Genomic DNA, 72089 nt, shown 5'->3' with positions numbered 1-72089 from the left:
TTGAATTGATTAGAGAGCTAAAGGAGAACAATCCCGATGACTTAGTGTCACTGGTTCCCAAAAAAGTGTCAGTGTCCGATTTGTCTGCCACAATATCGTAGTTCAAGCCCTGGATAAAGATGGCTGTATTAAGGCCGTAATCTGTGCAAGGATGGCAAATAGGCCAAAAAACTGGAAATTTCCTATCAAACACGGCAGCATACGTATGGCTTAACCCCACCTTCACTCCTCCCCTATGGAACACCACTCCCATAAATCTTTGCTTTGAGCCAGAGGCCATGTTCTGTAACTAGCCTACTCACTACTCTGGGAGGAAACTCTGCAATGGAGTCCCATCAGGAAAGGAAAATTACGGTATTTGATAGAATTTCCGTTTTCCTGACAGACTCCATGGCAGCATAAGTATGGGAAATAACTAGCCATGCACACCCGGGTGGGCAACTGCAGGACAAAACAAAAGGGTTTATTTGACATCGTCAGCCGACAGGATTTGTAAACCAAAATTAACACAGAAGATAAAGAGGCCGACTCTACACAACAATGAGCCATAGATATATTGATCGGGGACCAAAAGGCTGCCCTACTAATTACATTGGGAACCACATGCTGCAAACCCGCCCAGGACGTAGACACACTCCTGGTCGAGCGAGTGGTCACCATCCCCAAAGGAGCCAAGCCCTCCGCTCTGAGCCGGTGTTCCGTGAAAAAACCATACCCGTGAGAAAACCATACCCTCGTCACTTCCGGAGGGTATGGATTTCTCACGGCAGTGTGTTTAACGTTATACTTGCCGCCGTTACATTAAAACAGCTCCTCTGCACTATGAGTGATCTCCGCTCCTCTCCCTGTCACTTCCCTGATCTGGGGTAATAAATATAAAAGCGGATCACGGAGCCGACATTTACATCTCATACACCCGCCGCCGCTTTCATGTTTATTAGCCCACATCAGGAAAGTTACAAGGATAGGAGCGGAGGTGTCTCATAGTGCAGCCGCGCTGTTTTATGTAACCGACGCAAGTTTAACATTACATTCACTACCGTAATTATTTCATACCTTCTGAGCATGCGCACTTGCCATCTTCTCTGCCCTTCCATGATGTTTCCGGCTCTCTGAGCATGCGCACTCCTTTGCTGCTCAGCTGTTTCTCACAGGAAGTGACGAGGGTATGGTTTCTCCACGGGGTATGGTTTTCTAACGTTACACCGGTCTGATGGCCCAGACAATCTATGCCACAATCGTCCTAGATGAGGCATGTTTCCCTTTGTCCTTTCTGGGAGAAAGAATGAACAGGCGTTCTGAAGCCTAAAGGAAGCTGTAGCTTGTAGATATAAATTCATAATATCTGAGAGATTCCTAGAACCAAAGGAAGGCACTGCTGAGAGTCAAACTCAAGATTCACGGTTTACTAGACATGCGCTTTAACAAACTAAGCCACAGCACGACCTCTCCCCCGTCTAAAGGTCGCAAGTTAGTACTCCAAAGGTTGGCAGAACAATTTCTTGGTTCCCATGAAAGACTGATATACCCTTGGAATTTGAGTCAAGCATAGGTAAAAGCACCACTCGAACTGGAAGAACATTAAGAAAAGTTCTCCATGACCAGTTATTCAATCTCTGAGGCTTTTTATGACAACGTGATAGCCAGGAGAAAGGTAAACATGACATTGGCTTTAACGAAGACAGCCCTAGAACACTCCAGTCTATTTCCCCAGAGGGAGTTGAGAACAAGAGGGAGACTCGATTTGGAAAACCTCTGCTTACTCCGAGGTCTGAGCCCAATTGCTCCATTGAAGAATCGTTGGACAGGAAAAGATGCCTAGACCTGGAAACACCTGTTAAGGCCGATAAAGCGGAGACTTGTACTCTGAGGGAGCTGACTGATAGAGCCAGATCTAAATCCGACTGGAGAAAGCCCAGAATATTTAGAACTTATAGATTTCTACATGATCCGTCAGCAGCAGACATGTATTGCCCAGATTTTGACTAGATTCTCCTGTAAACTTTGTGTTCACTCTCCTAGCATTCAAAAGAGAGGAGATGACTCTGGAGGAGCAGCAGAGGACCTCCAATCTCAAGAATCAGACGGTCAGACGTAACCGTGCTGGCCATGGATGTAGAAATGCACCCTGTGACAGGTCTGGCCTGATGAGAAGGGGTACTAGGTTCCGGGAGCTGAACAGTGCTAACAAGGGAAACCATGTTAGCCACCTAATTGGCCAATAAGGCATCACTGCCACTACCTCCACAACTTCTGTTCAGGGTTTTCGTAGAAACCAGAGGATGACCAGGACTTGAAGAAACACACAGGACCCGCTGCATTTCCAATGATACCTTAGGGCATCTGCGACTGAAAAACTTCCACATGTAGCGACCATTCGTTGTTGTCCAACTGGACTCCGGAAAGAAAGTCTGTCAGAATATTGTGGACACCGGGGACATAAGCCTCTAACATGTAGGCTCGATTCTTCTGAGCCCAAGACATAATTGGCTCCGCTTCCTGTAATAGAGAACAGGCTGTGAGTGCCCCCTTGTCTTAATGTAGGAGACTACCTTAGTTGTTGACTAGCCTAAGAGCACTATAGGAGAGGAGTGGAGGCAGGGTTAACCCATACGTGTGCTGCCATGAAGCCCGTTTGTTGCTCTCCAGAAATAGAGCTAGAATTGTATGCTGGGACTGAAGTTAAAACTGGGTCCTGCTCTGCTGCAAGGGATGAATGATCACTCTATGGGTGCCTTCGAGAGAGTGAGTGTTTGTCTGCTGCTTTAAATTGACTACCTTTTGCCTGGTCTCTGCCATAGCCACAAGTGGGATATTTTCCTTGTGGGGTACACACAAAGTACTCAATAACCAAGGTGTAAACTATCCTGCAATGAATCCTAGTGGGAAAAGGGCAGGAGGAAGCACCTGAGTACTTTATAGGGCCTCTAGGCAGAATCGGCATTAAAAGTGTACAACCAGTGGTGTTATGTAACACCTGGTAATCAACTTGAAACTGAGCTGAGTGATTGAATTTTAGCACCAAGTTTCAAAGGTTTGTATTGTGAAGGGAATACATTTTCCAACACATCCCTGTTTTACACAGTAATGGTCAAACATACGAATAATCCTACATTACTGGTGCACAACGCTGGACTGTATACAAATCCAGGCTTCACCCATCATGGAGGGCATACTCCCAAAGGGATCATCAGGGACTGGGTAACATAACAATTGACTACAGCTCTAGACCTGTATAGCACCCTGCACGTAACTGAAGGCATTGCAACAAGTGCCAAGGTGAGAACCCCCCCCCCCCCCAAAAGCAACATCATAGCAAAAAAATGAGGACTCATGGCATAGGATAGGTTTATAGGGGACTATAAATTCTGGATAGACCCTCTGCACACTGCTATACACCCTTACCAGCAAACTGCAATGAAAAACTGGGATTTTTAGTACACACACATATTGCAATACATGCTTAAGCTGGCCAATTGCCTTAAAACAATTCCTCTCATGGCCATTCTTACTCTGATTTGCCACTGCACCTTACAACCTGGGGCATAAAGACATAAGGTGGGGAAAGCGACTAGGTTCAGGTCTGGTCACTTACCTACATGTACAAGCTACTGAAATTTGAGCACAGGTAAATCTTTTCTCTTGTATATAGGAGAGGCACAGCATGGGGCATGTCCTCAAAAAACTTGCTAGTGTCTAGTCAGCTGAAGGCATGGGCCAATAACCCATGATATATGAACAAGTTGCTTGCATCCTGTACAATTAGGATATTTTTGTATGTCAACTGTGCTGAGTCATGTGTGGCTACATGGACAAGTGGGTAAAATACTTTTTTTTTGGGCTGGAAATTGAGATTTACATAAGTACAAGTTCCATTTTCCAGCACCTTGCCAGCCCCTAAACTAGGATTACTTATATGCAGATCTTAATCTTCTTCAAGAAAAAAAAATATAATATCTCCTTACCTCACAATGCGAGTTTAAGGTCTATTGATTTTTACCACCTTAATTCAATGTTCTACCTTCTATGTCCCTAAGCTGAGTAGCATTGCCTTCCTTATTCTCTGATAGCTGTCAAGAGCAGTGAAATTCAGATAAAGGCATGAATCTAAAATCGACATCCCTAAAATGCCAGGATTTGCAAACAATATCAAACAATTGGTAAAAAGGTTATGCCCTGCATGGTGCAGTGCAGCCTTGCTTTCAAGCACAGGAACCCACAGCAGACCAACCAAGAGGTATAGGATCCTACAACAATGACAATGTAACATGGGTAAGGAGGGGGGGAAGAAAAAAAAATTAAGAATGCGCTAGCCATTCTCAAAGCTTGCAGCAGCTAGGACTCTCTGAATATTGGGAGAAATGTAAATAGAATGAAAAAAAAATATAAGTGTGTTATCTAAAACAAATTAAAATCAAAAACCACAACCACAATTGATTTGATAGTGAAGGTTCACAATAAAAAGTGTAGGACAAATTGGTGATATTAACCACTTAAACTCCGGAAGACTTTGCCCCTTTAATGACTAGGCCATTTTTTGCGATTCGGCACTCCGTTACTTTAACCACTGGCCGACCACCGCACGACTATTTACTGCGGCAGTCAGCCCCTCACAGGCAAAGCGATGTAGTACTACGTCGCTAGCCTGTGAGGCTTCTAGGGAGGGAGCGCTCAAGATAGAGGGGCGGGTACTGCGTCTGTCAATGAGCTTAAGAGAAAAGGATTTTACGGTAAGATCTTACAAAAATCCATTTTTCTCTGTCGCTCATTGACAGACGCAGTCCTCTTGATTAATATCAAATTGGGACATCCCAAAGCAGTGCCACAAATGAGGGGTGGGATAACAGAAATCAAAATTCAAATCCAGAAGGCCCAACCGGTGCCAACTAGAAGTCTTAAAGGCTCATCAGACAAAAGGATGAGACTCATCTCTTATTCACTAAATCACACTCAAGAGGGAGATCTGTGAAAACATGTTATAGGATAGAGAGGGAACCCAGGTCAAGAGGGTCCGACCATCCACAGAGGGGCCCGTATCCATTCCCAAAACCCGACAAGGGAGAGGGGGAACATACTACTCACCATACCGCAACAGACGGGCACCCACTCCTAACAGAACCCCTCTCCACCGTGGGGGGGGGCTGTCGACCAATACGGACGCAGCGGCTCAGTTTCCGACTGGTCATAGGCGTCCCAGCGAGACGTTTAACTTGCGGGGTCAGTCCCCGTCCAGTGGGACTATGTCGCGGCCGACCCAGCGCGGAGCTAGGGCCTGCACGCGCTCGTAGGCTGGCTGGGGTGACCACTGGATTTCACATCCAGCCCGTCGCCCAGCTCCAGCGAAATTGTTTAAATGTGTCGCGGCCGATCCAGCGCGGAGCTGGAATCTGCACGCGCTTGTAGGCCGGCTGGGGTGACCACTGGACCTCAAAATCCAGCCCGTCACCCAGATCCGGCATAATTGCTTGAAGATCTCACAGGAACAACTGGAGAAAAAAGCTGCCTAAAATAAAAAATTTTTTCTAAAAAATCTTGCCAGGACCAAAGATCCCAGCAAGGAACTTAGGTCCTTACTCCTGACTAGACAGAAAAAAACTGACATCCTGTAGCAGAGAGAGAGAGGATATACCCTCTGGGACTGCCCCTAAGGTGTGGCCAGAACGTTTTCTTCTGCCTAGTGTCCTACTCCTGTAGAGGGCAGTATAACCCAATTTGATATTAATCAAGAGGACTGCGTCTGTCAATGAGCGACAGAGAAAAAAGGACGTAAATTTTGTTAAGGTACAGCGTCGCACGACCGCGCAATTGTCCGTTAAAATCACGCAGTGCCGAATCGCTAAATAGGCCCTGGTCAGGAAGAGGGTAAAATCTTCCGGGGCTTAAGTGGTTAATGGAAAATTGCACGATCGTGCAACGCTGTACCCAAATACAATCAATGTCCTTTTTTCCCCACAAATAGAGCTTTCTTTTGGTGGTATTTGATCACCTCAGCAGTTTAGATCGTGAGCTACAAATTAAAAAAAAAAAAAAAAAGAGAAAAATAGTGTTTTTTTTCAAAATTTTCTGTTATAAAACATTCCCAATAAAAAAATAAAAGAAAAATCTATTTTTTTTATCAGTTTAGACCAATTTGTATTCTGCTATATATTATTTGGTCTGACAGGCAAAGAGAGATCAGTGTTTCAGCATAGCTGAGACATGATCTCTCTATGTCTGTGTGACAGAAGAGCCACCTGCTTTGTTTACATAGGCAGGTGGTTCTTCTGTCTGTGTCTCCGAAGATTGCGGGAGGCCGGCGGTGATCGAGCCTGCTCCTCCCATGGGGTCTAAACACAGCGGGAGCGCAGCTCCGGCGGCACGCCTTGTGCACATAACCACATATCTGTACGTAATTATGCGCAGCTATGCGGTCCTGCCGCATTATATCTGCGTGGGGTGGTTGGCAAGTGGTTAAATGCAAACATACATAGCCAATCCCTTGATGCTTCTGCAAATATTGCACTAAAATGCACAAAATAATCATGACATGTGTGATGTGTAAATACCATACAAAGATCAAACAATGAAACAATATATTGTGAAAAAAATTCAAATTTCCATCGCTGAAAAAGTCCCATATAAACCCTGTGACTACTTAAAATTCAATCCCAAATATATGTGGAAAGAAAAATGGAAAGGTGCCGTACATGAACTCCAAGTGCTGCATGCACCACCAGTGTGCTCAATAGTGGGTTAAAAGACCACTTACCAGACACCAGCGGTCAGAAGGCATATAGGAATACTCCAATCCCAGTTGATGCCTTCTGAGGGGAACACGTCTGGCAGAGCCAGCCCTGCCATCGCGCACAAACCATACTGCAGGCAGCAGTGCTTTCATTTGTTTGATGCCCATTATGCAATATTTTTAAAAAATAAATGCAGTTTCTTGGATTGGTGACCCCGTCTGATGCCCTCCGCACTCCGGTATGCCGGCCATGTGACAGATGCCGGTAGGAGTGTGGGTCTATCTGGGGATCTACCGTCCTGAGACATACTTTGATGCATTGTATATTATCATTTCTCACATACGGCTATGTTTATATGATTTACACCTCATGTTACGCTGTTCTCTTGTTACTCGGCTGTATTTCAATTCACTGCCTTTGTTGACTTGTATGCCTTTATCTCCTCAATAAACATTGAATTTGAAAAAAAAATAAATAAATAAATGCAATAAAAGGTAATGCACTATCAGTCCTCTTCTCTTCATCCACGGGCCAAGAGTGCCTGTCGCACAGGGAAGGTGACAGATCCCAGTCCTCTCAGTGGAGCACTTCTGGCCGATGGAATCCAGTAAGCAGCCTTTTAACCCACTATTGAGCACACTGATGATGCATGCAAGCACTTGGAGGAGTTCCAGTTTTTTTCCACATATTTGGGACTGAATTTTATTTAGTCACAGCGTTTATTTGGGACTTTCAGCGATGGAAATTTGACTGTCCTTTTTTTCCACAATATATTGTTTGATCTTTCTATGGTATTCAGACATCACATCACGTTTATTTTGTGCATTTTAAGTGGGGATATCTGAATGATGCCTGCAACTGCAGGCATCATTCAGATATCTTTTTTCCACCGACGATTCCCTGCACCATCAGATTAGTAATAGCAGCTGTTAAGCCACTTGATCGTTCTTACACGCGACGGGAGGGGACGTCACGCCTGGCAGCTGTCAATACTGCCATGATCTTGTACCATAAGTTGGTTAGCCGAGATCTTTTTTATTTCAGGCTTTCTAGCCTGTAGGAGGGATCTGAGGGTCTTATTGACCCGAGATCTCCCCATAAAGACGACCTGTCTGTTAACTTCATGTGCAAGGGAATGTATTATCGCGAGAGTCGACGTGAGCGGAAGAAAAGACTGTTTTTCGGGTGGTTGGTTTTGGGCGGGATTTTGTGAGGGAGTGGAGGAAATAAAAATAAGCGAGTGCAGAACCACGTCGTGTCTGTGGATATTTTCATGGTAGCAGAGGATGGTTTCCAACTATAGAGTACCGCCTAAGCTTGACGAAACCAGACCATACGAGTGCTGGAAAAATGAAATTAGTATTTGGAAACTTGTTACGGATTTGGACAAGAAGAAGCAGGCACTCGCGGTGGTGTTGGGACTCGAGGGGCGAGCCAAAGAGACCGCTTTGGAAATACCCACAAGCGATCTGAACGAAGACAACGGTATGGAAACCTTGCTAGCTAAGCTGGACTCTGTATTCTTGAGAGAAGAAAAAGACCGCACTTATGAAGCGTACTCTCATTTCGACTCGATTTCCAAAGACAGCGCGGTGTCCATGGCAGACTACATCATAGACTTTGAGCAGAGATACAACCGCATGAAGAAGTACAACATGACCCTGCCTGACGCTGTGTTAGCGTTTAAATTACTGGACACGGCTTGTCTTGAAGAGAAGAGTAGGCAGCTAGCACTTACAGCGTGCACGGATTTAACATTCGCATCCATGAAGTCAGCGTTAAAACGGATTTTCGGAGGAAAAACCATTGGAGCAAGCGGAGGCAGCGAGACTCAAGATGCGGCGTTTTTCACGGAGCAGAGGCCACCGGGTAAATTCAGACGGAACAACAGCCAGTCACAGAGCAGACAGTGGCAGCCACAGCAAGGTACAAACCCACTCGACAAATATGGTAAGCGAACAAAATGCGTAATTTGTCAGAGCACGTACCATTGGGCCAAAGACTGTCCTCATCGGAGAAATGAAGTAAAGCTAGCAGAAGATGAAAATGTTGAAGAGTGTAACATTACACTGTTTACAAAAGTTATGACGGACTCTGAGATCTTCCTAACTGAATCACTGGGATCAGCTATCATTGACACAGCATGCACACGTACTGTTTGTGGTGAAAAGTGGCTGGATAGGTACATGAAAGACCTGAGCCAAAGCCAAATAAACAAACTGATGCAAACAGAATCTTCAAGCTGCAGACCTTTCAGATTTGGTGATGGTCAGGTGGTACACTCCAACAGAAAGGTAAAGCTTCCCGCTAAGATCGGACCAACAAAATGTCACATTGAAACGGAAGTTGTTCCTGTTGATATTCCTTTACTGCTGAGCAAAATGGCTCTAAAGAGAGCAGGAACTGTTTTAGACATGGTGAATGACAAAGTTGTCATGTTCAAGCAACCAGTGCCTCTTGAGCTCACTAGTTCGGGACACTACTGTGTCGACATTAGAGATGGTAATACTGAAGTGGACACCAATGAAAGTGAAGTCCTTGTCATCACAGCAGAGATGTCTACAAAAGAGAAGCATAAAGTTCTCCTGAAGCTTCACAAACAGTTTGGCCATGCCTCTGCAGAGGCTTATCCTCAGCTCTGGAAATACTGACAAAGACTGTCCAGTTATTCTGCAAGAGATCATCCGTGACTGTGAGGTATGTCAAAGATATAGCAGGACCAAGCCCAGGCCTGCTGTTGGTTTGCCTTTAGCCTCAGAGTACAATGAGACGGTGGCAATGGATTTACATGAGCTGGAACCTGGCATATGGTACCTCCACATCATCGACCATTTCACACGCTTCAGCGCTGGAAACATTGTGAGAACAAAGAAAGCCTCTGAGATTGTCAACTCTTTTATTCACTCGTGGATAAGTGTTCATGGTGCCCCAAAACGGATATACACTGACAACGGTGGCGAGTTCAACAATGAGGAGATAAGAGAGATGGCAGAAAAATTCAACATTGAGATGAAGACTACAGCGGCATACAGATCCTCCTGAAGGTAAAAAGGGAAAACGGGTGTGGCTGGCAGATTGCTCTAGACTGGGCTCTAATGGCCAAAAACAGTATGATCAATGTGCATGGTTATAGTTCACACCAGCTGGTGTTTGGTCACAGTCCTAATCTTCCCTCCGTTTTGGTTAATAAACTGCCTGCTCTAGAAGGCACTTCTATGAGTACTAGAGTAGGACAGCATCTAGCAGCATTGCATGCTTCCAGAAGAGCATTCACAGAGGTGGAATGCTCAGAAAGAATAAAAAGAGCTTTACGAAAGCAGCTCAGGCCTACAGATGAAAAGTATGAGACAGAGTGTACTACAAACGAGCAGACAGTACAGAGTGGAAAGGTCCTGCTGTAGTTATCGGTCAAGATAGCTCTGTAGTGTTTGTCAGACATGGTGGTATCCTTGTCAGAGTACACCAGTCCAGGCTGAATAAAGTTAATGCACAGGATGAGGATACACCTGTACTACCTGATATCCCTGAAAATAGTAAAGAAAAAGAAAATGTAATACACACTGATGTGTCAGAGAATTCAGATGATGAAATGAGTGTTAATAGAGAAGTGCAAATCCCTGAAAACATAGAAACAGATGATAGAGAAGATGTGAGACAAACGAGACAGAGAGGGATGCTACTAATACAGTGGGTTCCACTGGTGTCAAACTGAGAACAGGTCAGACAGTGACATTTACAAACAGAGATGATGATACTAAACACACTGCCAGAGTTTTAGGCAGAGCAGGGAAAGCAAAAGGGCAATATAGCAACTGGTACAATGTGCAGTATCTTGAACCAAATGGCAGCGAGGGTCAAAAGGAAGCCTTAGACATGTCACAAGTTGATGATCTTCTCACTGAGTGTGAGAACACCGATGGTGATGTACTTATTACCAAAGACATCTCTTTTGATGCTGCTAAACAGCAAGAGATTGAAAACTGGCAAAATAATAATGTTTACGAAGAAGTCACAGACAAAGCTCAGAAATGTATCTCTACTAGATGGGTCTGTACGTTAAAGGAAACTTCTAGTGGTGTTGTTCCCAAAGCCCGCCTTGTGGCGAGAGGTTTTGAAGAAGTCAATATGCATGAATTACAAAAAGATTCTCCCACATGTGCATCAGAGTCACTCAGGCTGCTGTTAGCTGTTATTTGTCAAAACAAATGGCAAGTGAACTCTATGGATATTAAGTCTGCTTTTTTGCAGGGAATGGAACTCTCAAGAAACATTTACATTCGTCCCCCACCAGAAGCGAGCGTGGACAATGTGTTGTGGAAACTAAAGAAATGTGTGTATGGACTTGCAGATGCTTCCCTCTACTGGTACAACAAGGTCAAAGAACTCATGCTGGACAGTGGTGGGAAAATGTCACGGGTTGATCCTGCAGTGTTTTATTGGCAGAATGAGCAGTCTGAGGTGACAGGAGTACTGGCATGCCATGTGGATGATTTTTTTTTGGGCAGGTTCAGAGCATTTTGTAACTAATGTCATCCCTGTACTTAAATCTGCATTTCACGTGGGTCGTGAAGAGCATGAGAGTTTTTCATATGTGGGGATGAACATTGCTACTGGGGGTGGTGTAGTGCAGGTGCATCAGCAGTTATATTGAAAACCTACAACCAGTTCACTTACAGGCAACACGTGCTGTACAGAGAGAGGCCCCACTAAATGAGAAAGAAAGAGAACAACTCAGATCCAAAATAGGATAGGTTCTGTGGGTTGCTAAACAAACAAGACCAGATGTTATGTTTGACACATGTAGCCTTGCATCTAACATTAAGAATGCTACTGTTCAGTCCATACATGAAGTGAACAGAGTGATCCGTAAACTTAAGTCAGAGAAGGTAACACTTAAGTTTCAATACTTGGGCAACAGTGATGATTTGAGTTTGGTGGTATTCAGTGATGCTTCACTGGGCAATCTTCCAGATGGAGGTACACAGGGTGGGGCTCTAATTGCCCTCATGGAAAAAACAGGAAAGTTCTCTCCACTGTTTTGGCAATCAAAGAAAATCAGACGTGTGGTAAGAAGCACACTGGCAGGAGAAACCCTTGCCATGTCAGATGGTATTGACAATGCTATGTTCTTGGCTATGCTCTACTCTGAACTCACTACTGGTAAAGCTGATCTTAATGCTCTTCCTCTTATCTGTGTTACTGATAACCATTCCCTGTTTGAGCTCTTAAGTCTACAAAACAGGTCACAGAGAAGAGACTAAGATTAGAAATGAGCGGTGTCAAAGAGCTCATACATGCTAACAAAATCAAAGAAGTGCGTTGGTCAAAAGCCAAGTCACAACTTGCTGACTGTTTGACGAAAAAAGGTGCTTCCACTCTTATGCTTCTTAAAGCGCTGTATGAGGGTGTATGGAAACTGTAAAATCTGGTCCATTGAGCATATATCTTGGTATTTTTTTTTTGTTTAAATACGCAAACGCACTTAAATGTTACTGTGTTCTGAAAATCATTTTTTGTGTGACAATGTTTTATGTCAAAATCACCCGTTAATTTTTTTTTTATTTAAAGAAGAGAGTGAGACTTCATGTGCGAGGGAATGTATTATCGCGAGAGTCTACGTGACCGGACGAAAAGACTGTTTTTCGGGTGGTTGGTTTTGGGCGGGGTTTTGTGAGGGAGTGGAGGAAATAAAAATAAGCGAGTGCAGAACCACGTCGTGTCTGTGGATATTTTCACTGTCATTCACTATTCCTATTACAAGGAATGTTTACATTCCTTGTAACAGGAATAAAAGTGATAAAAAAAATAAAAAATTAAAGTAAATTTTTTTATTTTTACACTTTCAAAGTGCCCCGTCCCCATGCGAAGAGTACGCATGCTTATGTCGCGGCCACATATGTAAACAGCGTTCAATACATACATGTGAGGTATCGCCGTGAACGTTAGAACGAAAACAATTGTAGCCCAAGACCCCCTCTGTAACTAAACTGGGAACCTGTACATTTTTTTTTTTTTTTTTTTAAAGCATTGCCTTTGGAGATTTTTAAGTACCGGAGTTTAGCATCATTCCATGAGTGTGCGCAATTTAAAGCGTGACATGTTAGGTATCCATTTACTCCGCGTAACATCATCTTTAACATTATACAAAAGTGTTTTTTTTTTTTTTAAATTCATAAAACTTTTTTCCCCCAAAAAATTGCATTTGAAAAATTTCTGCACAAATACAGTGTGACATAAGTTTCAATGACCGCCATTTTATTCCCTAGGGTCTCTGCTAAAAAAAAACCAGAATTTTTGTAAAATCTTACCTGTAAAATTCCTTTCTCTGAGTCCTCCGACAGTCGCCACCCCTCCATATTCATCACAATGGGGTTATGACCTTTGCTCCGTAGGAGTAGCTAGGCAACAGAATATGTTAGTACAAAGACTTAACATATCCCACCCCCAGGGGGTGGTCCCCTCAGCTCATAACCCTCCACTTCCTGTATCCAACTCAGTTTCAGTGGAATAGCAGTAGAGAATATAACCAACAACCCCAAAAGAGGGGCGGGGGCGGCGACTGTCGGAGGACTCAGAGAAAGGAATTTTACAGGTAAGATTTTACAAAAATTCAGTTTTCTCTTACGTCCTCCGACAGTCACCGCCCCTCCATATTCATCACAATGGGGATGTCCCAAAGCAGTGCAAACATGAGGGGTGGGGAAAAAAGCGGCAACGCCGTCTCCCATCAGAGAAAGGAACCTTACCAAAGGAAGGAAACCAGTCGGGCATGAGAAAAAAAACACTTGCTCAACAGGAGCAAGAACCCAGGGAAAAACAAAGAATCCCAAACAGCCAAGGAGCCCTCAACAAGGGCTCTAGGGAACTGCCGCACTAAGAACCTTGCGGCCAAAGGAAGCATCCGCCGATGCCTGAACATCTACTTTGTAGAATTTTGTGAAAGTGTGCACGGTCGACCAAGTCGCCGCCTTACACACCTGGGCCACAGAGGCCCCATGACGACAGGCCCAAGACGTACTCAGAGATCTGGTAGAGTGCGCCTTCACAGGCACAGGGGGAACTTTCCCCTTCAAAGCATAGGCCTGTTCAATGGTCTGTCTGATCCATTTGGCGATGGTAGAAGCCGACGCCGCCATGCCCTTCCGAGGACCCTCCAGAAGAACAAACAAGGAATCCGATTTGCGAAAGGATTCAGTCGAGTTCAGGTAAACCCTGATCGCCCGGGCAACATCCAAGGCATGCAGCTGCACCTCTTTCGGATGTTTAGGCTTCGCACAAAGCGATGGCAAGACAATGTCCTCATTGAGGTGAAAGTCCAAAACCCTCTTCGGAAGAAAAGAAGGATTAGGTCGCAAGACCACCTCATCCAAGTGCACGATCAGATACGGAGACTTGCAGGACAAGGCTGCCAGCTCCAACACTCTACGAGCCGAGGTAATAGCCACCAAAAAGGCGACCTTCTTGGACAACAAAGACAGCGAGATTTCCCTGATCCTTTCAAAAGGATCACGCTGCAACACGGACAGAACTAGATTCAAGTCCCAAGGGGGTAGAGGGTCCCTTCTAGGAGGGATCAGATGTCGTACCCCCAGCACAAAAGTGGTAACCAAAGAGTTAGATGCCACAGGACGTTGGAATAGAACGGCCAACGCAGACACCTGACCCTTGATCGTAGCCAGCGCCAAACGCTGGTCAACACCCGTTTGGAGGAAGGACAACACCCTAGACACCGAGTAAGTGCGAGGTGAGAACCCCCTGGACTCGCACCAGGCAAAATACGCCTTCCAAGTACGGTAATAGACCTACCCCGAGGAAGACTTCCTCGCATTGATCAAAGTGGGAAAGACCCCTGCACTTCAGGACCTCGGTTTCAACAGCCAGGCCGTCAAAGCCAGCGACTGTAAAAGCAGGATGGAAGATCGGCCCCTGCGACAGGAGATCTTCTCGAAGAGGCAGACGCCACGGGGCGTTGATCGCCAGATTTACGAGGTCTGCGTACCAGGACCGACGAGGCCAGTCCGGTGCCACCAGAATCACCGTGGTTGGTTCCAAGTGCAACCTGCGAAGGAACCTGGACAGCAATTGAATCGGTGGAAACGCATACATCAGTTGGTACTGATGCCACGGGGCAACCAACGCGTCCGACGCAGTTGCCCAAGGATCGCGCGTCCTTGCCACGAACCGTGGTACCTTGTTGTTCAGACGAGACGCGAACAGGTCCACCTCCGGGAGACCCCACTTCGCGCACAACATCTGGAAAACATCCGGATGGAGGGACCATTCCCCCTGGTCCAGGGACTGACGGCTCAGATAATCCGCCTGCCAATTCTCCACCCCCGGAATGTGAACTGCCGATATCGCCGTGACGTGCGTCTCGGCCCAAGACAGAATGTCGGCCACTTCTCGAGCCGCCCTGGCACTCCTGGTGCCCCCTTGGTGATTGATGTAAGCCACCGCCGTGGCATTGTCCGTCTGCACTCGAACCGGACAGCCCTGTAGTCTGTCCGTCCAACGTCGAAGGCAGAGACGTATCGCTCGCAGTTCCAGAATGTTGATCGGAAGGGAGGACTCTTCCTCCGACCAAGTACCCTGGGCAGACAGAACGCCCAGAACACCACCCCAGCCCAACAGGCTGGCGTCCGTGGTGATCACCGTCCACGAGAAGGGACGAAAAGATTTGCCCCCCGACACCGACGGGGACTGAAGCCACCACAGAAGATCCCTTCTGGTCCGATGGCTCAACGAGATCCGAAGACCTAGAGATTGCGGTCGCCCGTCCCACCTGGACAGAATCTCCGCCTGGAGACCCCGCGTGTGAAACTGGGCGAAAGGAATCGCCTCGAAGGCCGAGACCATCAATCCCAGACACCGCATGCACGTCCGAATGGACGAGGACGGATCGTCCCTGAGGGACCTGACTTCCTCCTGAAGAGTCCAGAATCATTCCCAGGTAAGGGAGACGAACCGATGGGTACAGCGTTGACTTTGGAAAATTGATCGTCCACCCAAACTCCTGCAGAGTCTGCAACGTAACGGACAGATCCTTCTCCAGACCCTGGCTGGTCGCAGACCGAACCAGAATGTCGTCCAGATACCCCAGGACCGAGATGCCCTGGGCTCTCAACAAAGCCAGAACCGGGGCCAACACTTTGGTGAACACCCGTGGAGCCGAGGCGAGACCAAAAGGTAACGCCACAAATTGGTAATGATCCTCCGCAATGGCGAATCGAAGGTACCGCTGGTGACCCTCGAAAATCGGGATGTGAAGATACGCATCCTTCAAGTCGATGGAAGCCATGAACTCCCCCGGAATCAGGGCAGCCACCACCGACCGCAGGGATTCCATACGGAACTTGCGGACCCGCACGAAGCGGTTCAGCGCCTTCAAGTCCAGAATCGGACGCACCTTGCCCTCCTTCCTGGATACGGTGAACAGATTGGAATAGAACCCCCGAAATCTGTCCCGATGAGGCACCGGGACCACCACTCCCTGAGCCCTCAGGTCCTGCACCGCTAGGTGCAGATCCCGCAAACGCTCCGGGGACAGTAGAAGATTTGAGGGAAAAAATCTGCTCTCCGGCCGAGAGAGAAACTCGATCTTGTAACCAGATCGAACGATTTCCTGAACCCACCTGTCCCGAACACGGGACAGCCATGGCCGAAGGAAACCGAGCAAGCGTCCCCCCACCCCTGAGCCGGGTGAGGGCGCCCCTTCAGGCCGCACTGTTGTGGGCGCCCCTTCAGGCCGCACTGTTGTGGGCCGCGGAACCGGACTGGCCGGACTTTTGCTTACCAGCCCACGGCTTCTTGTGGGAGCCTTGACCCTTGGACGGCTTGCCCCTAATAGTGTGACCGAAAGGCACGAAAGGACCCCTGAGGGGGTCGAAAGGCAGCATTCCTCTTACCAGGAGCCGTCTTAGCCTTGTGGGATTGGGGCAGGAGCGTGCGCTCTTACCACCCGTGACCCCCTTAATTAAGGTATCTAGGGACTCACCAAAAAGGCGAGAACCATCATAAGGCAAGTTAGCCAAGGTCTTACGTGAAGATTGGTCCACCGACCAACACTTCAACCAAACCAGACGGCGGGACAACACCGCCACACTATGTACACGTGCAGCCAATGGAACCATATCCAGGTCCGCATCACACAAATACATGACACCCTGGTGGATTTGATCCACCATATCCAAAGTCGCCTGGGGGACAGAATCAGCCACCAGGACGCGTCTTAAGCACCTGCGTCCAGCTAGCGACAGCCTGGGCCGCCATAAGTGAAGCAAATAAGGCTTTCAACATGGAACCCATAATAGAGTAGGTATGACGGGCAAGGCCTCCATCCGCTTGTCCGTGGCATCCCGGAACACCGGAGTGTCCTCAGCAGGAATCGCAGTGGACTTATTCAAAACCGCTATCGCATGATCCACCGGAGGCGGGATACACCAACGCTCATCAGTAGCGGGCGTAAAAGGATAGCGTAGCTAAAACCTACTCGGTACAGCAAAAGGCTTGCGTATATTACGCCATTGTTCTTTTACAGCGCATTGAAAATCATCAGTGCAAGGAAACACCTGCGATGCTTTGCGCCTTTTCTGCGTCCCATAAGTCGCCAAGGCAGCAGGAGGACATTGTTCATCCTGTAAACGCAGTGTTTGCTTGATAGAAGCAACCAGATCATCCATGAGTGCAAGCTCTTCAGACGAGCCAGGGGGAGAATTATCAACCCCTTCAACCTCAGCCTCCATTTCTGACCCTATAAGGTCCAGGGAGGAACGGGACCCCGACAAGGAGACCCCAGCCACAGCAGCCCCATCACCATCACCCTCTGAATCAGAGGAGATTGAAACTCTGGGCCTTTTTGAGGATTGAGCAGCCACCAGCATTTGCACCTGAGTCGCAAGGCTAGCCACAATCGCAGCCAAATCCCCCCCTGGGGGGGAAGCAGCAGTCCCCTGGCTTCCCACCAATGTGGCAGGAAATTTGCTTTCCTGAGAATCCATGCCCCAAATTGAGTACAAGTAAATGGGTGACCGCCCCTTTAAATAAGGCGCTGCAGACGTAGCCCACCGCCACACAAGTACACTCACACCAGGGACCCCCACAGGGAGAAGGTATACTCAGGCAAGGATACAGGGAATAGAGGGAAAAAACCTGGAGAGACCGCTGCTGCTGCCTAGATCAGTGCTCCTGGATGAAAGGAAATGCTGATATGCAGGGCGCTCTATGAAAGCCCATGGAGGCTACAAGAAAATGGCCGCCATGCATGTGTACCGTGCGGCCGGAGCGAGCACAGCCAAAATGGCGCCGAAACCGCCGCTCCCTCACCTCATGAAGGTGAAATGAAAATACACCATAAGGCATGAATAACATGGTGGACCGCCGCAGCGGCGCTGTAATGTGCCCCAAGCATGATAGCATCAAGCCCCACAGCACACAGCCGTTCACACAGTCAGACTGACACAGAGTGCAGCACAGCCCCCCCTCCTTGCAGCCCACAGCATGCAGTGTGAGAGATAGGGAAACATCAATAGTGTGAACACAGGGCAAGGTAACACAGTCCCAGACTGACACCCCCCAGACAGACAGGTCCCCACATAGATACACTTACCTCTTACATGGCGTGGGGGACCCGCACAGGCGAACAAGCCACTGTACATGACAGGGAGAGTCGCATCCAGGACGCAGCAGAAGGTGGGTTGAGAAACCGCACAGCGTCCAGTGAGGTAGCCACCTCACCCTAGCATCCCTGCACGGAACAGGGATGGGTCGTTCAGAAAACTCAGGAGCGGTACCTGACTGAACGCTCGATGGCGGGCTGAGAAGCCACTGACCCACAACCTGCGACCAGGGGAGTCAGCCCGAGACGCAGCCCGCAGTATCCTCTTCATCAGAAGATCTAACTAATGCTGGTAAAAATAACAGCTAAGTAAAGAGAGAAAAAAACTCAAATAAAATCAAAAAAGAGAGAAGGCTGAGACAAGTGTCCCAGCATAGAAACATCCAGCTACTCCTGACAAGCTAGACATTGAAACTGAGTTGGATACAGGAAGTGGAGGGTTATGAGCTGAGGGGACCACCCCCTGGGGGTGGGATATGTTAAAAGTCTTTGTACTAACATATTCTGTTGCCTAGCTACTCCTACGGAGCAAAGGTCATAACCCCATTGTGATGAATATGGAGGGGCGGCGACTGTCGGAGGACGTAAGAGAAATATAAATATATATATATATATATATATATATATATATATATATATATATATATATATATATATATATATATATATATATATATATATATATAATGTTTGGGGCTTCTGAGCAATTTTCTAGCAAAAATAATATTTACATATAAGAGCGGAGTGCCAAAAATAGCCCAGTATGGAAGTGGTTAATATCACCAATTTAGACTGCACATTTATTGTGAGCCTTCGCTATCAAATCAATTGCAGTTGTGGTATTTGATACCAATTTGTTTTATATAGCGCACTTTTTTTTTCCATTCCATTAACATGTGTAAGAGCCAAGCAAACAAGAAAAAGGCTGCATGTGGGCAATGTAAATTAAACCAGCTTAGACAGAAAAAGCATGCTATTTTTGGTTAAAATCACATGACCCATACTCTAAGGCAGGGCTACTGGCGGCTTCAATTTATTTTCTTGATTAACCCCCTCTGGCATTAACTCCAGCCACTGCATTCTGGGTAGACTAGACCGCAATAGAGACTCTTTTAATGAAGTCTGGAAGGTTAGAACTTCTATCAGGTTTTTACGGTTTTCAGTTGCCCTGTTGGAAAAAGATTTACCCTCACTGCTTGTCCTTCATGTCATCAACACTAAATGTGGGAGGAAACCTCTTCAGTGTGGGCACAGGCAACAACCTGACAGATATATATTAAAAAATGTTTTAATTGTGGTGTCCAGGATGGGAGAGATTTCCTCTTACAGAATATGCAGAACAATTTCAACTTGGACAGAGCATTAACACCTGACTTTCACTCGCTACACTATTCAAAACTAAAAAAAAAAAAAAAAAAAGGATTATTTTTTTTGGCTTGAGCTCTACTTCGAGATTAACGTTAATATATTCTAACAAAATGTTTATATATTACAATATAAAACATGCCGATCTGAACAAAACTGTTTTAAAACAGGATCTGCAGGAAGTTATTTTCAATCTGTATTAACTTTTATGAAATAAAAAAAAAAAAAATCAAGATTACATAGATTTAGTCACACAAAAATAAACTGAAAGAGCACTATGGATAAGGCAGAAGGAAATCTCTTAAAATACATGTTTGCAAACAAGTGTTGCAAATACCTATAAAAGATGGAACAAAACGTAAATATAACAGGTCTGATCAAAATATATGTAATGCGTGATATTTTCTTTCCACAGGAATAACATTTACAAGTAAATACAGATTTTGAGCTTACAGGAAAATGTACCTGCTAATTTTATACATTTCATTAAAATTAAAACTTTCTTTGTAACTTATCTACAAGTCAAAGGTGCATTGAATCTACAGTTCTGTTTTACTGCTGCATGCGTCTGCATATTTGCATGCTTACATAATAAATATTAAATACACAAAACAAACTGAAGCCACAAATATTTCAGCGTCAGCTATGTGATGCTGACCCTTTTAATGTCCCAAGAAAATTAAACATCTGAGGTAACGATGGAGGGTTATCCACCCTTCTAAATTCATGGTTTTAAAGTTGTGGAAGTATTCAGTAATTCAAGTAGAGCTTGAACTTTTCCAAAAGGTCAAGAAAGAGCAGCTTTGATGTTTAATCCATAAGTTTGCATTCGCAAAGTTCTTTGTATATCCGCTTCCGCACACGAGGCATGTCTTCTTGGGAAAACTGGAAAGGCTGTTCTAGAGCGAGGCACTTGCAATACTATGATGGGGGGAAAAAAAAAAAAAAAAGCTAAAAAACAGAAAACTTCTAACTTACATGGCCCCTTGATTGGATCAATCTTTAATGTGTGTGCTGCATCAAGTATAGAAGTACAAGTTCACCCTTCATAATATGTTACACCCATATTAAGGGTGTGACATGTACATGGTAGGCATGCACCGACCCCCACACCCCCCAGCAGCTTTAGTAATCCTTACAATCTGGGATATCCCAAAGCACAGAACATGAGGGGAAAATGAGTCCTTGAACATGAGAAATGGCTCCTTACAAGAAAGGGTGGCCAGTTTTGAATTCCCACAAGCCACAGTAATGGCAACCAGAAAAACAAACTCCTTTGTCAAAAGAACCAAAGGAAAGTTTTGAATAGGTTCAAATACAGCAGGGGTGTCAAACTCAATTTCATTGCAGGCCGCATCAGCATTATGGTTGCCATCAAAGGGCCAGTTGCATCTGCAAGACTAGATGTCCAGAGCACCCCACCCCCCCTCTTACATCAGATGTCAAGAGCCCTACACCATCAGTCAAGAGTCCTGGCCCTCTCTTGCATCACAGTGCACCCCTCTACTACCTTGTGCTGCTGCTGGAAAATAATTGGGGGCAAAGCTGGGAAGCAGAAAGTGCAGGGTCTGGAAGAGGACCAGAGGAGGGCTGTAGTCTGCTGAATCCTGAGACCAGGGGCGGTAGAGAAAAGGGGGTGCTGCGGCTGCACAAAGAGGCGCAGGAATTGTAGGAGTTCTGTTCTCTCTGTTTCCGACTGCGGATAGAGAAGGGCAGAGATGAGACTCTCCATGGCTGCATAAGAGGGGTTACTGCAGCTGCAGGAGAGGTGCGAGGGCCACATGAAATGGCCCGGAGGGCCGAATTTTGCCCTTGGGCCTTATGTTTGAAATAGAGGTTTCAGTACAACAATACCAAAATTGTCAGAAAACCATGTTCTCTAGGGGCCACATGCGAGCAATTAGAATAACCAGTATTCCATCCACTCGAACACTGAAGCAGACACGGAAGTTATAGAAGGTCCGTATCTGGTTTGTACCACTGTTGACAGATCTCCCTGAACATCTCTGTGAGAGTGGGCTCCTCATCCAGAGACAGACAGATGCCTGACAATTTTCCACTGCAGGAATGTGAAAGCAGGAACATGCAGCTTGTCCCAAGACAGGATGAAGTCTGATTTATGCAAGCCCCAGCCTGGTGTTGTCGACTGGACTCAGAGCCAGTTCACACAGGAACCTCTCTGGCCGCTGTCTGTTTTAGACTGGTAGGATGCAGCGTGGTGCGAGATTCAGCACATCACACACAGCTCCCCCCCTTTTCTTTGGTACAAACTTTATTTGAAGTGTACAGAAGTATACTTCATCCATTTTGCTGCACAGTGTGCTGTTCTACAGTGCGCTGCCATAAAATACAGCATGCCTGTATTTTATCGCAGCTCTGTACTGTGTTACAGTGAAAATGGGACACACAGGAAACAATTTTCTTTTTATGTGTGCTTGCACTGCAGTAAAATGCCTGTCACCACACTATGTACGAATTCACCATTACAGGTAGATCTTGCAGTTGCATGGACCAATGCAGGAGAGCTATTCGGGGGTGTCAGCAGGGCTACTGGGGGGACTGACCAGTCCAGCTGCAATACCCCAATGAACCTCCCTTTACACCCCCCCCCCCCCGTGGCAAAATCTGATCTGATCCTCATCTAAGCCACAACAACAAATACAAACAGGGTTATCCAGCCTATACAGTTAAATGGACACTGGCAAAGTGACAGAAGTCCCCTTTCCCCTGTAGAAAGGGCTTTAGTTTCCCAGTGTCTGAAGGCGATAGTCACTGTTGCGCAGTTCTCTGCAGCATACCACCAGATGCGCAGGGATCATCACCTTCAGACACTGAAAGCAAAACTGATGCCCTTCCTACATGGAAGGGACTTCTTGTTACTTTGCCAGCGGCCAGTCACCTGTACATGGTGCATTACTCTGTTAATAAGGATTACTAAAAGCTGCTCTGTGTACCATGATGTACGACAAATCCTAATATCAAGCCTGAAAACACAGCATATACAAGGATTACATATACTGTATAAACATGCACAGAAATGCACCTGCACCCAAAATTTAAGCCAAACCATTTATCACCCCATGCATATAAAGATGACAGAAGTGCTCTAAAAATGAACTCCAGGAAGATATAAAAAAACCTGTAAAACCATGGGCGTCCGCAAGGGGGGGGCAAGTGCCCCCCACTTCAAATTTCCTGGCCTGCTCTAAGAGGGGAATCTATGGGGACCCTGCTCTAAAGGGGGGGATCTATGGGGACCCTGGCCTGCTCTAAAGGGGGATTCTAAGGGGGGGCAAAAAGGGCAGTGCATGGTTGACCCTAAAATTATGCTCTCCCCCCCCCCCCCAAAAAAAAGTTCTGCGGACGCCCATGTGTATAACTGAACTGCAGCAGAAAAAAATTAGGTCTCCTCTGCCAGACAGGACTGTGCAGTGTGACAGAGCTGAGTAAATCTCAATACTGGTGTAACAGAATTACAAATCCTATCGCAGGTAGAACAGTTCTCATGTATTTTATCTGTGTCTTTATCAATTTGTCTGGAGTTCATTTTTAAAGTACATAACATAGTGCGGAGCAAATCATAACTCAGGTTTTCTAGAGGGCTTACCTGAAGGACAAAAACTCCACAGTCACTGTCATTTTTTTGTTGTGGAATGCACTAAAGAAAAAAAAAAGTAAACCCCAACACATTAATGCCATGAGTAGCTTCAGGAATCAATTCTATAGCAGGTAAAAATGACAAAATAGGTACATTTTCTTAAACCAATAATAACCATTTTACATGAAAATGGATTTACCATTTTTTGACAAAATAAAAAGCCCAATTATTCAGCCACAGTCACCTTAATGCAAAAGGCTTACCAGGGGCTTTGAATGTTTGTGGGTACTGGGGGTTAGTACATACCATCTATAAGCTTTAAAACAAACTACTGTAAACTGAAGTTACCTGCAAGAGCAGGGGTGACCCAAAAACAAAAATTTCATCATAGATAGATGCGCCTGATGCCTTAGCCTAACTTGTCTTACTTAGAGTCTAAGGGGACAGAGTCACGCCTAGGTCTGTCTCATGGCACTCAACTAAGAAAATGTTCTATGGCCAACACTGTAGACAAAGGTCTGGAAAGCCACACTGAAAAGCTCAGCATTTGAATCTCCCTTTCCCATTTCACTTATCTTTTTGAATGGGTTGTATTGCACTATTTGTTGGTTGCAAACTCAATTTAGCCCAGCACATTAGGAATCAAGTACAGTCTCTAAAGATAACGCTGAGAAGCTGCCGATCCAGATAGCCATTTAGTGGCCAATGCAAGTAGCAGTGCAGCAGAGAGCTTTGACTAAAGTAATTGAGGAACAAAGCACCAAGAGTGTAGCAAGACTATAGATTGAGGCACCAAGGAAAAATGAAAATTCAACTTATGGTTTGTCAGTGCCCCAAACGCCTGTAGGCAGCAAAATCCTACTTTTTCTAAATTTCTGCTTCCCTCATAGAACAATGCAGAAAAGAAATAGCTTCCCATCCACGAGTTTAGCTGCACTGAAAACTACCCCTAAAGCACAAGCTGTGAATGGAAATCGACAATTTAAGTGTTCAACAACTACTCCAAACCCACCAATAAGCTTGTAGTCAGTCTTGTGAAGAGGGACAGTGTTACCAAGCACCAACAGGAGCAAAACAAAAACTGCATTGTAATTGCAACATACCTTGGTAACAGCAGTCTGCCATCCATCAAGAAACTCGGGGTAACTTTTCTCCTTGGCTTCTGTAATTAGGTATTTGCGGATATTCTGCAAACGATACACATTCAGGGGGAAAAAAAAAAATGAGAGAAGACTTCAGTAAAGAGCAGAATGGAAGCCAACTTAAGTGCATGAAACAAGTAGGCAACACAACATCATTGCAATACAATACCTATGGATCAATTTACAGATATACAATTCAAACTCACAAGGTATTTTGGGAGTAAAGGTAGGTTCTCTCCATTAACACCCCAGATCAGGATCAGGCGCCATGTAAAACAAGGTAGCATTTAGTAATTCCAAGGGCTCTGGCTGGCAAACAGGAGAGTTTGGAGCATTTAGAAAGGAAATATTAGTAATAAAGGAGATGGGGCAAAGAACATGTTATTGTGCTCTGAATGAAAAACGTGACAGGTTTTTAAATAGTGTGGAAAGGGGAGAACATTTAAAGTTTTTTATTGTAGGCATGTTCCTTCGCCGATTGCCACGATTGTTTGTTCGGGCATCACAGGGATAGAATAGGGTGGGAATCCCCCATTTGGAGTCAAAAATACTCATAAAAATAACTGTTTGTAAATAATCATTTCCCAAAACTTTACTATTATTTCTATTTGTTGCCAGTGATAAGGGAAACCCTTCAATTTAACTGGAAAAGAAAATGTTTAAACATACTATACACCAAGAGCCAATATTCTATACAATGAAATTATGCCCCACTATTGGATTTTTTTTGCCACAAAAGACACCAATGATTATTAACCTCCCTGGCGGTATGATTATGTCAGGAATTACATACCAAAAGCGGTACAATTGTTTTCATGGAAATTTGGCGTTATGTATTATAGGCCTACAATTCTTAGTAATTACTGACTTAAACCTGACCAAAACAAGACTCTAGTAGACATCCCAGATGTGATAAATTTTAAACACAAACACGTGAATTATAATCGAATCAATATTATTTTATTATTTAATATATAAATATATATAATAAAATATTATTGATTAGATTATAATTCATGCATTATATATAGATATATATGTGTGTGTGTGTATATATATATATATATATATATATATATATATATATATATATATATATATATATACACACACATACATATACACACACACACACATTATATATATATATATACATACACACACACGTTATATATATGCACACACACACACACATATATATATACACACACACACACACACACACACACACATATATATATATATATATATACACACACACATATATATATATATATATACATACACACACACATATATACACACACATATATATATATATATATATATATATATATATATATATATATATATATATATATATATATACACACACATATATATATATATACACACACACACATATATATATACACACACACACATATATATATATATATACATACACACACACACACACACACACACACACACACACACACACACACACACACACATATATATATATATATATATATATATATATACACACACACACACACACACACATACATACATACATATATATATTATAAAATGTGTTTTGTGTTACGTTTTTTTTTTTTTTTTAATTTCCCTCCCTAGTTCCGCTCCCATGCAGCATTGCTGCTGCAGGGAACGGAACTAGGAAGTGATCACACCGACGGAGGGACGGAGAGTGGCGGGACTCTCGGCTGGCGGTCGCAGCAATGAGAGATCATCGCTGGATCGCCAGGAGAAGGTAAGAGAACACCGCTGCGCTCTCTGCAATCCACCCCGAGCGTGACTCGGGGTTACCGCTCCCTATATGAAAAATCAACCCCCGAGTCACGCTCGGGATTACCGCCAAGGTGGTTAATCAAATATTAAGGGTAACAAGGATACAAACATAAAATGATGAACTCCAATTTATAAAGTGCACTTTACCTCTACACAGAATTTAAAATGTATGCCTTGGGAATCATAGAAGGAAATTAGCTTTTTGGGTATATTCACAGTAATGAGAGACCAGTGAACTTCCAGGTGAATTGGAATTAACAACAAGATCTTTTTGAAAACATCCACCTGTTGGAAAATAGAAAAAGATTTTCAAACAATGGTCAAGGATCATATTTTCGCTGTGATAAAATATTTATACAAAAAAAGTAACGGTAAGATTAAATCACTTGCCTTTTTAGTCCATCTTTTTACACCATTATAACCTTTGGTCATAAGTTGCCGGTGAAAGAAACTGTTTAAGAAATGAACCTTTTTGAAAGAATACAAACAGCCATTATCAAGCATTAAACACTGCTGCCAGATGTAAACATTTTGTTAAAGAGAACATGTCATAAGAAAAATCCCTCAAAAGCGCTAGCTGCCTTGCTGTCATGATGTCCCCTCAGCTTTCACTAACAATTTTGCAACCTGGGAGCTCCAATTTGAAGTAGTCCAGGGCTTTTTTTTTTTTTAATCAGCTAAGTTAAAAATAGTTAAATCTTAGGATGTGTATGCCACCTGCTGAAACACTGCTGCCTGTTAGATGTACAATATAAACTTTAATTGGACGCTGATTTTATAGCTTATTTCTATACTTTGGGTGCTCAGACTGAAGGACCTGTGGCCGCCCTGTCCTTTACCCATCCCTCCCCTCCCATTGTCCATTACAGGGTTTGTACACATTTTTACCAATAAAATTCCATAACTTTTCCATGACTTCAAGTAAATATTCATAACCTAATGTTTCATGAAATGTCTATGTAACTATTGTAATTTAACCAATATTATCAACTATATTCAAATCTACTGGAGAAAGAAAAAGGATTTGATGGGTGCTCCGGCTTGGGGATAAAGCTTCAGTTCAGTCAGTCATGATGGATAAGGTGCAGCCGGACTGGCATGAATGGCACAGATGCACAAATGTGATGTGACGCTTACATCGAGGGCAGCTATTTGTTAGGCCGAAGCAACAGTCCCACTAACAGGCAGAAAAGAGAGAAAGGCGCCACTCAGTGTAGCAGATGTAAATCATTTTATTGACACATTAAAAAAAAAAAAACTTACATGGAGGGAAGCGTCTATTTTTATAGCACGGCGTCCTTCCGCTGGGAGATGACACAAAGGGAGAACCAATCAGGGGACTCAGTCAGATCAAGGCAGCGGTGAAGCGCATACCTCACTGGAGGGCCGCACAAACGTGATGACGCAGGGGGCGGTAACCGGTTCACGCATGCTCCGAAATCGGTTACCGCCCCCCGCATCATCACGTTCGTGCGACCCTCCAGTGAGGTATGCGCTTCACCGCTGCCTTGATCTGACTGAGTGCCCCGATTGGTTCTCCCCTAGTGTCATCTCCCAGCTGCTGGCCAGCCTCAGGGACAGAAACACAGCAGACCCAGAAGGACGCGGAGCTATGAAGATAGACGCTTACCTCTATGTGTTTTTAATGTGTCAATAAAATTTACATCTGTTACACTGAGTGGCGCCTTTCTCTCTTTTCTGTATATTCGATATATACAGTGATTTTGAAACAAATTTCCATGACTTTTCCAAAATTTTGTCTTTTCCAGGCCTGGAAATTGCCATTTTAAAATTCCATGACTTTTCCATGTTTTTCATGACCGTACGAACCCTGCCATTAAGAGAACATCTTGTATTCTTGAAAGCCATTAAAAAAAAAAAAAACAGATTCTGAATGGACAGGAAGAGGAGGGATGGACAAGTAAGCTTGCGTGTGGGAGAACCTCAAGACCGCTGTCAGAGCACCGGAAGTATAGCAAAAACTATATATTGGCGTTTAAAGAAAGTGTAAATTGTAAATAACAGTCAACGATCCAGAAGGTGGCATACACCTCCTAAGATTCAATTATTTGTAAAGCAAACTTTTAAAAAAAGTTTCCTTCCTGGAGTTCTTCTATAACCAAGTGTACAATACTGGGTAATTGAAGCCTGAAGATGAACATACTATTTTCTGAGGCGTCAACACACATTTCTTTAATGACAGGTCCCCTATCAAAGAACCATTATGAAAAAGCCAGAGCTTACTGAGTTCCAGACAAAGTTTTATTCATTCTAACTATTCATAGAAGTTAGCAATGTCTGAATGCTTAAGCCCAACTCCAGGAATTCGGCAAACAAAATCGACCCTTTTAGGGTGCCGTCAAGGTACCGCTAGGGTTAAATCTCTTCAGTCCTAGTCTTTTATTCCAAGAACTTTTACTCGTCATGCCTTGGACTCCAGCGCTTCACGCTGTCGGTAGTCCCTCAAGACCATGAGGTACAATGCTGGGCTATTACACCATTATTGTATGTGGTGGAGGCAGGAGTGTCTTAAGCGAACAGTCGCATATCTGGAGATACTCTGCTGCAGCAAGAAATAATGTTATAGTACACCTTATTTTGCACCCCTAGTTTTGCAGTCAAGCAGGTAGCCCTTGCAGTGTGGGAGCAGAGGGTGCACTGCAAGAGTAGAATTTTGTCCAATTCCTGGAGTTTAGCTTTAAGGTATAAAAGACATGCATTGCCATGATCTGGAGAAAAAAAAAAAACCCTTTGCTTTAAGTACACAACTTATTCTGTCCATATGCAATTGAAAACAAGAAATATAGTGCTATAAAACTTTGGCTTACATTTTGGAAAAGGGTTAATGGTAAGGCATACCTTGTCTGGAACAGCATCCATAATTAGTTCACCATACATATTAATAACCTGTAAAGAGAGAAGGAAAAAAAAAAAAAAAAAAAAGATATTTAAACAAAAGCTCCCATCCAGCTGATCAACACAATAGATAAAACCAGGCACTTGCTCTGCAATTATATCATTGTTCATTTTTATTCTGGAAGACCATTCAATAAATATTTTCAAACAGGCTTAGATAAAAAGGATATTTATATGCCATCTATAGAGCAACATCTATACTTCCTACAAGCAAATGAGGGTGAAAAATAGGCCACTTCACTACAACTTTACAAACTTATCAAACCTGAAAATAAATTCAAAACACATCATGCCTGATCATTGATCCAATTTTGTCCATCAAGGGTAGTGAGGTCATCCAGATCAAGCACATGTTTATTGTATAAGACACGGAAACTGCACGCAGTAGTCTTGGAATTCTTGGCTCTATATTTTGATATTTCTTTGTTGATGAAGGAAGCCCTTGGAAATAAAAATATAAAGTCAAAAGAATGTATGTTTACCAATTTGGATTTGACTGTAGCCAAATAACCCCCATGAAACTAAGAAATCTGGACTTTTTTAAGAACTTACTGTAAAATAATTTTCTCTGAAGGTAATTGACAGATGCAGCTCTTATACCATAGGGTTATGCTGCCCCCCACAGGGGTAGTACTAGGCAGTGAAAAAATTCACTGACACGCCTACAGGGGTTGTCCTTCACGGCATAACCCCACACACTGTCACAAGCCAGTTTCGTAACCAGAAGTGAAAAAGAAGACACAAACCATCCCATAACAGAGGAGTGGGTGCTGCGTCTGTCAATGGACTCCAGAGAAAACTATTTTACAGTAAGTTCTTACAAAAATACAGGTTTTCTCTATCGTCCATTGACAGACGCAGCTTTTATGCTTCTTATACCATAGGGACGTTTCAAAGCAGTGTAGGCATGAGGGGACGGAAGAAAGCAACCAAAAAAAAAAAAAAACACGCGATCGCCGCCAAAAATCTTTCCCTTAGTTAGTAAACGCAATAACTTTTGCGCAAACCAATCAAAATACGCTTTTTGCGACTTTTTACCAAACATATGTAGCAGAAAACAAATTGGCCAAAAATGTTAAAAAAAATTTTGATTTTTACATTTTTTTGGGGGGGAATTTCATATAAAAAAATGTGAAAAATATTGTTATTTTTGCAAAATTGTCGCTCTTTGTTTATAGTGCATGATCAAAAAAAATAAAAAATAAAATCGCACAGGTGATCAAATACCACCAAAAGAAAGCTCTATTTGTGGGAAAAAAAGGACTTCAAATTCGTTAGGTACAGCGTTCGCACGCCCGCGCAATTGTCCGTTAAAGTCACGCAGTGCCGAATCGCAAAATCGGGCCTAGTCAGGAAGGGGGTAAAATCTTCCGGGGCTTAAACACCTTGCGGGCAAAGGATGCATTCAAGATGCCAACAAAACCACCTTGTAGAATTTTGTAAAAGCATGCCCGGGCGACCAAGCCGCAGCCTTACACACTTGAATAACAGAGGCCTGATGATGAAAAGCCCAAAAGGCACTCAGCACCCTGGTAGGACGCGCTGTGACAGGGAAAGGAGGAACCTGACCCTTCAATGAAAAAGCCTGTACAACCGTCTGCCTAATCCATCTCGATATTGTCGCAGCAGACCAGCCAACCCTTACGAGATCCCTCAGTAAGGACAAAAAAAAAAAAAAAAAGTCTGATTTCCTATAAAAGACTCCGTGGCCAACCGGCAAACCCTGATCACCTGAACCACATCCAGAGAGTGCAAGGCAATTTCCTTGGGATGCTTACTAAGGCTTAGGACAGAGTAAAGGCAAAACAAGGTCTTCATTTAAAAATGGAAATCAGACACGACCGTAGGAAGAAAAAAAAAAAAAAAAAAAAAAAAAAAAAAAAAAAGATGGATTAGGTCGGAGAACCACTATCTCTGTGGACGACCAAATAAGGAGGACAGGAAAACGCCGCCAACTTAGACACTCTGCAAGCAGAAGTAATAGCCAGCGAACAGGCAACCTTCTGAGATAAAGGCAGACATATGTCTCTATATTCTCAAAAAGAGGTTGCTTTTGAAAAATAGACAAAACCAAAGTCAAATTCCACGAAAGCAAGGGGGGGGGGGGGGGATCGTCTCGGAGGAGCCATATGACAAACCCCTTGAATAAAGGTGTGAATTAAGGTATTAGCAGCCAACGGGCGTTGGAAGTACATCTCCAAAGCCAACACTTTGCCCTTGATCATGTCCAAGGCCAACCATTACTCAACTCCTTTCTGCAAGAAAGCCAAGACCCTAGACACCAAAAAAAGGCAAGGGTGCAATTTTTGCAATTCACACCATGAAATATACATATTCCACATGCGATGATAAAATCTTTCTGGAAGTCGCTGTACTAGCCCTCAGCAGGGTAGGAAGCACAGACTCAGAGACACTGCTATCTCTCAGCACCTGGCCTTCTAACAGCCATGCCATTAAAGCCCACAACCGTAAAGCAGGATGGAGGATCGGCCCCTGAGACAGCAGGTCCTCCCCCAAAGGCCAGGGAGGCACGACGACCATCTTTACCAGGTCTGCGTATCAAGACCGACAAGGCCAGTCTGGATCCACCAAAAGCACCGGAACATGCTCCACCGCCATCCTGCAGAGAAAACCTTAACAGCTGTATCGGAGGGAAGGCATAAATCAGCCGATGCTGGCTCTAAGGAGCTACCAATGCGTCTGTGGCATCGGCCAGAGGATCTCGAGCTCTGGCCACGAACCTTTGCACCTCTGTTTAGCCGAGATACAAACAAGTCGACCTCCGGGGTACCCCAAAGGTCACACACAGGAGACGAAATACCTCTGGATGAAGGGACCATTCCCTGTGATCCAGAACCTGACTCAGGTAATCCGCTTGCCAAGTCTCCATTCCCGGAATGTGAACTGTGGAGAGAGCCGGAAACTATCCTTCCGCCTATGTCAGAACCTCGGCCACCTCCTGGGCCACCCGGGCACTCTTTGTGCCCCTTTGATGATTGATGTAGGCCACAGCCGTGGCAGTGTTCCGACTGGATCTGAACCGGGAGACCGTGCAGTCGATTTGTGCAATAGATCAGACAAATCTTAATTGTTCTGAGTACCAGAACATTGATCGGTAAAGATGACTCCTCTGTCAACCCGACTCCCTGGGCACAGGGGTTGCCCAGCAGCCTGCCACAGCCCGACAGGCTGGCATCCATGGTGACCACCGCCCATAGCAGCGGTAGAAAGGACTTGCCCTGACTCAGGGCAGGCGACTGAAGCCACCAACAGAGCGTTGACCTCGTGAGTCGGCTCAAACTTCTCATTCTGTCTATGGACTGTAGATTCTTGTTCCACTTGACAAGGATCTCCTTTTGCGGAGCCTGGAATGAAACTGAGCGAAGGAGACCACCTCGAAGGTCGAGACCATCAAACTCAGGGCTTTCATGCATGTCCATAAAGAGATCGCTTTCCAGCAGCAACCGGATCTCTCCTGCAACTTCTGAAGTTTCTCCCCGGGAAGAAAGACCCTCGCCACAGAGTCCAGAGTTAGTCCCAGGTAATCCAGTCACACCAACGGGGTCAGTGCAGATTTGAAGTTGATGATCCACTCGGACTCTTGAAGGGTCTGAACCGGGATAGATTGCCCAACAAGGCTGGGTGAGAGCTTGCTCTCAACAGGTGGTCGTCCAGATACCCTAGGATCGCAATCGCTCTTTTGTGCAGCAATGCCAACACCAGGGCCAAAAACCTTGGTGAAGACTCTGGGAGCGGAGGCAAGACCAAAGGTTAAACGCCACAAACTGAAAGTGCTCCTCCACCACCGTAAAGCGGAGATACCTCTGGTGCCCCCCAAATATAGGGATGTGCATCTTTGATGTCAATGGAGGCTAAAAAAAAAAAAAAATCCCCCTGATCTAAAGACGCCACTGCCAACCGAATAGATTCCATCCAAAACTACTGCATCCGCACAAAGCGGTTCAGTCTTGGGGTCCAAATTAGGACGCACCGTGCCCTCTTTTATGGGCACTGTGAACAGGTTTAAATAAAAACCTCGAAATCGGTCCTGCGAGGGAGCCGACACAATCCCTTCTTGTGCAACGAGGTCCTGCACTGCCTCCCTGAGACCGTTCAAGTGACCTGGAGACAGAGGAAGATTTGAGAGAAAGAATCTGCTAGCCTAGACCGAAACTCGAACTTGTACCTGGAACGAATCAGTTCGGGAATCCATTTGTCCCGATCAAGGACATCCAGGTTTCCTGAAAGAAAACGCAGACTCCCCCCCCCCCCCCCATCCCAGAAAACGGTTGAGGGCGCCCCTTCATGCAGAAGAGGATTTGTCCGCCAAACCGGACTGACTGGTCTTGGGCTTACCCGACCAAGCCTTTTTTCTCCCTCCAGAGGCCCTGAACGGTTTACATTTCTCTTGTGTCCCCGATACCTTTACCAACTCATCCAAGGAGTCTCCAAACAATCACTTACCCAGAACAGGGAGATCTGTTAAGGCCTACATAGAAGCCTGGTTAGCCATCTAGCTCTTAAGTCACATTCGGCGTATGGCAATCCCTACCGCTGACCCACTGGCAACCAGAGGGCAGCGTCCAAGGACGCATCACAGAGAAACACCTTGCTCCATCTGGTCCGTGAGTCCAATCAAGGTCGGGGGAAACCATCTCAGTGTTCAAGTTACCCCTAAGCACTTTAACCCCATACCATTACCATCTGTGAAACCATAACGGACACCAAAATTGTTTTTTGTACCGAACCTGCCAAAACATGGAGGTGACGGGAAAGGGATTCCACCTGTCTGTCCACCGGGCCCGATTGCGCTGTACTCGGAGTTACCCTTTAAACAGCGGCAGGTACCAGAGTGCTCAGGGAATGCCCAGAAACGAACCCCATACTGTATCACCTCAGAGCAACCAGCAACGTCTGCAGCATGGAGAACTGAGCACAGGAAGCAATGTCACAGAAAGTGACATCAATCCACAAGAGGTCGAACTGCCTGTGTAGCTCCAGGCTACAAAAAAATGGTGCCAATACAACCGTATAGGAAGCCCAGGGAAAATGGCCACATCACCTCACGCGCAGGGAGCCGATGCCCATACCTAAGATGGCGACCAACGCTGCCATGCAGTCAGGATCCAGATACAAGACCACACTAGGTTCTACTTAAAAAGACACCACAGGATAAGGTACCACTGTATACCCCCCCTTGGGTGCCAGGCGCCGAATATAACACCCCCATGCGGGGGCAAGGATGGAATCCTGATAGGCCAGGGGGATCCTTTAGGAAAACAGGGTCCTATTATCCCCAGGAGTGGGCCCACATCCCCCCCAGAGGTCACTAGGGACATAAGGGGATCCGTTTACTCACTGTACCATGGACCGAGTGGGCTCCGCTCCGGACAGACCATCTCCCACCCTGAGTGGGGGGGCTGCCAGTCGAGAGGTAAGCTGCGACTCAGGGCGTTCCAGGTCGATGCGTCCAGTGAGACATCCACTCACAGGCTCGTCCCTGTCCACAGGGGCTCTGTCGTGGCGACGCCTAGTGTGGAACTATAACCTGCTCACGCTCGTCGGCCAGGCTGGAAGACCATAAGGATCTATATTATCCAGTGCAAAACCTCAGCCGGCTGTCGCCTGTAGTCCACCAGGAGGATTCCCCTGACACTAGCTAGCATTAGCGAGTAAAGAGAAACAAATATCCTTAAAAGAATAAAAAAAACTGCGATCGAAATCTCAGCAGGAAACCTAGGTCCTACTCCTTCACTAGGCAGCAAGAAAACTGGCTTGTGGCAGAGTGTGTGTTGGGTTATGCCGTGAAAGACAGCCCCTGTAGGCATGTCAGTGAATTTTTTCATGGTCTAGTACTACTACTACTACTGTAGGAGGCAGCATAACCCTATGGTAGAAGAAGCATACTGTCAATGGACGATAGAGAAAGACAGAATTCAACACTTATTTTAGTCCTCTTGTGTTTGAATTATTCCAAAACCATCCTTTGTGCCAAAGTTTTGGGTCCACTTCTGCAAAGTATTTTGTGGAATTGAACCAAAAGTGCTGGAGGCGGACACAAATTCCCTTTTTCACAGGAAAACATCAAACCTACCACCAAACACCCAATTTCAATATATCAAACCTGTAGGAAAGGTCCTCATTGAAGACTTCCTTTAATCGAGTCAGCACATCTTTCTCAGACAATGGGATTAAACTACCATATTTCTTCATAGTCTCATTTAGAAGACCTTGGATAGAAAGGAAAAAATATTGAAATACCTACATATGTATATCAATACAGATTCAGGAACACAAGGATAAAAGATTCTCCTTGTATTTTACAGGTAAAATAAGAAACAAAACCAGCAACTCTTAGGCTCCACTCACACCTGAGCGTATCGTTTTCAGGAGTTTTTTTTTTTACTTTTTTCAGGTTTTTTGCAGGCGTTTGGAGGCAGGCATTGACATCTAAAAAAAAAATGCTTGTAATCTGCCAAAAAAGAAGCTCATGTTGAGCTTCAGGTGACAAAATGCTCATATGTGAACAGGGACCATTAAAATGAAGAGGATTTGGCTTGTTGGGCGTTTTAAGACTTTAGAAATTAGCTTTTACGAGCTGAAAAACGCTCAGGTGTGAACAGGGCCTTAAGCTGTGTATATACACTAGTAGACTTTTTTCAACATTTTGCACTGTAAGAAAGCTTGTTTTTCTAATCACTAGTGGGGTCAAATTGATGTTTATTTTCTTCTTCTGCTGTGAAGAGAAAATTTAAAGAGGTTGTACACTCATTTAAAAAAAATTTTTTTTTTTTAGAAGCTGCAAGAGAAAGACATAATGAGCTAGTATGCTTCGCATACTAGCTCATTATGAAATACTTACCTTAGAACGAGCCCCCGCCGTGCCGCTCTCTTACCTGTATGACGGGCGACATGACATGTCGCCCGTCTTCCGGGATCGCGGCATCCGGTCATCTGATTGGCCGGAGCCGCGGTGACGTCACTCCCGCGCACGCGCACGGGAGCCGACGGTCACGGCACGGGGCTCTGAAGGAACGGCACGATCAGCCGTTCCTTCAGAGCGCATGCGCCAGTGACGTCACTGGCTGCATTAAAGGTAAATATCTCCTAAACGGTGTAAGTTTAGGAGATATTTACAGTACCTATAGGTAAGCCTTATCATAGGCTTACCTATAGGTACAACTTCATGAGGAGGGTTTACTTCCTCTTTAAAGGAGCAGGATTCTGCTAGTGTATACCCAGATTAAGCTACTTGGGAGACCCCCCCCCACCCCATGCACTAAAAGATAAGGATTGTGTTCAGTACTTCCTTTTAGCGGTGACCAAAAAGTTCCAGTAACCAACTCAAATCTTAGGGTATGACAAAACTGAGCACTAGATCATAGCTTACTGAACAATGTTTAGAAGGCAGAAGGGTACTATTGTTGCTTCCATCATTGCAGCAGCTGAAACAATTTTAAAACACATAGGACAACGACGCTGGGAACAGTTTGTTACAGCTGAAGAAAATGTTAGTTTACATTATACTAATAGCACAAACTATTATACATGAAAATGTATGCTAAGCAGAAAGGTTGAACTCTTACTTTAACAGAGATTAGTAAAATCATTGGCAGGGAATCTGGAAGCCAAAACAGTTAAGCGATTGTAAATGCTCATTTTTTTCCTCAACAGGTTTATACTTACCTGCTGTGTTTAATAGTTTTGCACAGAGGAGCCCCGATCATCCTCTTATGTGGTCCCCCACCCGCTCTCCTAGCTCATTTTTTCGGTGTGCCACCATAGGAAGCTGCTTCCTGTTGTGGCACACCTTGGGGCTCAATCTAGAGCTGCTCTGTTTGCGTCTTATAGACACACTGTGCAGCTTGGCCCAACTCACAGGATTTGATTTACAACAGTCGGAGCCAATGGCTCCTGCTGCTGCCCGAGTCTCTGTGAGAACTGGGACATAGTGCAAACCAAGACTTCAGGACAGGCACAGTGCTGGCAGGCTCAGGTAAGTGTTTAGAGAAGGAAGGCAGGGAAATGGCTTTAGAATCATTTTAGGGCTAAGGCAGATTATTGAGCCAGAGACACCAAAGAGATCTTCTATGTGAACATCTTGGACAGTGTTGAAGCAGTCTGTCACAGAAAGTGGTGAGAAATGTACCTGCCAATCATGCTAAACCTTCACTCTAATCTGTTCACAAAGTGACTTTGCAAGCATCAGGTAAGAATTGGAGGAAGATGGGAATGTGTCCCTGTACTGCAACAACCGATTTAACGGACTGGCCAATATCTCTGTACCCATAGACATTAAATCTAAACTCCAGGCAACTCCAGCCAACGATTCAGCCATTTTGCAATACGTGCAGGCATACTAGGGGGTTAAAGAACATGTAAACCCAACATTTCATATTCCCAATATGTGCCTGCTGTACCATGTTCGTGTATTAAAAAAAAAAAAAAAGTATCCTGTTCTCTTGGAGGGGCTTCCTTTGTGTGAAATTTCTGGTCCTGGTAGTCTCTCGGCTTTCCTATTAAAAATTTACTACACCAGACATGAGAATACAGCGTGGTCAGTTCTCTAGCTGTGCTTAGAACTCAGCCTGCTCTCCTCCAATGATCAGATTTGTGCCGACATGGGTTCACACAAGTACTCTGATTGGGCAAGAGGGGGCACAGCAGCTACAGGATCGGAGACCAGAAGGTTCAGTGTTGGAGCTTCAGGAGTTTGCAATAGCTTTACTACCAGGAGCCCCATAAAACCAACATGCACCTTCTTGGACTTAACTCATAGTAAGCATATATTACAAAGGGGCTGAATTCCTGGAATTCAGCCGTAAGCACTATCAACACATGCATACATACTGCATCACTGTGGGATTAAGATTATCTACTAAACCTAAGTTATCTGTCCCTGAAAAAATTGCAATCATTTTACTGCTATTGATCTACAGAATGAGACTTGCTTTCCACTTGTGCCTAAATACTGATCACAAATCCATCACATGAAAGCAGGCAATTAGGCTTCATGCACACCGCGACTTTTAATAAATGCTTTTATCCTAGCAGGAAAAACGGCTTAAAAAAAAGCAAGCCTAAGTCCCATTTTTGCAAACGCGCTTAGGCAGGTCAAATGCTTGGGGGTTTATTTCATTGGCCAGATTAATTTATTTAGGTAGTTGAAATAAAACACTCAAGTGCTTAGGCACGTTTCAGCATTTTTTTCTGCCAAAACACTCCTCTCCTAAATACGCATGTGATGGCTTTTTTTGCCTCTAAATGCCTGTGTGCGCAGGAACACAGGTTTAAAATGGAGGGGCGTCAAATCAAGCACCTATAAAATAGGCTGTTTTGCGCTCAAGTGTGCATGAAGCCTAAATGGGCTACAAACCTGACATTTAGTTTACAGGTAAAAAAGGTCAGACTAAAGCCAGGATCAATAGCATTGCATGGGTTAAAAAGAACCTGGGACAAAAATATAGGAAAAGCCATTGCTGACTTTTTTTGGTTTTTAATTGTGCAGGCTCTGTGGCTTTGTCATCCTTGCTGCCTCAGTACTTGCAAAGCACCAGAGTGCACCAAATACTGAGGCAAAGATAATCACAACCGTGAACCTTGCTTGAAAAAGATTAGCATGGTAGTAGCTCCCATATTTTATGCCGACAAATTTCTTTAGATGCAGAAGATACATCAGAACAAAAACATTGTTTATTCCTGGCCTATTTCATCAAATATTAAATAACCCAGAGATATTTAATACATTTGTACTACAAAGACTTGGGGGCATAACAGCCAGAGACTCTACATACACTGACCAGCCATTTTCCCCCCACACATTTGAGTACAATCTAAATTTCCCTAATGGTGGAAGCAGGATGAAAATTCATATTTTAAAGGTCGAAATCTTCATTTGCACTATGTTCAAAGTATAGAAAATATTTAAATCCAAGGAAAGGAAGGAGCACAAGCATGGCACCTTTGTTGAAAGAATGGTGAATCACAGATAAAAATCAGCAGAGGATCAGGTCAGCCAGCTGTTCAAGTAGAGCTAAAAGCTTTCTTCAGCAGGCAGGCTTTTTTTGTTTTACTGAAGAGACTGTATATCGCTTCATTAAAGTTGCTTTTCTGCCTGCCAGCAATTCTTATAATGCTACATCACAATGGTACACCGCCATGCATGCGCAGCTCAGTGTACAAACCAGTTGGCACTAGAATGAAGCAGCTCCCTATGAGCATGCACATTATAACAAGAGCCTATGGGTTCCACTTTAAATTAATAATTTAAAAATTAAAACTTGTGGATTTTCTACTGGAAAAAAAAAAAAAAAAAGAAAACCCAGATATGCAGCAAATGGTAGTGAATGCAACCACATCATGTGAATGTGCAAGCAGTAAATGTGCTATTACAAATGACTAGAGAAAAATAATTGTACTGTTAAAATACTATATATCTAAATGCAAATTTTTATTTTCATTGTGGAGAGAGAATAGGGATCTCTGTATTTGACAGATTTCTGTCGAATAGGGATCTCTGTATTTGACAGATTTCTGTCCCATAGGTACAAAAGGGAGTGAAAGGAAATCCCGCAAAAGTGAGGGAAATTCCAGTGGTTACCTTCTTTAGACAGTTGTCCCTATTGGAAGAGGAAACCTCTACTCCTGTTCTGCTGATGACTAAAAGTGGTATTAAAACGCAAAACATTGCAGCTTACCAATTTGGTTGTGATGCCTGAATTGTTTCTTTTTCAGGCTCATTTATTTTCACCTGGTGAGCCAGCTAGTAAGTTTGTTTTTTAAATAAGTTGCCCCCCAAATGCAGCAGTTTATGGTATTAAGACAACCAATTTTCCACTGACTGGAGTGCTTACAATGACAACCCATGTACCACTGACTGGAGTGCTTACAATGATCACCCTATATTTATTGATGTAAAATCTTTATCCCAAAAGAAAAAAAAAAACAAAAACGAATTGCAGTGTGAGCTGGAGTTTGGCATCAAATTGTTAGTGTATCTAAACCTGCTAGCACATCTAACACTCCCCCTCCCCCACAATGACAATGCTGTTGTCTAAAGGCACCCATGCTCAGAGTGTGAATGCTCTAAGGCGCATTGCACAAACGCAGTACATTCTGTACGTTTCCCACACCAAATTTAAATCGCAGGGCATTCATGCGAACCGCAGCGGGAGCCAATGTTAATGGCACCCCAAAAGTGTTTTCAAAACCCAGCGAGCGTGAAAGAATCGGATGGCATAGGTGCAACCACCCATGTGATCCGATTCCAGTGGGGGGGGGGGGGGGGGCAGGGGTCCTGTACCCTTTTCAGTGCAATTTGAGCTATACAACTACTGGACACTATACATGTGGTTTTAATAGGAATGTGATGTGATTCCTATCCATGAACCCAGCCTCATACTGGCCAGATCATCAGGTGAAAGCAGAGGGTGAAAAAAGCCTATAATTAAAAAAGAAAAAAAAAAACCACACTAATGCAGCCACCCCATTATTACATTTTTGCTTTTGGGTTTAACACAATTTTTCATTCTTCATCATTCCTGATGACAGTTTCTAGAACAAGGAGTGTAAACCAGCCTAACTGGGTTGACAGCAATAAAAACCTGACTAAGGGGTCCTATCACACTGGCTTTCCACCTGGCGGACTGTTTTTCTCAGCAGTAACCAATCCACTGATCCCCTCTAAAGCAGGTGGATGACAGGTCTGTCTCGGCTCACTGTGAAGAGAGGGACCTCTCTATGGGAGATCTGATGAAAACGGACCGCCTGTCCGTTTTTATCTGATCCTCCAGACAGAAGGTAAATAGGGTTACCATCCATCTGAATTTAACAGACAGGGTCAGATAGCAGCAAGTGTCAGCGGACATGTCACTGCTGACATCCACTGCTACATTGGGTGCATGGAGCATCTGACCAGGTCCACCTGAAAAACTGACAGGTGGAACTGATCAGAAAGCCCGTGTGAAGCCCTCACCACTCTCTCCAAAACTGAAAAAAGAAAAAACAACTTTAATTGGGAACAGTTTCTTCTCCTGTGAAACACAGGGGCTGTGGGTGGAGTGGGCCCCTAGTCAAAAAGCTGTATTTTCAGATTACCAACACCATTTACATTTGTAAAAGAGTGGATAATTTGATTCTGGCATCTTAGTGTAGGCGTTTTGTCACAGATTTTTGCACTTTCTGAATATGTGCCAAACAGTTAACTGACATTTCTAGCATGATGGTATTATTGTGATTATACCATAAATTTTATTTGAGGTGCAACGTTAGGTGTAAGGTTCAGAATTGTCTAGGATCACAAATTAGTCTGAATTAAAGCCTAGGTTTAAGGATTATGTTAACATTATTAGATGTCAGTAAGTGATTTACAAAAGTGATAAAATAATTTTTTGGGATTTAAAATGTATACCACATGCAGCAAAAAATCTGTGCTGAACATTTATATGTTGAAGTTGCTGGCCCCTAAACTACTCCTCATATTTACATAGCATGAAAAAAAAAAAAAAAAAAAAGTGATTTTTGTACTTACCATAAAATCAATTTCTCCAAGTTCATAGATGGGACACAGCGCTCCATAGATCACAGCTACTCTTAAATTGCATCCTCCAGGAGTAGGACTAGGCAGAACAGAAAAACACCTGGCTACGCACATGGGCCGGCCTCAGCTGGTATATAACCCCCGTCTGCTCTAGGTAATCAGTTTAGCAGCAAACAGTGAGAAGTATCAAACCTCCTTAGAGGGGGTGGATGCTGTGTTCGTCGAACTCAGAGAAATGGATTTTGCAGCAAGTACAAAAATCCCATTTTCTTTTGTTAATTGACGGACACAGTGCTCCATAGATCATAACTACTGGGACATCCAAAAGCAGTACCAAAAAGGAAAAAATGAGGGGGGTGGGGAGAATACTCCAAGGCTAAATCTAAGAGCCCTAAACCGGGTCACAGGAGCCCCATTTGAAATAAATTAAAGAAAAGTTCCCCACAAGAGGTACCAGCCCCTATTAACCAGCAGCCTGCAAAATCTTGTGGCCAAAAGAAGCATCTGCAGATGCTAAAGTATCTACTGTGTAGAATTTTGTGAACGTATGCACCGACGACCAAATGGCCGCCTTGCAAACTTGCCATATTGATGCTTGAAGGAAGGCCCAAGAATTACTTTGTGCCCGAGTAGAATGCGCCGTGACAGGGAAAGTTGAAACCGGACCTTTATTAGAATAAGACGGTCTGACTTACTGTCCGTCTGATCCATCTCGAGATGGTAACTGTTGAAGCAGCCATCCCTTTCCCGTCCGTATACACAAAAAGCATGTCTGACCTCCGAAAAAGGACTCCGTAGCTGCCACATACACCCGAACCACACATCCAAGGTATGCATGGCAAATTCCTTTGGATGAGCTGGCTTGAATCAAGGATGGCAATACAATGTTCTTATTTAAATGGAAGTCAGACAACTTTGGGCAGGAATGATGGACAGGGACGAAGAACTTTATCCCTATGGACCAGCAAATAGGGACTGCGACAAGATAATGCCCCCAATTTCGATACCCTGCGGGCCGAGGTAATAGCCACCAAGAATGCAACCTTCTGGGATAACGTAGGCAAGGGAATATGCAGAATATTCTCAAATAGAGGTTTTTGGAGAACCAAAAGCACTAAACCTAAATCCTATGGCAGCAAAGGAGACCGTACAGGTGGAGCCACATGGCGACCCCCCTGAATGAAGATACGAACTAAAGAGTGCGTGGCTAGGGGTTGCTGAAAGACGATTGCCAAGGTAGACACCTGGCCCTTAAATGGTACTTAAGGCCAACTTCTGATCAACGCCCCGTTGAGGAAAGGCTAAGACCCGAGCCACAGAAAAGGATCGAGGATGAGCGCCAATCGACTTACACCAAGAAATGTACGCTTTCCAAGTACAATGGTATATCTTGCTGGAAGAAAACTTCCCCGCCTTTACCATAGTAGAGATCACTGATCCAGTACCTGGCTTTCAATAGCCAAGCCATTAAAACCAGCAACTGTAAAGCAGGATGGTAGATCAGCTCTTGGGACAACTGGTCTCCTCAGAGGAAGCCCCCAAGTTGCGTTTACGGCCACCAGAATGATCGAAGATCCTCGCCCTTGATTCCTCACAGGAACCGTGGCCCTTGGATGCCTGCGGCGTCTGCCAGAGGAACCCGTGACCACGCCACGAACCTCAGTATCCTCATGTGGAGCAGAACCTGCTAAAGGAGCTGCAAGTAGGACTGTGCAAACATAACTGTTTTGGACAAGGATAGGGGAGACCTTAGGAAGTTTGGACATTACCTGAATCTTTGCAGGAATTAAATCCGGAAAAGGAGACCCAGGACCTAAGAACCCTAAAAAAAAAAAAAAAAAAAAAAAAAAGTCCCCCTTTCTGGGTACCCACAAAAGTAGCATTTTGTGGCTCTCCTTGACGCTCACAAAAGTCCATGGGGCCAGAAGCCAGCAAGGATGTCCCCCCCACCCCAATAATGGGTGAGGGCATGCCTTCATGCTGAAAGGGTCTTGTCTGCGGGTCCTGAGAAGCTAGCTCTAGGCTTACCAGAGCAAGGTTGCATGGAACCTCCCGGGGAAGATATGAAAGGTTGATTTCCCTTACTCTCTGTCCCGGAAGCACAAAACAATTTTCTATGGGCTGAGGAGTGCCCTCATCTGTGACGAGGTTCCTTCCCTTTCCTTGATTGTGGCAGGAAAGTACTCTCCTCCCCCAATGATACCCTTAATGATGCCATCCAGGGTAGCCCCAAACAGGCAATTGCCTTGAAAGGACAGATCACTGAAAGCTTTCTTAGAGGTTTGGTCTGCAGACTAATTCTTAAGCCACAGTACCCGCCTAATCACCACCGAAACAAAGTTTGGACAGCACAGGAGCTGTATCCAAAGCTGCATCACAAAAACTGCAGGCCATGGACCAACTGGTCTGTTAAATCAACATAGGCAGCAGGAACCTGCTTATTCCCCAGACACTGGCTCAAAAGCTTGGCCAATTCAGTTAGGGTCTGAGACACCAGGGCTGAGGCAAAGACTGGCTGTAACGCCGAAACCAGCCATAGTAAACATGCTGCGTGCAACAGCCGGGGTCCTTAAAGAACGGAGATTCCACTACTGGGGCCATGGTTGCTTTTTCACCCTGTAAAGTGGAGGCTCAGAATCCGATGAGACAGACTGAGCAGGGAAGAAGACCTTTGGCATCCCCACGAGGCTTCGGTCTTCTCCAGCGTCTCCTGGACTAAGGGAAAATGGCTGCTGTGACATCGGGCTACACAAACATAGCCGCCAGCTAGAGTCCAGCCAGACCAAGGGAAAATGGCTGCCATGTTGTCTTCAGACTTCAACATGGCCACCGGCAGCTACAGATGCTGAAGCATGGTGCCAGGATCTTCCCTGCATCCTCTGCAACAATGCACCCTCTGCAAGGGGACCCCCTCCTGAAGGTACTGACTCCACAGAGGGGACACAAGTTAGGGGACACAAGTTAGGGGACACAAGTTAGGGGACACAAGTTAGGGGACACAAGTTAGGGGACACAAGTTAGGGGACACGCCACTGTGCACCGGTCTCTGCACTGGGACCCCCTGCACTACACCCACACTGCAACCAGTTAGGGCATGCACCTAGGCGTCTACTACACTGGGACCCCTCCAGACTACCAGGACAGGACACGCTATCCCAGGACCCTTACAGAGTGGGGATGGCGGGGGAGACCCCAGGGGTCTCCTCTGCCCTGGTATCCCCACCAGACTCCAGGTCCGAACAGGGGGGGAAAAGGAGTGAAGGGAAGCCCAGCTCACTGAGGGATTTTAGGATGCAAGGAGGGAACCTGCAGGCAAGTCCGACCGTCCCTGGAGGTTACCCACATCCACCCCAATGGTGGTAAAATGCCAAAAGGGAAGGGGGGGCTGTACTTTCCCTTCCATGGTGCGGGTAATGCTCCATGCAGAATCCTCGCCACCGAAGTAGGAGAGCTGTCGGCAAAGGTACCGCTGCGACTCAGACCCACGTCCGGTCGTATGCGACCCTGCGAGACATTTTACTCGTAGGCCAGCCTCTGTCTGTGAGGGTCAACCTAGCACGTAGCTGCAGCCTGCATGCGCTCACTGGCTGGGGAGACCACTTAATCTAGATTATCCAGCCCGTCGCCCAGCCCGACAGTTGACTGTAGATCTCCCAAGGGAAAAAACAAAAAAGATGCAAGGGAGGATAAAAAATTGCTAGGACCAGGAGATCCCAGCAGGGAGCCTAGGTCCTTACTCATGACTAGACAGATTAAAACAGACTACCTAGAGCAGAGAGAGAGGGGGGGGGGGTGTTATACATCAGCTGAGGACAGCCTATGGGCGTAGCCAGGTGTTTTTGTTCTGCCTAGTCCTACTCCTGAAGTAGGTAATATAACCCAGTAGTTATGTAGTTATGATCTATGGAGCGCTGTGTCCGTCGAACGACAGAGAAAGACACGACTATCTTGTTCAACAAATAGAAAAAAAAAAAACATACATACATTCCTTTACCCACAGCTGATACAGAGGAAGGCAAAAAACCCTATTGAGCCGGGAACCAAAAACAACCACGTTACTTAACTTAAACCACTATACTAGACTAGAAGACAAACAATGCAGATACCCTGGACCTTGAAATATCTGATCCCTGTGACCGCCACCTTGCCAGACATAAAATGGAACTAGATTTCTTGTGTTTACTGCTGACAAACAACACCTATAGCCTAGAGGACAAAATACCAAGAAAACAAGCATATTTCCCCTATGGGGTTAAGAAGAGAATTCACATGCATGTATGTATGCATGTATGAATACAGTATCCCAGGTCTACATATAAAAAGGTGTGCATGTTCACATTGTGTGATCAATGGCTCCTTTTTAGCTAACTGCCACTATTCAACTGGGTCACAGCTCACACCATTAGTAATTTCTACTAACTCTGAGCTGCCAAATACAAATTTTCCAAATTTCCCTTGGAAATCTAATGGATTTACAGATCAGTCATGCTACCAGCAGTATGATCTCTAACAATTGCTTCAACGTTAAATGGACAAAACATTCTCAGTGTATGGCAGTACATCCAGGTAAACAAAAGTTCTAGGATTTATCCCCCGAGTCATTTTTATATCTAAATTAATGGTATGTGACAAAAAATGCCATATAAATCTATATACAGCTTAGCTATAGTTGCGTCCTATAAAAAAAAAAAAAAAATGCATTTTAAATGTAATATAAATACCTAAATATGACTTGGTATCAGCCCCCTATACTCCTCTTTAGAGTAGAGCAAAAACAGAGGAGAGGCAACAGAGGGAACCAAATCAGGTAGGGTGCATGCAAACATGCTAATAGGAAGCATTAGCAGAGGGATAAACTCTTAAGTCTGCTGCTGATTATTCACTAATCACAGTCCAGGTTCAGGGAGGTGATCTGTATTGCTTAAAGTCAGCACTAACCTCAAGTGTACTCAGGCTCGTAATTCTATGTAAAAACTGATAACCCGTACACCGACCGTCTTGTCTTAAAATTTAGGTATAAAAAAAAAATAAAGTCCTAAAGTATATTGTGTTTGTATGCACAAACATTTCTGTATGCTGCATATGTGCGGCTTTCAGAAATATATATATTGGTCTAAAAGGTTTATATACATTTCTGACCTCAAAATGTGCATTATACTATGCAATGCATTTTAATTACAACCTTTTACGCAAGTTTTTCTGGGGAAAAAAATACCATTAAGGAGGTAAACTGCAGTTGAAAATAAAAGGAAAAAAAAAAACTTAAGGTCAGCAGCTGGTTGTGCTGTCTGAGTTGTGTATATTTCAGGAGTAGATAGACAGGCATACAAATCCTTTGGAAGATTAGACCGCCCTCATACATATATTTCAGCTGTATAATTAGCTGTTAGCCTATGGTTAAGATTTATCTTCTTAAAATACATTTTCTAAATATAATTTTTGTAACAAGAAATGTGTAATTCTCAAATTTCTTTAGGAAACTACTCCAAAGAAAGCCTGGCAAGGGTAAGCATTATCCAGTCTAACCATGCATACATGTGTTTAATCAGTGCAGAATTAAAACATCTAGTGTTTTCCCAATGGGTAAAAATAAAACTGAACAAAAGTGAATGTGAAGCTCTAGGTACCTGCACATACCTGCAGTAGCCTCAAAAACCCTGCTGTTGTGGTCAAATCTCAGGCCCTACTGACTACCAGAAGTATGATAGGATGCTTCACTGGCCAATAGTGTATGTGCAGGTGCCTATTAATTACGCCTACAGCATTTTTTTTTTTTTTTTTAAAGCAGTAGTAAATGGTGTTAAAAAAACAAAACAGGTTCCCCAGCAGGCTCATGTCATAATGTGCTAGTATGTACCACATACAAGCACATTATGGCGAACTTAGCTCCAAAAACAGGGGATCCATTTTCACCCAGCCTCCCTTCCGTGTTCACGGGCTCCTGGCCATTTAATTGGCTAAGCCATAAGAACCTCTTTCCCGCACATGCACGCAGGGGGGTCTCTGCCTCTGTACAGGTCTCTCAATAGATGGCATGCCCTTCACTGAGAGCACAGTGTGCATGCACCAGTGGTCACCTGCTGCTTCAAATTTTTTATAAACGGTGCACGTTTAGGACTGTATCTACAGGTAAGCCTTCTTATAAGCTTACCTGTAGCTACAACTGAAAAAAACTGATTTTACTACTTTTTTAAACAGTCTCTAAAAGTTCTGCCTGACTGAGCACAAACCCCAGCCTTAGGACTATGTACCTTCATGTAAGCATGTCTACAGACAGCACTGAGCAAAGCAATAATGCCTGGCTTGCTCAGACTGCAATTCCTCATACTGATATCAAGCAGGTAAATATATTAGTTCTACGTAAGATGCAGTGTGTTTGAAAATCAAACAAAAGTATCCTTCTATGCCAATTTTGAAATCACAAACTTAGCAAAACCAGAGCTGGGCAGTCACAAATTATGGAGAAAAACTGTCCAGTTCTGGGTAATACCATCTAAAAAGTGTACAATTTTCTTGATGCCAGAACAGTACCATTAACCAACACCTCAGAAACAGAAAGATTTGCATGCTGGAGATGGAGTTAATTTTAAGATTGTATATACCACAAATTGAGGACACCAGTTGATCATCAGTGACATTACTGATTATTTTATGGCCATTCTTTAATCCCTGTTTTTCTGCAATGTCTAATCCCTCTTCAAGTAAAGTCTCTTGCAAAGGACTTTTACAGTAAGGGTGGTCTAGTAGCTTTGTATTAAACACATCCGAACTGCTGTTCTCATCCACTTCCATGGGACAGGGATCATCTCCATTTTCCATTCCTTCTGTATTGTCCTGGAAGTCAACCGTTTCACTTGTACATGGCTTTATTTTATCAGGAGCCAGGAGCATCGTCTCTTCATCCTGATCTCCATGTACATCTCCTTCCTCCTGGGAAGATATAGATACCTCTTTTTCTGTTAAGAGCAAACACATATCATCAGGTGGATAACTATTAATACCAGGAACGTCAATCAATTTCTTTTGCAAAGTGTCCTCGGAACCCCACTGAGCACCTATGCAGAGTGTCGGCTGCTGGCTGTCTTTTAATATCGATCTGTTTGCTGCCACATTTGAAAATGGAGTCTCACTGTCCACTCTCTGTAGCTTAACAGTCTCATCTCGGAGGCAAGTGTTGGCTGTGCGTGGTTGTATTTCGCATAAAATTCCTGATGTGTTATTGTTCATATCGTATGCCCTACTTACCACCTTGATAGGTCGTCGAACCTTAAGCTTCAAATATGAAAGTAATTTCTCAAAGTTACTGTTTAGATTTTTACGGCACTTCCAAAATCGTTTGCAAAACCACAGCCACAAACCTAATATTTTAAGGCTTTTTCTTGCACCAAGCTTATGAGAGTGTAATCTGTTACGGCCTGTAAACGGAGATGATTTTCTAGGCATCATAAGCAAATTACAGCATTTCCGCAACCATAAAATTCCAAATGATTTTTTCCTTAACACTTGTCTTTTGTGGTGCTCCTTAGTGACAAGGGCGCAGGGACATTCCACAAGCTGAAACCTGTTGTCCTTTTTTGCTGTAGAGAAAGTAGCGTTGCCAGAGACAGGTGTATTATTTAAACCATATTTTACTTGCTTTTTGGTTTTCACTAATGGGCCAGTCTGAGCTTCAGTGTTTAATGAACACTTAGGGTATTTCCTACTGCATTCAAGTTTTGATCTGTTGGAGATCTCCTTCAGGCCTTTTGCAGAAAGAATGTGCTCTGCAACCTTCTTTTTTCTATCAGGCTCTACCTTTCCACTATTACTGATATTTTTCACACACTTTGATGTAGAGGTTTGATGTGCAATCTTTTTTTTCTTCACTTGCTTTACAAAACTGCTTTTAGTATGCTGACATTTGCTGACATTTTTCAAGCTCCTAGCAGTTTTACTAGTTGACTTTTTGGGTAAAGAAGCATGATTTCTTTTAAAGATAAAATCACTAAAGCTTCCCCATAATGACCATGATGAGGACCAGTCTGAAAAATGACCCTTTCTGCAAAGACACTTTTTATTTGCTGTCATTTTCCATTTTGAACCGGAGGATATCCTAAACATACAAAAAGAAAGAGACCTTATTAGATAAAAATCACCACCACGATCATTCCAACATTCAGTGACTAAAAATATCTGTACTGACATTTTACCTTTAAAGTGTATGTAAACTAACAAACTTCCCTTTTGCTTTTGGTCTGTTAAATCATTAAAAGCATATTATATCTGTTCAACGAGTGTAAAATCAAATAGCTGTTCATTCAGCCAAAAACCTTCTGCGCAGCCTGTACTGTATGCCTCTAGACTGTTATCAGTTAGTATTGTTCCCCACTATCTGAGGACTACTAAACACCTCCCCCCCTTAAGGAATTATGAAGTCCACAGCATTACAAAGTCCTACTCCCTGTTCTAGGCTGACAAAAAAAAAAAAAAAAAAGGATATATACTAGAGCTGCACGATTGTTAAAGAAATAAATAAATCACGATCTTGATTCAACCTTATTCGGGATCTTAAAGTCTCTTTTTTCAATTAAAATAACAAACATGTTATACTTACCTGCCCTGGCAGTTGGTTTTGCACAGAGCAGCCTGGATCTCCCTCTTCTCGGGTCCCTCCCTCTCCGAGTGTCCCCACAGCAAGCAGCTAGCTATGGGGGCACCCGAGCAGAATTACAGCTCCGTGTATCCACACCGAGCTGCGGTTTGGCCTCGCCCCCTCTCTCCTGATTGGCTAGCTGACTTTGACTGGCAGCAGCGGGAGCCAATGTCACTGCTGCTATGTCTTCGCCAATGAGGAGGGGAGTCACCGTTTACCGAGACAGTCGTGGATATCGCTGGATCAAGATGGGGGCTTAGGTAAGCATCGGGGGGGGGGGGGGGGCTGCTGCACACAAGTTTTTTTTTATCTAAATGCATAGAATGAAAAAAAATAAAGTAGCCAGCAAAGTTTCACAACATTGCTCAGTGAAACATTGTATCTATTGGTTCTTTTAGATCAAAAGGGATGAACTTTATCTGCAAATGAGGGCAATTTAACCACTTAACCACTTCCGGACCGCCTGCCGCAGTTTTACGTCAGTACTTTGAAGTTAAATACGGGTGTTATAGCAGCTAACCCTGATATTATCTTACACTGCATGCAGTGCTTTTTCACATAAAAGTGGTCCCAGTGGCAGACTCTCCACGGGATCACTTTTATGGGTGGCGGGAGAGGTGCCCCCCTTCTGCCTGCTGCTTCCCGGTCGTTTTCCCCACTTACCTGAGCCGTCGGTAGCAGGGAAAACGATCCGGTCCGCCCATGTCTCAGGCAGGAAGTCAAATATGAGTAAGATGGCCCCCACTCAACTCTATGGCCTTGGAGTATGGAGCGATGTCATACTTCGCTTCCTTCCAACGGCCTTAAAAGGGTACATTTTTTTCCCCCCATGCTTAAAAAAGTGATTTTTTTTTGCGCTTTTAAGGTTAGATGTGAGTAGACATATGCCGGTTTTCGGTAATTCGATATATCGCGGTATTGCATAGCCACGGTATTGTTACATTTTTAAAATACCGAGTTCCTCTGCTCCAGGGTCTGACTTGTGAATTGATACATTTTAGTGAGCTGGATGACTCATTCACTCACACAGCTAACACCTTTCAGCATTAAGTCTCCCAGTAACTATAAACAAAAATGATTACATTGTATCTTTTCCTTCCCTCTGCCAGGGAGAAAGGAAGTTTAACCTCTTAAAGACTGGATCTTTTTCTGACACTTGTTGCTTGCAAGTTAAAATCAGTTTTTTTTTTTGCTAGAAAAGTACTTAGAACCCCCAAACATTTTATATATTTTTTTAGCAGAGACCCTACAGAAAAAAATGGCGATTGTTGTAATATTTTATGTCACACTGTATTTGCGCAGCAGTCTTTCAAACGCAATTAATAGACTTTAATGAATAAAAAAAAAAAAAAAAAAACGTAACAGTAAAGTTATCCCAATTTTTTTTTTTTGTTACACAGAGAATCGTGAGAGAATCGTGATCTTTATTCCAAGCTAAAAAATCGTGATTCTCCTTTTGGCCAGAATCGTGCAGCTCTAATTATATATATATATATATATATATATATATATATATATATATATATATATATATATACACATACACACACACACACACACACACACACACACACACGCATAGCAGCCCACATTACATTATTATATAGCCATCAAGCAGTGTCTGGCCTACCTGGTGATGACTGGTCCTGGCGCTCTGATCCGATGGCCTGGTCTTTAAAGGGGCAAATCCTTGCGATCCAGAAGTGGTTAAACCTGCAGGAGGACCGGTGTTTTTATCTATTAATGACTTTACTATTGCTTTAGGCCTGGTTCACATGTATGCGGGTTGGGGGCCCACATTTGCACAGGCATAGCAGCCCATTGATGTGAATGGGCTTGAGCTGCTATGCCTGCATTTTCAGCTGAAAAAAGGTGCATGCAGAATTTAAAAAAATGCAGTGGCCATGAAATCCATCCTTCTTTTGCACCATGCGACTTACCTGCCGTTGCTGCACACGCAAACTGTTTTTAAATGCCGTGCCCACGTATACAAAAAATGCAGAAAGCTTGCCAGAGCAGGAACTGCAGGTTAGTCGCATGGTGCAAAAGCAGGATGGATTTCAAGGCCACTGAATTTTAAAAAAATGCTGCATGCACCTTTTTTCTGCGGAAAATGAGGGCATAGCAGCCCGTTCAAATCAATGGGCCGCCAACCCGCATACATGTGAACCGCCAACCCGCATACATGTGAACCAGGCCTAAAGCAATAGTAAAGTCATTTATAAACACCTCCTTCAGGTTTAACCACTTCTTGACCACAAGGATTTGCCCTCTTAATGACCAGGCCATCGGATCGGAGCCGAGCGCCAGGACCAGTTATCACCAGTTAGGCCAGACACTGCTTGATGACCTATTTTAGGCCTGGTTCACAGAGTCTGTACTGACTGACTATATAATAATGTGCATAAGTGAACCAAAGCCCCTAAATTCAGCAATGAAATTGAAGTGAGGTGGAAATTTAAGAATTTAAATTTAATAATAGAATACCGTGATAATACCGTATACCGTGGCAAAACCTTAATCAATTAATCGCAGCATGAAAATCTGATACCGTCACAAGCCTAGATGTGAGATCTGAGGTCTTTTTGACCCCAGATCTCACATTAAGAGGACCTGTCCGGCTTATTTCTATTACAAAGGATGTTTACATTCCTTGTATTAAGAATAAGGCAGCTTACACACGATACTCCTGTTAGAGCATCTACGTTTTCTGGTGTAATTGTAATGCGCGCATTTTCGCGCTCATGAAAATGCACGTAAATGCACGTAATTTCGCGCAAATTTATTCTATCGTTCTTGATATGCAATTAGCATTTTGGCTCATTTGAGCGTATTTGCGCGCATTAGGCGTAAATTACTGACCAAAAATGCAGATTTTTCTATTTTGTTCTTACTGAAGAATACGCGGGGCTCATTTACGCGGCTGTGTGCATAGGCACATAAAAATGAATGGGCTCTATTTTAGCTCGGAAAAAAAAAAAGCTGTACTGAGCATTTTTAAGCTGCAGTGTGCAAGAGGCCTAAAAGTGATCAAAACTTTTTTTTTTTTCAAAGAGACAGTGGAAAAATAAAAGAAATAAGAAAAAAAAAAAAAATTTAAAGCACCTCTCCCCTCCAAGCTCACGCGCAGAAGCGAACGCATTCGCAAGTCGCGCCCACATATGTAGACGGTATTAAAACCACAAGGGAGGTATCGCCGCAATTGTTAGCAGGAGAACAATAATTTTAGCCCTAGACCTCCTCTTTAACTTTAAACTGGTAACCTGTAGAAGTTTTTAAAGCGTCGCCTATGGAGATTTTTAAGTACGAATGTATGTCGCCATTCCACGAGCGTACGCAATTTTGATGCATAACAAGTTAGGTATCCTTTTACTCGGTGTAACATCTTACACATTATAGAAAAAACTTCACGGTTTTCTAATTTTCAAAAAAGTATCTTTCCAAAGAAATTGCGTTTGTAAGACCACTGAGCAAATACAGTGTGAAAAAAAGTATTGCAATGATCTCCATTTCATTCTCCAGGGTCTCTGCTTAAAAAAAAAAAAAAAATTATACATACATACACTGTTTGGGAGGTTGTAAGTAATTTTCTAGCAAAAAATACAGATTTTACGATTTTACCTTATAAACAAGTGTCAGAAATAGACCTGGTCCTTAAAGCGGTAGTATCCCGCTTTTTGACACTTTTACCTACAGGTAAGCCTATAATAAGGCTTACCTGTAGGTACAAATAATATCTCCTAAACCGGCACGGTTTAGGAGATATTTACAGTGCATGCAGCCGCTCGCGCGAGCGGCGCATGCGCTCTGAAGGTCCGGGGGACCTTCAATTAAGTTGCCGGGAGCTTGCCGGAAAAATCACTCCCACTCGCATGCGCGGGAGTGACGTCATCGCGGCTCCGGCCAATCATCGCGCCGGAGCCGTCTCTTCCGGCCAATCAGCGCGCCGGAGCCGCCGAACCCGGAAGAGACGACGAGGGACAATGGCAGCGCCCGCAGCGATGTCCGGGGGTCCGTGTCGGGGCTTCGTTTTAAGGCAAGTTACACATAATGGGCTAGTATGCGATGCATACTAGCTCAGTATGCCTTTGTCTTGCAGGTTTTTTTTTTTTTTTATTTTTTTTTTATAGAGTTTACAACCGCTTTAAGTGGTTAAAGACTAAGCCTTTTTCTGACACTTGTCGCTTACAAAGTCAAAATCAGTATGTTTTGCTAGAAAATGAATTAGAACCCCAAAATTTATATTATATATATATATATATATATATATATATATATATATATATATATATATATATATATATATATATATATTATATATTATATATTAGCAGAGACCCTAGAGCAGTGATAGCGAATCTTGGCACCCCAGGTGTTTTGGAACTACATATCCCATGATGCTCAACTACACTGCAGAGTGTATGAGCATCATGGGGAATATAGTTCCAAAACCTCTGGGGTGCTAAGGTTCGCCATTACTGCCCTAGAGAAAAAATGGCGGTCGTTGCACAATTTTATGTCACACTGAAATTGCGCAGCAGTATTTCAAAATACATTTTTTGGGTAAAAAAACAAAACACTTCGGTATTTTTCTACCAGTGGTCCTTTTTCACATAAAAGTGGTCCCAGCGGCGGATTCGCAGCTGGGACCACTTTTATGGGTGGCTGGAGAGGTGCCCACTCCCCTCCCCGGTCGTTTTCCCCGCTTACCAGAGCCATCGGTAGCGGTGAAAATGACCCGGTCCCAGGCAGGAAGTCAAGTGAGGGCAAGATGGCCCCCACTCGACTATGGCCTTGGAGGACCGGAGCTATGTCATACATCACTTTCGCTCAAAGGCCTTAAAAAGGCTCTTTTTCTTGCAGAAAAACACTTTTTGTTTGCTTTTAAGTGTAGATGTGAGGTCTTTTTGACCCCAGACTCAACGATAAAGAGGCCCCGTCCTGCTTATTTCTATTACAAAGGGATGTTTACATTCCTTGTAATAGGAATAAAAGTGATCAAAATAAAAGTGATCAAAACTTTTATTTTTTTTTTTTTTTTTTAAAAAAAGGGACAGTGTAAAAATAAAAAAGGTAAAAAATTGAAAGCACCCCGTCCCTCTGAGCTCGAGTGCAGAAGCAACACATACGCAAGTCGCACCCACATATGTAAATGGTGTTCAAACCACACATGAGGTATCACCGCAATCGTTAGAGCGAGAGTAATAATTCTATCCCTAGACCCCCTCTAAGTCTAAACTGGTAACCTGTAGAAATTTTTAAAAGCATCGCCTATGGAGATTTTTAATTACCAACGTTTTTCGCCATTCCAGAAGTGTGCGCAATTTTGAAGCATGCCATGTAAGGTATCAATTTACTTGGGGTAACATCTTTTACATTATAGAAAAAAAAAATTGGGCTTAGTTTTTTAATTTAAAAAAAGTGTATTTTTTTTTTTAGACCGATGCACAAATACGGTGTGGCTAAGTATTGCAACGATCCCCAATTTTATTCTATAGGGTCACTGCTAAAAATGTGTGTGTAATTATATATATATATATACACACACATATATACACATAAATAAATAATGTTTAGGGGTTCCAAGTAATTTTCTAGCAAAAAATACTGTTTTTAACTTTGATAAAATATGTTGCAAATTGGTTCATGCCTTGCTAGGGTTTTTGCCTTTCTCTGGATATCTGTGGGTATAGGTTTATATGTTTTTTTTTTTTTTATTAATTTCCCCTTTTTATTGGTTGAACTAGATGGACTGTCTTTTTTTCAACCAGACTAACTATGTATGTCTACATTTTTATTTCCATTTTATTCACTTGGTGATCCAGTCAGTAAAAAACACTTCCTGTCTTGGGGCATCTCCACCCTGAATGGAGGAGCAGAGACCCCTTTGGACATCAGCATTGTCAATCTAGCGGGAGGGCAATGTTAGACTAGCAGATTTAGAGCCTGGTACACATGATTAGTCTTATGGAATGAACGATTGTCTTTTTTACATGCTAGTCTACCAAAACCGAATAGGTTACTAGAATTACGAAAATTCTTGTAAGAATACAACTTCCCACAAAGATGTAATGTATTCTTTTATTTCAGGAGGTGATTTTTTTTTTTTTTTTTTTTTTTTTTATGGGTGTTTACTGTACTGATTGAATAAAAAAAAAAATGGGATTTTTGACTTACAGTAATTTTTTCTGATGTTCATTGACAGACACAGCTCATGATATTCATAACCATTGGGTTATACTGTCCCCTACAGGAGTAGGACATTAGGCAGAAAATAATTCTGGCTACACCCATGGGCAGTCCCAGTTTTGTTACAAGCAGTGTAAGGAGAATAACGCCACAGAGGTGTGGGTGCTGTGTCCGTCAATGAACATCAGAGAAATGGATTTTACGGTAAGTCAAAAATCCCATTTTATTTCGTTCATCGACAGACACAGCTCCTCATCTTCTTGACCATTGGGGCGTTCAAAGTAGTTTCAAACATGAGGGATGGGAACAGCAAGAATTCCCAAGACTAAACATTAGTTAACCAGGCAACAGGAGCTCAACCAAACATCTGGAGCCAACCTGAAAACAATACACCCTCAAAGAGGATCAGGTCCTGTCAACAGCAGCTTGCAAAACCTTGCGGCCAAAAGAAAGATCCGCAGATGCCAACAAATCCACTTTAAAACTTTGTAAAAGTGTGAACCGACGACCAGGTGGCCACCTTGCAAACCTGCGTCACTGACGCCTGATGACAGAAAGCCTAGGAGGCACTAAGCGCCCTAAGTAGAGTGCGCCTTGACAGGGGAAGGGGGAACCTGACCCCTGATAGAATAGGCCTGAACCAAGGTCTGTCTGATCCATCTGGGAAAAGTCGCAGAGGAAGCGGACAACCCTTTTTAAAGGTCCATCCATGAGCAAAAAGTCTGACTTCCTGAAAAACTCAGTAGCTGCCAGGTACATCCTAATTGCCCAGACCACAGCCAAGGCATGCAAGGCAATTTTCTTCATATGTTTAGGCCTGGGACACAGAGAAGGCAACACAATGTCTTCATTCAAATTAAAATCAGAGACAACCTTTGCAAGGAAGGACCGGCGGGTGAGAAGAACTACCATATCCCTGTGAATCACCAGGTTATGCGAACAGGATAATGCCGCCAGTTCCAACACCCTGAACGCAGAGGTGATTCCACCTTCGGGGACAGCATAAGCAGGGGAATCTTCCGAATATTTTCAAAGGGAGGCTTCTGTAGAGCTGAAAGCACCAAATTAAGATTCCAAGGCGTCAACGGAGCCCGCACTGGAGGAACCAAATGTCGGACATCCTGAAGAAAGGTATGCACCAGGGAGTGTGTGACCAGAGATTGTTGGAGGAAGACCGCCATAGCCAACATCTAGCCCTTGATGGTACTCGAGGCCAATTTCTGTTCAAAGTCGGTAAAAGAGGAGGTAAACCCTCCTCTGCAACTTTTACCTATAGGTACTGTAAATATCTCCTAAACATGTACCGCTTAGGAGATATTTACCTTAAATGCAGCCAATGACATCACTGGCGCATGCGCTCTGAAGGAGCCCTGTGCCGTGACCGTCGCCTCCTGCGCGGGAGTGGCGTAATCGCAGGTCCGGCCAATCAGATGGCCGCATGCCACGATCCCGGAAGGTACGCGGGCGGCACGGTAAGCGGACGGCACGGCGGGGGCTCGTTCTAAGCTAAGTATTTCATAATGAGCATTTCTCTTTCAGGTTGGAAAAAAGAAAAAAATGTTTTAATGAGTTTACAACCTCTAAGATCAGAGTCACAGAGAATGAGCGAGGAAGAACCCCAAGAGACTCACACCACGAAATGTACGTACATACCTTCCACATAAGATGTTATATCTTCCTACAGGTAGATTTCCTAGCTTTTAACAGTGTAGGAATCATTGACTCAGATAAACCCCTTTCCTTTAGCACCTGGCATTCAACAGCCAAGCCATCAAAGCCAGTGACTGTAAAGCAGGATTGAAGGTCGGTCCTTGGGACAACAGATCCTCCCTGAGAAGAAGCTTCCAAGTAATGTCTGCTACCAGCAGCACCAGATCGGCGTATCATGCCCGCCAAGGCCAGTCAGCCACTAAGATGACCGGAATACCTTCTGCCTCGATCCTGCGTAGAAGTCTTGGCAGAAGAAGCTTGAGAGGACGGAAGGCGTAAAACAGACAATACTGACCCCACGGAGCCATCAGCGCGTTTGTGGCATCCGCCAGAGGTTCCCTTGACCGAGCCACAAACCTCTGCACCTTTCTGAGCCGAGATGCCATCAGATCCACCTTGGGGGTGCCCCACCAGAGACAACTGATGAAACCCCTCCAGATGAAGGGACCACTCCCCATTGTCCAACGCCTGCTGACTGAGGTAATCCGCCTGACAATTTTCCATCCCGTGAATGTGTACGGCAGAGAGGGCTGGAACGAACTGTTCTGCCCACCTTCGAATGCCAGCTACCTCCAGAGCCACCAGGACACTTCTTGTGCCCCCTTGGTGATTGACATAAGTCACAACCGTGGCACTGACAGAATGCACACTGGACAACCCTGAAGGCAATCCATTCAATGATCCAGACAGTCTGATCGCTTGGAGTTCCAAGAAAATGATCGGGAGTTTGGACTCTTCCAGTTTCCAGATGCCCTGAGCAGAATGCTTGCCGAGGATGCCTCCCCAGCTGGAAGGCTGGCATCCGTGGTAACCACTGTCCAATACAAGGGGTGGAAGGAATTTCCCAGCTGAAGCGCCAGAGAGCGAAGCCACCATATCAGGGACTTCTTCGTGCCATGATTTAGCCAGATCTGATTTTCCAGAGACTGCAGAGTCTTGTTCCATTTGGTCAGAATTTCTCTTTGCAGGGACCTAGTATGGAACTGTGCAAACTGAACCGCCTCAAAAAGGTAGACACCATCAGGCCTTGCACCCGCATGCAAGTCTGGAGGGATGACCATTTGTAGGACAGCGAATTTCAGCCTGCAATTTCTGGAGTTTGTCCAGAGGAATAAGTACTCTGGCTAAGGCCGAGTCCAAAGTCAGGCCCAGATAGTCCAGCTTTGTGGACAGAACCAGAGCAGACTTTTGCAAATTCAGAATCCAGCCAAACTCCCGCAGAGTTCGTATTGTGATCTCCAGGTTCTCCACCAGAGTAGAGGGAGAATCCACTCGCAGAAGGAGCTCTTACAAGTAGCCCAGTCCCGCGATCCCCTGTTTGCCTAGCAAAGCTAGCACCGGGGCTAACACTTTTGTGAAGACCCGAGGAGCACATACCCTTTGATCTCGTATTGCCACAAACTGATAATGCTCATCCCCCACAGCAAAGTGGAGAAAACGCTGGTGACTGGCACATATTGGTGAAGGTAGGCATCCTTGATATTGATAGATGCGAGGAAATCCGACGCAGGGATGCCACCACAGTTCGAATGGACTCCACTCTGAACTTCAGTACCCACAGAAAGCAGTTCACCGCCTTGAGGTCCAGGATTGGACGCACAGTGCCTTCCTTCTTGGGAACTGAACAGGTTTGAGCAAATACCCTGAAAAAGTTCAGAGGTGAGAACCGGGACTATCACCCCTTGAAGGAACAGGTCTTGTACCGTCCCAAACATGCCCTGTAAGCAGTCTGGGGACAGGCGCAAGTTAGAAGGAAAAAACCTTGCCGGGGGGACAAGAGCGAAACTTGATCTTGTAGCCGGACCGATTGACTTTGTGGACCCACTTGTCTTGCACTCGGGAAGTCCACGAGTCCGGACACCAGCGAAGATGTCCCCCCACCCCCCAATACGGGTGAGGGCCCAGCATCTTCATGCAGAAGGAGCCTTGTTCCCGGGTCTGAAGAAGCCCGATCTTGGCTTGCCAGACCAGGATCGTTTGGATCCTCCAGTAGAGGCCCTGAAAGGCTTCGAGCCCTTGTCAATCGACCCTGAGGGACGGAAAAACTTCTTATGAGCCAAGAAGGAAGGCCCACGTCTATGGCGAGGTTCCTTGCCCTTTAGTAGCCTGCAGAGAAAAAAAAAAAAAACTCTTTCCCCCCTCTGAGACCTTGATTGATGTCATCCAGGGTAGCTCCAAACAGGCGATCTCCTTGAAAAGGAAGATTAGTCAAGGCCTGTTTGAAGTCTGTTCCACAGACCAGCACTTAAGCCAAAAAAAACACACACCGAATGCCAAATCAGAGAGCCGCATCCAAAAAGGCATCACAGGTAAACTGCAGACCCTGGACCAGCTGGTCCACCAGCTCGGCAAACGCAGGGCTGTTACCCCTCTAGGTCACGATGTAAGAGCTTAGCCCACTCGGTTAGAGTTTGTAACACTAGGGCAATGGTGAATACCAGCCTCATTGCCGAACTAGCCAGATGCCTAAAGGACAGGGACTCTTCAACCAGAATCATGGTTGCCTTGTTTAATCTGGAAACTGGAGGGTCCACCACCAGTCGCACAGTCCACTTCTTTGAGAAGGGATTCCTCATAGGGGGTAACACCTAGTAAAATGCTTAGGTACCCCACGGGAACGCTTTGGTCATCCCCACTCTAACGACAATTCTGTCAAAATAGGCAGGGAAAGGAAACACCTTTGCCGCTTTGAATGGCTTGTGAGTGCCAAAAAGCACCAGGTCCTCCGTCGCAGTTTCAGCTGCGTCCTCCCAACTTCAGGGTCTCATGCACAGATACAGATACAATCAGTGAATCCACCAGCGCCTTTTCACCCACGGTCGCAGACGTGGAGGAATCACCCTTACTATCAGATGATTCCAGGCACGTGGTTGCAGACCCAGCAGGGTGACCCACGTCCGCAGGGGCAGAATCAGATTCAGGATCTGATGAGACAGATGAGGCAGGGGAAGGTGGCCTGCAAGCCACCTCCACCCAGGACACAATGGGCTCCAGGACTGCTGTCAGTGCATGGATGGATGGTTGGGACCCAGAGGGCCCCCGCAGTAACAGAGAGGGGATCAGGTGGGGAAATGTGCTCTAAAAACTCCACGAGTCACCAGGGAGACCCCACAAAGTGTAAAACACTGCTAAGGGACAACCTCCACCGTGCTGGCAGCACCACCCAGTGGCCAGGCACAAAGCGATCCTCAGCAGAGAGGCAGAGGACCCCACCAGACTCACCAACCACAGAAACAGGCACCTGCAGCCACCAGGAGTATCTGCACTATACACGTGCCATGATCAGGAAGTAAAATGATCCAGAAAGTCAGCACCAGCAGATGAGGAGGGGCTCCAACCGCCGATATTGCCACCCACAGGGCTACACTTTCATTCCACTGTCATTGCTGCCGCTATTTCCAATGGTAAACCACAAGAAAATTGCCCAAGGACTACACAAACATGGCCACCATGTATAGAAACACAGGCTACAACAAAATTGCAGCACTATGAGGCTTACATGGACCGGGGGGGGGGGGGGGGGGGGAGTCCAGGCCTCAAGGACAGATCCAGGCAGAACGGGGGGCCCATCGCCAGTTAGCGCCCTGCCCCCATCCCAAGAAAGTGGCCAGACCACCCAATAAGGCCCAGCGTGGAGGGGGCAGGATGAGGGACTTGGCAAGAGGGGGGGGGGGGACACAGGGGTCCATCTGTCCCAAGGAGGGGCCCACATCCACCCCAAAACCCTCCAGAGTGAGAGGCGGGGACAGCTATACCCTATACCAGGAACCGCTCCAGACAGAACCCCTCTCCATCGAAATTGGGGGGGGGGGGGGGGTAATGTGGGCCAGGAGGAACGTTGCGACTCGGGCCGGGATCCGGTCATATGCGACCTCACGAGGCATTTAATTCGCAGACCAGCCCCCGTCCAGTGGGGCTATGTCGCAGCCGACCCAGGGAGGTCTGCACGTGCTTGCTGGCCAGACTGGGGTGACCAGTGGATCTAGATTATCCAGCCTGTCGCCCAGTCCGGTAGTTGATTATAGATCTCACAGGAAAAAAAATCTGAAGAAAAAAAATTTCTATCTAAAAATGTTTTGCCAGGACCAAACATCCAAGCAAGGAAATAGGTCCTTACTTCTGACTAGGCAGAAAAAAAAAAAAAAAAAAAACTGAGTGACTATAGCAGAGAGGGGGAGTATACCCCCTGGGACTGCCCATGGGTGTAGCCAGAATTTTCTGACTAGTGTCCTACTCCTGTAGGGGGCAGTATACCCAATGGTTATAAATATCAGGAGCTGTGTCCGTCAATGAACGAAAGAGAAATCATATGTTTTGTTATGGTACGAGAAGGATTTTCATGCTTGTCCCGTTGAATAATTTTGCATAAACGGTTATGATCAGCTCTCAAAAGCTGTGCACTAATGATCAGATTATCAGACAATCTCTAAAAGCGGTATTTTTCATCGGATTTTCTCATTGTGTGTACTAGGCATTAGATGGACTTGACTAACAAAGCTGAACTCCAGATAACCTGTTTTAGGCAGTTTGTTTTTTTAAATGAATAAAAGCTGACTATTGTCAGTAATAAATGGTTTGTCTCAATTAACTGCCACTTTTGTTGGACAGCTTGGGCTAGTAAAGTAGCTGAAAAAAAAAAAATCTATGCAGCTACCACAAAAAGCTGCATTTTATCATTTTTTTTTGTTTACTACCACTTTAATGCCAGTATAGACAATTTGAGAGTTTAGGTTTTGTAAATTAACTTACTTCGCATTTGTTTGGAATACTGATATTTACAACTTTCATCTGAGCCTTCTATTCATAGATACTGGTTATCATTGTTCATTGCTAGTCCTGCAACTGTGTGGCATTGTGCCTTGTATTTGTCATGCTCAAAACAATACCCCTATCCCTGCTACTGTGCTCAAAATTTTGGATTTTCCTTGCATTCTGTCTCAGTGACAACGATCACCATCCAGGGTGAATTTTCCTGTAAACAAAAAGCAGAAAAATCAGCACTTCTCTACTCAAACAAAAAAGGGCTTCAGGCACACTTTAATCATACATTTCTGAATGGTTATAACTACGCTTGTGCTGACCTGGCACCCATACACATAAATAGCCGCTTGCTTTACCTCTCGGGAAAGTGATGGCTGTGAAAATCTGAATGATCCTAAAATAACTGAATAACTTGTGTTCTTTTCCATACATTGAGAACTTATCAAAACTGGCGATAGACCTAGGGTAGTACGGCCTAGGTTCACACTGAAGGTGGGTTTGAAATCGTGTGAGTTCAGCTGAATTCACACGATTTCAAACCGGCATTTCAGTCTGAGTTCATGGGTGATTTGAGACACTCTGGTACTGGTAGACAACAGGCTTGGCAGTGGCATGCAATGCCAAGCCGCTGCAAGCAAAGCCAACAGAATACTGGGATGTATAAAAAAGGGGATTCACTCCAGAAATAAAGAGATTATTCTCCCACTCTACAAGACTTTGGTCCGGCCACATCTGGAGTATGCTGTCCAGTTCTGGGCACCGGTCTTCAGGAAGGATGTGCTGGAACTGGAGAAAGTCCAGAGAAGGGCAACAAAAATAATTAGGGGAATGGAGGACATCGGCTATGAGGAAAGACTACAAGCACTGAACTTATTCTCTCTGGAGAAGAGACGATTGAGGGGGGATATGTAATCAATGTGCAAATACTGTACTGGCGACCCTAGCATAAGGAACAAACTATTCAGAGAAAGGGAATACAATAAGACACGTGGCCACTCACTAAAACTAGAGGAAAGGCGGTTTAACCTTAAAATACGTAAGGGGTTCTTCACTTTAATAAGAGCGGTAAGGATGTGGAAGTCTCTTCCACAAGCAGTATCAGCAGGGGGCATCGATAGCTTTAAAAAACTATTAGATGGGCACCTTAGAGACCACAACATACAGGGGGTATACAATGTACGGTTAACAGCAAACACACACACATCATAGGTCGAACTGGATGGACGGTTGTCTTTTTTCAACCTCACTATGCAACTATGTAATCTATGCAGGTTCATGCACAGAGGTCTATTGAAATTGCCCACAAAGTCGCCCAAAGTATCGCAGGAACTACTTCTGGGAATCGGTGCCGCACACGCAAAGTCGTGTTGCACTGATTCGGCCGGTGCTGTTGCCAGCAATAGGCTCAGATTTGGTATGTCAAATCAACCCAATGAGAATGTTAATTTTACAAAGGGATCTAGACTAAACCACAATAGAAGTCTAAGTGGAGGCAGATGTAAATGGATGACTCTTTACATTTGTGTCAGTTCAGGTCTGAAACAAGGCTGCTTCCTTTTTGTTTAGGCAGATCTGGATGGATGTAAACAGGGGCCGCCCTTCTGTCTTTTTTTAAGCATAACTTTACCCATAAAAAAAGAATGCTCTTTAGCAAGGAACATATATTCCACATTGATAATTATGCTACCAAAAACGAGTGTGCGCTGCATAGATTCCAACATTGCTCCAGTTTCTTATTGCTGGAGGCTGCCATTTTGCTGAAGCCCAGAGCCCCTGAACAGCAGTAAATCATAAAGCAGAACTAAACCTTCTAGATTGTAAGCTCTAACGAGCAGGGTCCTCTAGTTCCTCCTGTTTCGAACTGTATTGTAACTGTATTGTCTTCCCTCACATTGTAAAGAGCTGCGCAAACTGTTGGCGCTATATAAATCCTGTATAATAATAATAAACCCATCAATTTAACAGTTTAAAAAAAACAGTTACACTCCTGGAATGCCAAGATTGCTGTCACATTTGCTTGTGTCCTCAACCAAACTGCCAAACCATCAAATGGCTGATGTCATAACTGATCACATATACAGCATCATGGTAGTTGCAGATCAAACAGAAGCAGCTTCCGTGGCTGTAAAGGATAGGAGAGTTGAATTCCACTTTAAGGCTGTCAGCAGATCGGCCTCTACTAACTTGGAGCCTAAAAAGTACAACTGAGCATGTGCAGAGACAGTGTATTACTGGATTTTGAACAGTATAGGCACTAATTTTTAAAGTCTTACATAGCTATACCTGCAAAAGGGGCCAGCCTGAAGTGATCTAGCAGGACTTCATTTTCTAAGGTTCCACTTCAAGCAAGAAAAAAAAAAAAAAAAAGCAAACATTTTTTTTGTTAATACTTTTGTCCCCGATGACTGGTTTCCACAATACAACAAAAAGATGCAAACTGAACCAAAGAGAATTGTACAAACTTATGTAAACTGCATCCATTTTGTTAAATACCAAAAACATGACAATTTGGATGATGCCCATGTGAAATTATCTTAAGGGTTATAAGCCTGGGCAGGCTTTTTTTTTTTTTTTTTGGTGGGGGAGGGAGCTGCTGTGTCCCATACGGAGGAATTTCCCTTCACTTCCTGTCCCATAGCCAAAACAGGAAGTGAGGGGAAATTCCTTCTTGTCACCAGAACTGGACGATTGCCCCTCTATTCCTGTTCTGGTGACAGGCCAAAATGTGGGATTTTCTTTGTCTCATGGACAGAAAGGGTAAGTGTCTTTACCGGGGATACAGACAGCAATAAAAACCTGACAGGCATTGTAATCCCTCTGTACTCTCTAGCAGGTCCTGGCTATGTCACAGGCAGGTTAGGAACCCAGCCCACCCATTGGTTTGTATGGTAACATTGTCTGCACATCCCCAGGAAGCCAGTCATTAGGGGACACAGTAAGGTGTGTGGAAATTACCTCGAAAGAGCAAGCTAAGTGGTGTCCCCCTGTCATAGTAAGAGCAGGCACCGGATACACACCAGGGACGGCTACAAGCCCATGGAGAAGCTGAGGGGGGAGAAGGCCCATACACCAGCAGCACAGCTCAGTAGCCGAGGCTAGCTGGAGGCCGGAGCACAGCGGAAGAGTACGGCTCACACATGCTCGGAGAAAGCGGCCACTCCGGGAATGGCTGCACCGCGTTACACATAAGCTTCTGACAGGGGAGAAGACATTAAACGAGCGCCGCTGCCAACGACGCTAGAGCCGCTCTATACGGCGTTCCCAGTATACACACACTGGCCTTCCTCCCGGCCCAAAACACACAACGACGCCTCCTGTACGGCTCACCACAAGGGACAAACAAGCCCGTGCGCTGCACAGTCGGAATACGGCACGTGACCACTATCGGTAGGAGGGCGGGATGAGTGTGTGCACGAGGGGACGTGACGCTGGGTCACGTGGGGGGCGGGAGTACCTCTGACGCTGGCTGTTTACTGCGGCCTCCATGCTTCCTCTAGAGAGGGGAGAACGGAAGCATAGAGAGAGTGTAGCCTACCTAAACCCGACAGCAACAATAGTATTGCAGCTTTCTGGGCGTTAAATGGGGTGGCAACGTTAGTTGTCTTTTTTTTTTCAATACAGTTTTCCTATATTTAAACCACTTGCCGGCTAGGCTTTTTATGGCACTTTTAGTTTACAAGTTTAAAGTGACTATAAGTGCTGGTTCACATTAGTGCGATCACGGAGATCGCATGTAATTCGGAGCGCACTGCTCCTAAATTACATGCAATCTCATCTTCGGTGCAAATTTCAGCCATAGAGTTTGTATGGTTGAATTCGCACCGCAATCGCACTAAGACACGCACAGGACCCGTTTTTTGTCCGCAGCAGAATCGGTTTGCATGGTGGTTCACACTAGTGCGATCCGATTCTGTGCGAACTTGCAGATCGCACTGCGATATGCGATCTCAATGGGGGTGTTAACTTTTAATTGACACCCTCTGCGTATAGCACATGGCAGTGTGAAATGCCAGAGGCGCGGATGCGATGCAGGATCACTCTATATTCGCAGCATTCCTGCATCGCACAAATGTGAACCGGGACTAAAGGTTCATTTTTTAACCACTTAAGCCCCGGAGGATTTGGCTGCTAAAGGACCAGGGTTTTTTTTGCGATTTTTTACTGCGTGACTTTAACGGACAATTGCGCGGTCATGCGACGCTGTACCTAAACGAATTTGACGTCCTTTTTTTCCCACAAACAGAGCTTTCTTTTGGTGGTATTTGATCACCTGTGCGATTTTTTGATCACGCGCTATAAACAAAAAAAGAGCGTAAATTTTGCAAAAATAGCAATATTTTTCACATTTTTTTATATGAAATTCCCCAAAAAAAATGTAAAAATCAAAATTTTTTAACATTTTTCGGCCAATTTGTTTTATGCTACCTATGTTTGGTAAAAAAAATCACAAAAAGCGTATTTTGATTGGTTTGCGCAAAAGTTATCGCGTTTACTAACAAAGGGAAAGATTTTTGTCATTTTTGGTGTTTTTGTTTTAACGCGTAATGGCGGCGATCTGCGATTTTTTTTTCGGTACTGCGACATTGCGGCGGACAGATCGGACCCTTGACTGACATTTTTGACACTTTTGGGGGTACCAGTGACATTACTGCAGTAATCAGTGCTATATATATGCACTGTTACTGCAAAAATGACACTGGCAGGGAAGGGGTTAACTTTATTGGACAGGGAGGGGTTAAGTGTGTCCTAGCGGCGTGATTCTAACTGTGCAGGGACATTCCTATTGGTGTAAAAGCAAAGATCAACCGTTCTACATAGTAGAACGGACAGATCTTCACTTTTACACAGGGAGAACTGACAGGCAGCTTGTTTACACAAGCCGCTCTGTCTTTCTCCCTTCACAGGAGCGATCGTAGTGTGACTGGCGGACATCGAGTCCGCCGGTCACACGCACTGACTTGTCTGTGAACGAGCCGCGGCGGCTCGCAAGTCAGTGACAGGCGAGTGACGTACCGATACGTCACTCTGCCTGGCCGGGGGTGACCGCCGCAGTATATAGTCGTGCGGCGGTCGGCAACCGGTTAAATAAATATGTTATACTTACCTGTGCTGTGCAAGGGTTTTGCACATAGCAGCCCCAATCATATTCTGGGGTGCCTCAGCAGCGCTTCTGGCTCCTCATCATCGGGTGCCCCCACGGAGAGATGATTACCATGGGGGTGCCCATGCAGGCGCACTCACAAGTCCCGCTGCTGCGTTCATTGACACAGACAGCAGGACTCGGCCCCGCACCTGTGTCACTGGATTTGATTGACAGCAGCGAGAGCCAAGGGCTCCTGCTGCTATCACTCTACCAATGGATCCGAGACAGCGGCTGGAGCCATTGGGCTCGTGCTTGTTGCTGGAACATTTAGGTTCAGGTAAGAATAACGGGGGAGGGGGGGGGTCTTGGGGACAGCTGCAACCAAGGTTTCTCACCCTAATGCATGGAATGCATTAAGGTGAAAAACCTTGAGACTTTACATCTCCTTTAAGGCCTCATGCACACTGGACGTTTTTGGAGCTGCTGTCAGCAGCGTCAGACGTTTTTTTTTGCAGCTGCAGATGCCCATCCACGTTATTCTATGGCCTCATGCACACATAGAGCTTTTAGGAGCTCCAAGTGGCATAGGCGTTTTACAGCTCCAAAAAAAACCCAGGAACTGTGCGTTCTGGAGCTGCAGCGTCAAGCTGTAAAAACGTCTGACGCTGCTAAACTCTGCATAACGTTGCCTAACGTGCGTTAAGCCACGTTATACGTTTTTTTTCTTCCATTCAAAATCAATGGTTCCCTATGGGAGCCTATTGATTTGAATGGAAGTCGCACCGCAAGTCGGATCAGGATGATCCGACTTGCGGCGCGACTTGCGCTGTGAGAATCTTGAGGGGGAACTCCATGCAAAAATGGGGAAAAAAAACGGCGTGGGGTTCCCCCTCAGGTTCCAAACCAGGCCCTTCTGTGACATAAGGGGGCGGGGTCTCCCAATGACGTCATCTGACAGCCACGCCCCTAATGGCTATATAATAAGCTGCAGAGACCGGTATAATCACCGGAGACGTCGGAGGAGGAGGACCGGAGGAATAAAGAAGAAGAGCCGACAGCAAAAGAGCAGAAGACCGGAGAGGAGAAGACAAGACAAGAAGAGCGGACAGCAAAAGAGCAGAAGACAAGAAGAGAGGACAGCAAAAGAGCAGAAGACCGGATGAAGATTTTTAATAAACTTTACAAAACGTCTCCTGTCGTTATTTATTTTTGGGGTGAATGGGTAGGGGTACAGTGTACCCCATACCCATTCACATAGGGAGGGGTTCCGGGATCTGGGGGGCCCCCTTGTTAAAGGGGGCTTCCAGATTCCGATGAGCCCCCTGCCCGCAGACCCCCACAACCACTGGCCAGGGTTGTGGGGATGAGGCCCTTGTCCTCATCAACATGGGGGCAAGGTGCTTTGAGGTGGGGGGTGCAGAGCCCCCCTTCCCCAAAGCACCCACACTCCCCCATGTTGAGGGCGTGTGGCCTGGTATGGTCAAGGGGGGGTGGGGCCACTCGCTCGTCCCCTTTCCTGGGCTGCATGCTCAGATAAGGGTCTGGTATGGATTTTGGGGGGGACCCCATGCGGTTTTTCGGCAAATTCCATACCAGACCCGAAGGGCCTGGGGGGGAACCCCACACCGTTTTTTTCCCCATTTTGGCGTGGAGTTCCTCCTCAAGATTCTCACAGCGCAAGTCGTATCACCCTGATCCGACTTGCGGTGCGACTTCCATTCAAATCAATCGGCTCCCATAGGGAACCATTGATTTTGAATGGAGGCAGAAAAAACGCTGCTAAAAGCTACTGTGGCCAAACGTGCAATAACGCTAATGGAAAAAGCTACTGAAAGCACGTTTTTACAGCTGCTTTTTCCCGGCGTCAAGAAACAGCTTTGGAGCTCGTTTTCATGACGCCCTGTGTGCATGGAGCCTAAGTCAGTATTTTTTGCTAGATTTTTTATATCACATGGTATTGGTGCAGCGGTTTTGCAAATGCAATTTTTTGGGAAAAAAATACACTCTAATGAATGAAAAAAATTATTTTTTAATATAATGTGAAAGATGATGTTACGCTGAGTAAAAAGATACCTAACATGTCACACTTTAAAATTGCGCACGCTCGTGGAGTTGCAACAAACTACGGTTCTTAAAAATCTCCATAGGTGACGATTTAAACACCTTTACAGGTTACCTGTTTAGAGTTACAGAGTAGAGCTAGCACTAGAATTATTGCTCTCGCTCTAAAGTTCATGACAATTCCTCACATGTGTGGTGCGAATACGTTTACATATGCGTGAGCAACTTATGTATGCGTTCGCTTCTGCACACGAACACGAACGGATGGGGCACTTTGAATTTTTTTCCTATTTATTTTTACTTTCTATTACTATTACTAGAAATTCTATTTCTATTACTACTTTTATTCCTATTACAAGGAATGTAAACATCTCTTGTAATAGAAATAAGGATGACTGGTCCTCTTTATGGAGAGATCTGGGGTCAAAAAACCCAAATCTCATCTTTATCTTTAAAAGCAAAAGATTAAGTAGAAAAATGATTTACTTCCAGACTGGCACGAAAGTGATATCGCTCCAGTTCTCCAAGACCATAGAGGAAATTAAAGCGGTAGCATACCGCTTTTTTTTCACTTTTAACTACAGGTAAGCCTATAATAAGGCTTACCTGTAGGTATAATTAATATCTCCTAAACCGGCACGGTTTAGGAGATATTTGCAGTGCATGCAGCCGCTCACGCGAGCGGCGCATGCGCTCTGAAGTTCCGGTGGACCTTCAGCTCCCCCTGCCGGGAGCTTGCCGGAAAATGACTCCCGCGCGCATGCGCGGGAGTGACATCATCGCGGCTCCGGCCAATCACAGCGCCGGAGCCGCCAAACCTGGAAGAGACGCCGTGGGATCATGTCAGCGCCCGCAGCGGTGTCCGGGGGTCCGTGTCGGGGCTTCGTTCTAAGGTAAGTAATTCATAATGAGCTAGTGTGCGATGCATACTAGCTCATTATGCCTTTGTCTTGCAGGTTTTTTTTTTATTTTAGGTTTACAACCGCTTTAAAGAGTAAATATTCTGACAGCCTCTATGGCCTTGGAGGACCATAGCGATGTGGGAGCAGCCGGCCGCACCATCAGATCTTGGGGGGTTTCAGGGGTGGAAACCATTCCAGCGGCTCATGGCCACTGAAAACAGCTTCATGAAAAAGATGACTGCAAAAAACAATACTGAGATTATAGCTGATATCTCAGCCATAATCCTGGTAAACCACTCATAAGCAATAGCATATATATAATATATACATATATATATTATATATATATACGAATTGCAGTCGGCAAGTGGTTAACAAGGAAATTCTGCAATTAGCACATTTCTTGTCCTAGGGTGACAACCATACTGAGCAGTGTTGTCACTCTAGGACAGGGAGCGTGTTAGGACAACATAACACTTTCCTCTCTCTGCCGTAAGAAGGGGAAGTGTTTTGTAGTCCATGGAGATAGTAGGGCACAATGTTAATGTTGTTCTTAAGGCAAAGGGATTTTTACATTAAAGACCATCTGTGGGTACATTTTTTTTTTTTTTTTAACCCATGCAGAGGGGCTGTGCCTGCACTGCATGGGTCAGCTGCTCATTTTTTCTAGAGGTGAGCACAGAGATCATACCTGATCTGCCAATCCTCTGGAAAACCGCATTCCCCCATGGTTCAGTAGTGGACTATTCCTGTCTAAGGGGTGTGCCGACATCAGGAACACTCCATTTTCAAGCCCATTGGAGTGTGGGGGTTACAAACTGGTCTTGTGTGGGGAGGATTGGCGGTTCAGGTAAGTATATTTTTGCTGTCCTCTCCCCCTAGAACAAAACAAGTAGTTAACCTATGCAGTGTGGGCAAAGGTTAAAAAAAAAAAAGTGCAGCTCCCAGCCCCCCTCTCCCTTTTTCTTACCTGAGCTCAATCTCAATCCAGCGCTGTGCCTGAGAGCAGTGACTCTCTCTCTTCCTATTGTCTCCTGCTGCTGTCAATCGCAGCCT

The 72089-nt window shown here is 44.7% G+C and overlaps 1 protein-coding gene across 1 annotated transcript; it reads right to left on the bottom strand.

The window, feature by feature from the left end:
- Positions 1–19761: 19761 nt before the first annotated feature.
- Positions 19762–66366, bottom strand: SENP5 (SUMO specific peptidase 5). Its single transcript, XM_082251760.1, has 10 exons — positions 65943–66366; positions 48298–49787; positions 35282–35387; positions 29451–29598; positions 29101–29148; positions 26632–26709; positions 26389–26526; positions 24406–24489; positions 23312–23362; positions 19762–20625 (listed from the first exon to the last, which is right to left on the bottom strand). The coding sequence occupies exons 2-10, from the start codon at positions 49760–49762 to the stop codon at positions 20515–20517; spliced, it is 2229 nt and encodes a 742-aa protein (XP_082107886.1). The 5' UTR covers positions 49763–49787; positions 65943–66366; the 3' UTR covers positions 19762–20514.
- Between the last annotated feature and the right edge of the window lie 5723 nt (positions 66367–72089).

The sequence above is a fragment of the Pelophylax lessonae genome, assembly GCF_965119305.1.
Source record: "Pelophylax lessonae genome assembly, chromosome: 3".
In the NCBI taxonomy this organism is placed as follows: Eukaryota; Metazoa; Chordata; class Amphibia; order Anura; family Ranidae; genus Pelophylax; species Pelophylax lessonae.
The sequence above is the reverse complement of the archived record's forward strand: the minus strand, read 5'-3'. Positions and strand labels throughout refer to the sequence as shown.

Excerpts from the sequence above, each read along its gene's own strand:
- SENP5 (XM_082251760.1), bottom strand. The coding sequence starts at position 49,762 with ATGACAGCAAATAAAAAGTGTCTTTGCAGAAAGGGTCATTTTTCAGAC. Across the intron at positions 26,710-29,100 it reads TGGATGCTGTTCCAGACAAG|GTTCATTTCTTAAACAGTTT; the intron begins GTATGCCTTACC and ends TCTTTCAAAAAG. Across the intron at positions 26,527-26,631 it reads TAAAAAGATGGACTAAAAAG|GTGGATGTTTTCAAAAAGAT; the intron begins GCAAGTGATTTA and ends ATTTTCCAACAG.